This window comes from Microtus oregoni, unplaced genomic scaffold (genome assembly GCF_018167655.1).
Source record: "Microtus oregoni isolate MIOR12 unplaced genomic scaffold, Mior012 000003F_ref0000135, whole genome shotgun sequence".
NCBI classification, from domain to species: domain Eukaryota; kingdom Metazoa; phylum Chordata; class Mammalia; order Rodentia; family Cricetidae; genus Microtus; species Microtus oregoni.
The window spans coordinates 34,783,005-34,843,952 of record NW_024543062.1 but is presented as its reverse complement, the minus strand read 5'-3'; the positions used below and the strand labels follow the sequence as shown (position 1 = coordinate 34,843,952).

At 52.2% G+C, this 60,948-nt stretch overlaps 1 protein-coding gene across 1 annotated transcript; it reads left to right on the top strand.

Annotated features, from left to right (window-relative positions):
• The first annotated feature begins 7,771 nt into the window (after positions 1-7,771).
• Mn1 (MN1 proto-oncogene, transcriptional regulator) lies at positions 7,772-44,061 on the top strand. Its single transcript, XM_041648219.1, has 3 exons — positions 7,772-8,116; positions 8,292-12,343; positions 41,617-44,061. The coding sequence occupies exons 2-3, from the start codon at positions 8,599-8,601 to the stop codon at positions 41,790-41,792; spliced, it is 3,921 nt and encodes a 1,306-aa protein (XP_041504153.1). The 5' UTR covers positions 7,772-8,116; positions 8,292-8,598; the 3' UTR covers positions 41,793-44,061.
• The last annotated feature ends 16,887 nt before the right edge of the window (positions 44,062-60,948 follow it).

Below are 60,948 nucleotides of genomic sequence, written 5' to 3'. Positions count from 1 at the left end.
ACCTCTTCCCTGTTAGAAGGAGGCAAATATTACTGCAGAACACCTGCCCAGCCCCCAGTACTGCCACCACACACTGCTGCCTGTCTGTCAAAGACTATAGGACAGGTGGCCTGGGGAACCACTAAGATGAGACAGGTGACCACTCAGTGGCTGTGGGGGACCTCAGCACAGCCTTGATGCCTGCATTTGAGGAGGTGTACTAAGAGACGAAGGAAGGTCAGTGACAAGGATGGTGTGGTTTGAAAGGCTGTGTGAGGGCTGTTTGGAAGCCCGCTTGCTTCTGGGTCCCAGTGGTAGGGAGCCCTATTGCTACCTGGTAAGAATAGAAAGAGAGGAGCCATGACCGCGGGTCACGTGACACTCTGTGCACAAGGTCTGCTTTATTTTCTATTGCTGATCGGGAGTTCTAAGGGAGGCTAGACCCAGCCTGGAGCTGTTGGGCTTCATTTCCAGCCTGTGGGGCTGGTGTGAGTTATTTTGGGATGGGAGCCAGGTTCATCATGCTCGGCTTACAGAATGGAAAATGGAAGCTCCTGGCTGGTAACTGTCTGAGGACCAGGCATTGGTACAGGCAAGGCTTCAGGATCCCAGGGCCTGGATCATCTGTGAGCCTGGAGCAGCTACCCCTCCCAGAGCTAGGGTGCTGAAGATGAGGGGTGCTTTCAGGATACAGAGGAGTCCAGAAGAGTCTGTATGCTCAGAAAGGGGACCTGTCCAGGTGGTGGAGAAGTCTTGGGATTCTGATACAGCGGGAGGCAGAGGCAAGAGGTACATCAGAGCTCATTGCCAGGCTTTTCTATCCAGTGAGTTCCAAGTCAGGGCTATGTTGCAAGATTCTTTTCAGAAAAGCAAACAGCAACAACAACACAAAATAAAAATAAAACAAACAAAGCCAAAACCCCAAAGAAAGGACTGTTTCTGGTTGCTATTGGGACCCCTTCTCTGAAGAGTGGTCCTCCTCAGCTTTCTTCTGTGAACCTGCGCCCAGGACCTCTGCATGCCCACAGCAGCTCTACCTCGGTGCCAACAGCATAAGCTTCAGTGTCAATCGTCAGTCAGCTGGGCAGATGTGATGTGGGCAGTGCTGAACTGTCCTGTGCTACACCAGGAGCTCTGGCGCCGCCTGAAGCAGCTAGCAGCTGGGTACAATGCAGTTGAATGGCATATGGTGACAAGAGGGCTTCTGCGGCACAGAGTCCTCCTGGGTGCCATCCGAGGGGACAGTGCTGAAACACTGAGGTCAGGCTGCCCAGAAGGAAAAGGTAGAGGGTCCCTCTCTAGGCTGAGGGTCTCCAGGATGCCAGGCTGTTGTTCCCTGCAGACTACAGCTGGGGTTTTAGAGGAGCGGAGCAGAATTGAGCAGAGTCTTGCCCCTGTACCAGCTGCTTAGCTTCTAGTTCTGGCTGGTTTGTTTTGTGAGCCTGGGCCTATCTGTGCTTCAGCTTCTTCCTCTATAACATGGAGGAAAGTAGTGAAGCCTATTGAATACTAACAGTCTACCTGCCAGCTACCCACTCCTGTCAGTCATCTGTCTACATATTTTAACTACTTATGGATCACCCAATTGTCATAAATGTGTCTATATCTATCTATCTGTCTGTCTATCTGTCTGTCTATCTATCCATCTATCTCTATCTTCCACCCATCCATTGTCAATCTATACATTTTTATCCATCATATCCAACAGATCTATTATCCATTGATTCATCTACAATTTCTCTATTATCTATCTATCTGTCTGTCTGTCTATCTATCATCCACCCACCCATCATCCATCCATCTATCCATCCACTCATCCATCACCCATCTACCCATCCATCCATCATCCCTCTACCCATCCATCCATCACCCATCCACCCACCCTTCCATCCATCCATCCATCCACCCACCCACCCATCCATCCATCCATTATCACCCATCCACCCATCCATCCACCCATCCATTCATCCATCCATTTACCCATCCATCCATCCATCCATCCATCCATTCATCCATGCATCCATCATCAGCCATCCACCCATCCATTTACCCATCCATCCATCCATCCATCCATCACCCATCTGATACCCATCCATCCATTCATCATCCAATCCATCCATCATCTATCCACCTACTATCTGTTTACCATCCATTCACCCATCTACAATCTAACATCATCCACCCATTATCCACTATCTCTTCACCATCTTTCTTTCTTCCTTTCTTCATCCATTCACGTATCACCCATCCAATCCATCTTTTTTTTCTTTCTCAACTGTCTGTCTATTCATCTATCTACCCTGTGAACCAGATTCTTTCTTGTACTGTCCTCCTCCCCGATACGTTTGTGGGTAGATGCTGTGCCTAGTCAGGAGCAGTGGCTCTGAACCTGCAACTTAAAACTCTTATACCCAAGCTGCTCTTAAGAGGGATAGGTGGGCAGATCCTGTGCCACAAGAGGGAATTCTAGTCTATGCACACAGTATGGCATGCTCTCGGCTACCTGCTTCGGGACAAACACAGGACTTCTCCCCCAGGCCTGGTTCCCAAGAAAGCCAAGGATGACTTCTGGGACCACCTTGAAAGGCAAAGAAAGGAATGGTACTTGAGTCTCCAGGGATTTGCTTCTGGTCTTTTGTGGTGTTCACAAGGCCCACACATGTCCACCTCCTGATCCAGGTTCTGACCCTTTTCACTCTCCTCATTGCTGCCTGAAACTTCCCACATACTTCTAGCCTGGTGTCTATATCTTGAATGGTCCTTTGGCCTAGTCTGGTTTTCATACTCCTATTCTACCTTCAAAACCTACCTTTGTGAACCCTTTTCTATTTCTTTCCCCTCCATTCACAGCTATTTTAAGCCCTTATTGATGGAATCCTTCTCATGCCAAATAATAGGACTCTTTTGATCTGATTTGACAGTAGAGGCTGTTTTCAACTTCTTTTTTCTGAGTTATCAGATGGCATACAGTAGCCATTCAGTGGACAGCTAGAAGAAGAGACATACTCAAAAGATATCAAGCATGTGTTGAGAGGTGGGAATTGCTGTCGCTTAGCAACCAGCAGCCTGTGGCTGCAGGAAGGTCTCATCCCTTCGGCCCCACTAGTCAACTCCTCTGTCTTCTCTCCTGGCTGCACTATGTCTTCCTGGAGGTTTCTGTCTAGGGTACCATCTAGACTGCTCCATGGGCATTAGCATGGAGGAGGGTAAGGCATCCATCATGATGACTGGGCTACTGAGCAAGCTTGAGTGTCTTCCTGCCTTCTTTTTTTTTTTTTTTGGTAAAGATTTATTTTACCTTTTTTTTCTTATTGTTTATTTACTTTATTTTATGTACACTGGTGTGAAGGTGTCAGATCCCCTGGAACTGGACGATCCCCTGGAACTGGATCTTCAGACAGTTGTGAGCTACCATGTGGGTGCTGGGAACTGAACCCGGGTCCTCTGGAAGAGTAGTCAGTGCTCTCAACCACTGAGCCATCTCTCCAGCCCCTCTTCCTGCCTTCTTGCATTCCTATGCAAGGACTGGTGACGGAGAGGAGCAAACACTGAATCGCAGGCTCCATGTGAAATCTGTTGGTTCTGCAAACATGCTCAACCATCCTTACGTTCTACACAAACTGGCTTTGATGTCCCTTTCCAACAATGAGAACAGAAGCTCAGAGAAGGTAGTATTTTGCCCAAGGTAACATGAAGGTGTTGGAGAAGTGGGCTCCTCTAGGCTTTTCAGAGGACTCTGCTAAGTGTCCAGGCTCCAGAGTGTATGGGAGATTTGGGGGAATGTTGCCCAGTTTCTAGTTTGTCTTAGTAATAAAAACCTAGAGTCAGATATTAGGGGGTGAACGTTGAAAGATCAGAGAAGCAGAGCAGCCAGTCATTAGTTCTTGCCTCTACGAAATCCTCAGACAGAATGGGGTTTCCTGTCTCTACAAGTCCTCAGACGGAATACCTTGAACTCATCTCCTCCCAGCTTATACTCCTCTCTCTGCCCAGCCATATCCCTTCCTGTCTCCACCTCCCTAGTGTTAGAATTAAAGGCATGTGACTCCCAAGTACTGGGATTAAAGATGTGTGCCACCACTGCCTGGCCTCTATGGCTATCTCGTGGCTAACTCCACACTCTGATCTTCAGGCAAGCATCATTTGTTAGAGCACAAACAAAATATCACCACAGGGAAAGGCAAAGAGCATTTGTTGGGGAAGAGCCCTGCTACTGTGGCTCCCTCCCAGGGCAGCCATAGGCAGCTATGCCCGTGGTAGCGCAGATCTGGCACAGCCCAGGCTGTCTGAGGAATTTAGGACCTGCTCTTGTTTGTTCTCTGCAAATTCCTTGACCAAGGGAGGCATCTGTCAAATGGGTCAGGTCTGGACCTTGAAGGGTTGCCACGAAAACAAACAGGACCCTTGTACTCAGGCAGCAGAGAGGATACCGTCCTGACATGTCACCAGGGTCTGACATGTCTGTCCACTATGTGTCTGTGTGCTCATGGGTCCCCTTTGTATGTTTGTGTGGGGCTGATGGGCAAATGTGAGCGCTGTGTCTCCTGCTCACAAGGTCATGGGTTTTGAGTGTGTTCATTTTGTTGTATGTGGATGTCACTCTTCAGCCCCAGCTGGAGGCTGTTCTGAGCAGCTGCGGGGCATTCCAGGCAGCTCCTCACACGTCCCCAGCTCAGAGCGCCCTCAGCAGCCCCAGGGCCCCAGCCTATCTGTGTCCCTTCCTTCCTTTGCTGGTGCCAACATGTTTAGTAGTGGTGGTGGTGGTGGTGGTGTGCAGGAAGGAGGAGAGGAAAGAGGAGGCCTGGATGGATGCCCAAGGCTCTGCAGCTTCTGGCTTGGTGCCAGGAGGGACTCTGAGTTTGTTTGAGCACTAGGGGGCAATGTGCCTGTTTGAAAGAAACTTAGGAGCCAACTCCAGAGGTGTGAGCACACACAGGCCCATACAGGGGTGCCCACACCATGGAGGTGCAAACACTGGTGCACAGAGGGCCCAGGCAGACATGCATGTCCTCACAGAGCAGTACAAAAGATACATAGGGCAGGGGTGAGGGCGTTCAAGGGGTAAATGCAACTGCACAGAGATAAATAGCTGCGCACCCAGAGAGATAGGCAGTGGTGGTTGAAAGCAGACAATACCCGTGAGAGTGTGTGTGTGTTCGTGCACACGCATGCGTGCATACACACACACACACACACACACACACACTGCACAGTGACGTCCAAAGGTACATGCACCTGCCATATACAGAAGCACACAGATGGCAGCTAGCTAGCCTCCCAGGGCAAGCACAAATGCAAGTATAGTCCATTTACAGTGTTAAGAAAGGAGTCCTCCTCCTCCAAACTCAATTCTCTCTTCAGACACCCAAACACCCCAAAATGTTGACTCTGGGAAAGAGCTTGGAAAAAATGCCTAGACTTCCTCCCTTCAGTGCAAACAGGAAATTCAGTCAGATGCGGGGACCCCCACCCAACACCTCAGACCAGTGCCCCTCACCTGCGTGAACTCCTTCCCAGCTCCTGCCATCCCTCCCTAGTACTCCACAAAGTTCCCAAAACATCCTGTCCCCTCCTGACATGATGGACAAGGTATTCCATTCCTGCCTCCTGAGAAGGCTACCATCCTCAAGATGGGCACAAGGTCATGTGTCACAGCTACCTGGGGCATCCTCCTGAGATCTACCCTGGGCTCTCCCCCTTCCTGCCCAAGAGGACCAGTGGCCCCTGGCTGTGGGCTGAAGGCTCCCTCGGAGGTGTCTAACCGGTCCTTTTTCCTTTGTGCCTGCATAGCCAAGGCCTGTCTCCCCGCTCTCCTTCCCTGTCACTTTGCTAAGTAATAATTTCCATGTCCAGTTCCATTTCTTTTCTAGTTCTGAAACCTCTAAGCTATCAGCAAGAGGATAGTTCGCATGAAAACTAATTACACAAAATCAATATTTAATCACAGACCAACAACCTGATCCTGCAGAAAAATCCTTTTAAAACTCCACCACCCTGCACAAATACTTCTTCCCAATGCTTATTTATGGGCCCCGTTTTTGGTGGGGGTAATTTTCATTTTTAATTTCAGAAGGAAAAAAAATCTGTAGACTGCAGGAAAGGCCTGAGCTTGTTGCAGCTTCCCGAGCATTATTTCGAGTGTGTGTGGGGGTGGGGGAGTGTATATGGGGTGAAGCAGCGGGGGCGGGGTGAGAGTGTGTTTGGCGGGGTGAAGCAGCGGGGGCGGGGTGAGTGTGTGTGTGTGTGTGTGTGTGTGTGTGTGTAGGGGGTGATTGCTTCAGAAGTCCTTGGGGATTCCTGCCGCCCCCTCCCCCCCAATCGAGCCATTTTCCAACTAGAAGCTCCGGGGAGTGATGAATTCGCCGCGAATGACACGGTAACTTTTAACTCATGCCCGCGACAGTGGAGTGCTTAATCTGAGGTTTTTAAATAAAAAGGGTTGGTTTTATTATAACGTTTATTTCATTTCAGATTTCATGCGTAATTTAGCAAACGCTAGACAGACTTGGGCGATAAACACTTTCTTTTGTGGGGGGAAAAGGCATTTTTATACACCATGCTTAATTTTATTTAGATTTAATAGCGATATCAGGGCACTTCAACGAAAGTTTTGCCCCCCTTCTCTTTTAAGAATCCTGGCCTGCCAGCAAAATTGTCTCGCTTTATTTCATGGCATGGGAAATTAAAAGCCTTTCTGTCCCTCCTCCCCTACTTACACTTGGAGAGGAAAACACGCACACGAGCGCTGGCGCGCGGGTGTGTGTGTGGTTTGCGCGCGTCCACATAATCAACACCTCTAGCTCCCCTCACCTCCAACTTTTAATTGCAAGGCAGATTTCAGCCTCCGTGAGGATCGGGAAGATTTAAACATTTTAACTAAGATTATTGGGATAAATATTTCATAGGAAACAGGGCAGATATTAAATTACTCCAATTGATTTTAGTATCACAATCCAATTCCGTTCCTTGACCTCTTCAGTTTAATTGATCTTTTAAGGAGTCCAACTTCGCGCCTTCCAGGGTCTGGGCCTGCGCGCCTGTGGCCGCCGCAAGGTGTCGGAGCCCCACTGTGTGCGCTTTGCGCGTCGCTCCTCTCGGGGTTCCGCATTTTCTCGCCTCGCTGCTTCCGCGCCGGGCTCACCCAAAGTGTCCCCAGAAAGCGGCCGAGTGTGCGTGGCTTTTTCTCTGTGGAGCCAGAGGCAGAAAACCGGAAGCCGCGGACGGTGGGCGACTCGGGAAGCAGCAAGCCAGTCCTGGCTCCGGGAGACTACCTCACTTTGTGTTTGCCCTCGGCGATCACACCGTAAACTTCCCAGGGCCGGCTCCTTGGGGGCACCGCACCGGGCTGCAGCTCAGGCGACACTTAGCGACTTTCCCTGGCGAGTCCCGGGGCTGTGCCAGGCGACCCCATTGTCTGTGCGCCCCGCACAGTTCACCGCCCACCTCCCCGCCCCTGCCCACCCGGCAGGTCGCGCTGGCTCCAGTTGGGGGTGGGGAGTTGGAAACAGTGTGAATGGGAAGGGGCGGACAAAGCCCGGCTCCCGCCGTAGTCCTCTGCTCGCGCCCTCCCCAGCCGGGGGCACCCAGGGCGCACCCCCATCGCCGTAGCCTAGACTCGGAGTAGCGCGGATCGGTGGCCAGGCCTGCGCAGCCCGGACCGGGGACCACCTTAAGAGCGAGCCCCGCCCCGGGCCCGCTCGGGCGGCGCTGATTGGTGCAGCGGTAATGGCTGGAATGGATTGCTGAAACGCAAAACTTGTTGCTGCTTCTCCGGGCGCCTGCTAGAGGCAGACGCTGAGCGGGAGCCCGGACCTCGCAACGCCCCTCCCGTCCCGCGCGCCCAGCTCGCTCACGCGCGGCCCCTTCCTGGGTCCGAAGGGACCCGCGGAGCGCGGAGGCGGGAACCGCAGCCTCGGAACCACCGACCCCACGCCTTCCCGCCCGCGCGCGGTCACAGACGCCCGCGAACTCGCGCGGCGACTGGCGGACGAGCCCGAGCCGCGGAGCCGCGCGTTTCCCGCAGCCTACGATCCCGCTCCGGCGCCCGCATCTCCTGCCGCGGGGCCAGCACCGGCGATGAGGAGTGGAGCCGCCTGTCTTCCGAGCCGCTGAAACATTCGTCGCCGATCGCCTGGAGGTGCGGGAACCCGTGCGACCCGGGCTCGGGGGCTCGGGGCAGGGGAGGGACCAAGGGGCTCCCCAACGGCCCCAGCCGCCGCGCAGCGGACTCCAAAAGGTGATCATTTCGCTCTCCCGCCTATTTTCCTCCCCCCACCCCACTTAACTTTTTGTCTTCGCTGGTCGGCCGCCAGGTCTCCTCTCCGCATACCCACTCGTGCCATCCGCCCGGGGCATGGGCCCCCCGACAAGGCTCCAGGAGGCACCCCGGCCTCGCAAGATGTGAGAGGCCCGCTTGGGTAGATTTCGAGGTTCCGGAGAGCAGCGGAGAGCTCCCAGCCAGCGCCCGCGCGCCCGGCGGGGTGGCGGTGAGCGCTGCGCCTCGCCCGGGTGAGAACGTCCGGGAGCGCCGGAGCCGGCCTGAAGCGAGTAGCTGGCCCGAGGCGCGCCGCGGAGCAGGCTGTCATGCCCTATTGATCCCCCCCCCGCCCCCAGCCAAGTATGTTTGGGCTGGACCAGTTCGAGCCCCAGATCAACAGCCGGCACGCTGGCCAGGGCGAGGGGAACTTTAACGAAGCCGGACTGAGTATGAACGCCCACTTTAAGGCTCCTTCTTTCCACACCGGGCCCCCTCCTGGCCCTGTGGACCCTGCCATAAGCGCTCTGGGTGAACCCCCTATCTTGGGGTTGAACATGGAGCCCTACGGCTTTCACGCGCGCGGCCACTCAGAGCTGCACGCAGGGGGGCTGCAGGCGCAGCCTGTGCACGGCTTCTTCGGTGGTCAGCAGCCTCACCATAGCCACCCCGGAGGCCACCACCCCCACCAGCATCACCCCCACTTCGGGGGCAACTTCGGTGGTCCGGACCCAGGTGCCTCGTGTCTGCACGGGGGCCGGCTTCTTGGCTACGGAGGTGCAGCGAGCGGCCTGGGCAGCCAGCCGCCTTTCGCAGAGAGTTATGAGCACATGGCGGAGAGCCAGGGGCCGGAGGGCTTCGGCCCGCAGCGGCCAGGAAACCTCCCGGATTTCCACAGTTCGGGCACTTCGGGCCACGCCGTGCCTGCCCCGTGCCTGCCGCTGGACCAGAGCCCTAACCGGGCTGCTTCTTTCCACGGCCTGCCGGCCTCCAGCGGCTCGGATTCTCACAGTCTGGAGCCCCGGAGGGTGACGAACCAAGGAGCTGTAGATTCGCTGGAATACAATTACCCGGGCGAGCCGCCCTCAGGACATTTTGACATGTTTTCGCCCTCCGACTCCGAAGGACAGCTGCCACATTACGCGGCGGGTCGACAGGTTCCCGGGGGCGCTTTCCCGGGTGCTTCGGCCATGCCCAGAGCCGCAGGCTTGGTAGGTTTGTCCAAAATGCACGGCCAGCCACCGCAGCCACCACCACAACAGCAGCAACCTCAGCACGGAGTGTTCTTCGAGAGGTTTGGCGGGGCCCGAAAGATGCCTGTGAGTCTGGAGCCTGCAGTGGGCTCCCGGCACCCATTAATGCAGCCTCCCCAGCAGGCCCCACCATCCTCGCAGCAGCAGCCCCCCCAGCAGCAGCCGCCACCACCCGGGCTTCTGGTCCGACAGAATTCTTGCCCTCCTGCTCTCCCGCGGCCCCAGCAGGGCGAGGCTGGCACACCCAGCGGCGGCCTGCAGGACGGGGGCCCCATGCTGCCCAGCCAGCACGCTCAGTTTGAGTACCCCATCCACCGGCTAGAGAACCGGAGCATGCACCCATATTCTGAGCCTGTTTTCAGCATGCAGCATCCCCCTCCTCAGCAGGCGCCCAACCAGAGGCTGCAGCATTTCGATGCGCCCCCCTACATGAACGTGGCCAAGAGGCCTCGCTTTGACTTCCCGGGCAGCGCAGGCGTGGACCGTTGCACCTCGTGGAATGGTAGCATGCATAACGGCGCCCTGGACAACCAACTTTCTCCCTCTGCCTACCCAGGCCTCCCAGGCGAGTTCACACCGCCTGTGCCGGACAGCTTCACCTCGGGACCGCCCTTGCAACACCCGGGTCCGGAACACCAGTCTCTGCAGCAGCAGCAGCAGCAGCAACAACAGCAGCAGCATCAGCAGCAGCAACAGCAGCAGCAGCAACAGCAGCAGCAGCAACAACAACAACAACAACGCCAGAATGCGGCCCTCATAATTAAACAGATGGCGTCTCGGAACCAGCAGCAACGGTTGCGACAGCCCAACCTGGCCCAGCTAGGTCATCCTGGGGACGTAGGCCCAGGTAGCCTGGTCCACGGAGGTTCGATGAGCGGCTTGGCTCAGACGAACTTTGAACGAGAAGGCAGCAGCACGAGTGCGGGGCGTCTGGGCGGCTTCGAGCAGCAGGCGTCCCACCTGGCACAAGAGAGTGCATGGTTTCCCGGTCCACACCCGCCGGGAGACCTGCTGCCCCGGAGGATGGGCGGTGCGGGGTTGCCGGCAGACTGCGGCCCGCACGACCCTGGCCTAGCGCCTCCCCCTGCCCCGGGTGGTTCAGGGGTGCTATTTCGAGGCTCTCTGCAGGAGCCTCTGAGGATGCCGGGGGAAGGCCACGTGCCCGCTCTGGCTTCGCCGGGGCTGCAGTTTGGGGGCAGCTTGGCTAGTTTAGGCCAGTTGCAGTCGCCTGGGGCTGGTGTGGGACTGCCCAATGCTCCGTCTGAGCGGCGGCCCCCGCCTCCAGATTTTCCTGCGCCAGCTCTCGGGGGCCAGCCCGGCTTTCCATTTGGCTCAGGGAGCCGGCAGGCCACCCCGCACAGCGCTCCAGGCGTGAACTCGCCCCCGAGTGCGGGCGCCGGTAGCAATAGCTCGGGCTCTGGCGGGGGACCTTATCCGCCGCAGCCGGATTTCCAGCCCAGCCAGCGCAACTCGGCCAGTAAACTGGGCGCGCTGTCGTTGGGGTCCTTCAACAAACCCAGCTCCAAGGACAACCTGTTCGGCCAGAGCTGCCTAGCTGCGCTCTCCACTGCTTGCCAGAACATGATCGCCAGCCTGGGTGCTCCCAATCTCAACGTTACTTTCAACAAGAAGAACCCACCCGAAGGGAAAAGGAAACTGAGCCAGAACGAGCCCGACAGCGCGGCTGCGGCCGGCAACCCGGGCTCGGATTACTTCCCTGGAGGGACTACTGGGGCCCCTGGACCCGGAGGCCCTTCCGGGACCGGTAGTGGCGGTTCCAAATCCTCAGGACCGCCAAACCCACCCATCCAGGGTGATGGCACCAATCTCTCCCCCAACTATACCCTGGAATCAACATCGGGGAACGATGGCAAGCCTGGACCTGGGGGCGGTGGCCGGGGAAGGGGACGCAGAAAAAGGGACAGTGGTCACGTGAGCCCCGGGACCTTCTTTGACAAGTACTCTGCAGCTCCTGACAGTGGAGGAGCACCAGGGGTGAGCCCCGGGCAACAGCAGGCTCCTAGCTCAGCGGCTGCGGCAAGCTCTTTGAACGAGGCCCGCGGGCCCACGCCCCACGAGAAGGCCCTCACGTCACCGTCGTGGGGAAAGGGAGCCGAGTTGCTCCTTGCGGACCAGCCGGACCTCATGGTGTCCCTGGACAGCACAGCCAAATCGGATGGTAATTCCCCGCACGTGGGTGAGTTCGCCTCTGATGAGGTGAGCACAAGTTATGCGAACGAGGACGAAGTGTCCTCCAGTTCTGACAACACCACAGTCCTGGCCAAAGCCAGCCGAAGCCCCCTGGTGACCAGCTCACCCAAACTTCCTCTTCGAGGGGTGGGTACTGGGGAACATGCACCGAAGGCTCCCGCGCTGGGCCTGAGTATCCTGTCTACCTCTACCTCGACCCCTGACAGCTATGGTGGGGGCGTGGGCACCGGCCATCCTGGCACTCCAGGTCTGGAGCAGGTCAGGACCCCAACTAGCAGCAGCAGCAGCAGCAGTGCACCGCCGCCCGACGAGATCCATCCCCTGGAGATTCTCCAGGCCCAGATCCAGCTGCAGAGACAGCAGTTCAGCATCTCGGAGGACCAGCCCCTGGGGCTCAGGGGTGGCAAAAAAGCTGAGTGTGCTGTAGGGGCCTCAGGAGCACAGAACGGTGACAGCGAACTGGGCAGCTGCTGCTCTGAGGCCGTCAAGAGTGCCATGAGCACCATCGACCTAGACTCTCTGATGGCAGAGCACAGCACCACCTGGTACATGCCGCCTGACAAGGCCCTGGTGGATGGTGGAGATGAAGACAAGACGCTGGCACCCTGGGAGAAGGCCAAGCCCCAGAACCCCAACAACAAAGAAGGTATATGTACCCGCCTTGCTTGTTTTCTGATCCCAGCCCTAGTGTGGGCTGGCCTTCATCTCCACAGACCCAGGCAACCTGTGGCTGGACCTTGCTGGGCTCTCAGGTAGATTTTGGTTTTCCTGGTAGCAAGAATTTATATTCCCCTTTGGAGGATCATCCGTAGTTACGCCTTCCACCTCCCAGTTTTAGTTTTCAGGGTTCAGGTCTTGGACAAGCTGACCTCGTCATTTCACACTAAGACTCTTGCTGCCTTCAGCACTCAGCCCACTGCTTAGGTGTTCTACCCTCCCCCCAGGACAGCTGGAAAGCTACATGGCCCCCCACCCTTTCCTCCTTAGCATTCAGCAGGAGTTGGTTTAGGACTTTTGCAAAGTCCCCGCCCTGGTGTGGGCAGCGTCACTCAGAGGCCAGGCCTCATTGGTCATTTGTTTTTAGAGAATAGCTCTCAGCCAGGGTTCTAGGCAGCCGCCAATCCCAGGTGTTTATCTGCTTGACACTGGGCAGCCACGGACTGGGACTGGGTTCCACTGGCAGCAAGTGCACCGCTCCTTCAGGACATCATGTGTGTTTGGGGTATGACTATTCCTAACACACAAAGGACCTTCGCTTGTCTAGATCTCACTTGGCGTTGGTGACAGATGTCCAGTCCCAGGTCTCATTTGCACACTGAATGCCCCTTCCCCACCAGGCCCAGAGGCCTTTAAGGTGGGAGGGACAGGGCCAGTAAAAAGTCTCATCTAAAGATGAGTAGGCTGCAATAAGTTTGCATTTTATATGAATGGGGCTTTGTTTTTCTTTGCAGAAACATAGCTAGCAGCTTTTTAAATCTGGCAGCATCGTTTTGCCTGCTTCCCTACTCTGCTTCTGAATCTGAGTTTCCTCATTGGGCTTTGCTGGACAGAATATTACCATGGCGCATGGCTGACAATTTAAGCCCGTCTTTTAAAAAACCGTCCCCTTGATCGCTCCTCTTCAGCGTTCTGGTCTCTGCTGAACCCTCCCACTGGGTTTTAAGTATGAATCTGGGGAGGGTAAGTTTTAAGACACTATGACAGGCCCCTTTAGGGAGAAGGACGCAGGAGCTGAGGTGTTCGAACTCTGGGTAGTCTCCCTTAGCTTTCTGGTTCACGAGTGTGTCTGATGGCTTTTCTCTTTGTTCCTGTTACTGCCCAGCCTGGGATGCCCAGGCCCGCGCTCTCATTTGAAGCCGGGTGTTTAGCATGCACGGCAGACACCTAGCCCGGCAGCAGCATTCTATAGACTACTCCCAGGCAAGGCCAGAAATTGGTTAGTTTGGGACCCTCAGCTCTCCTGACTCAGACACAGTTTCCTGCCGCCCCTTATTTTCTTGGATGTAACATCTCGATCTAGCCCAGTCGATGGTCAGTTAGCTCAGTACTCAATGCTGTCACTTCTCCTGGTCCAGTCTGTGCCCCCCCACCCCGCGTCACAAGTAATTAAAAACATAATGGCCAAAATGGGGTAAGAAAAGTTTTTAAAAATTAGAGAATTAATAAAGAAAACCCGTTAGTATTTCTCCTTCTAGTTGTTAGAAGGACCCTTTAGGTGGGGAAGTATTGGGGCTCTAAGGAGGGTTTTTGTTTTTTGTTTTGTTTTGTTTTTTGTATCTTTCCTCCTCATTCTCAGTGGAGAGGTGCAGGCTTCAAGTGCTGCTGACATGACTTTACAGAATATTTTCCTTCCTTCCTTCCTTCCTTCCTTCCTTCCTTCCTTCCTTCCTTTTTTAGCTTGTTTCAGTGTCCCGGTACCATACACACATGGAAGCATGTACCAGTCGCTTCTGGGTTGATTGCCTCTGTAAACTGGAGGACATTCTCCTGTCTGTGAGGAGACACACTTCCAAAGGACTGTCTGTCTCCTAAGCCTGGTGGGGAGTACCCACTTGACCCCCTTTGTTCTCTACTCTGATATAGAAGGATAGTCTGCTGCATGGCTGCAAGCTCGGGTTTAATAGGGACTCCCCGACTTTGGCTTCCTTAATGGTAGTAAATAAGGGTGATTAAAGGTTTCATTATGATAACACCCCACAGTTCCATTTGTATAGGCTGTGCAAATAAATGCACATGACTCTCTGTCAGCTTCTGAGAGCCCCGGCTGAAAAGAGCCACTTTGAAATAAGTCAGAAAAAAGAAAAAAGTAAAAGAAAATGGTCTGTTTCTTAAAAGTTGCCCAGCCCCATTTGCTGGTGTGGGGATATCCAGGGAGGATGATGGGCCTTGAACCTTCAGCCCAGAAAATGTTTTCCCTCACCATTCTCTCAGGCCATTTTTGTGATGATATTTTGTCTCTCTGGAAAACATGCCAGTACTAATGTGATTAAATATTAACTCCATTTCTGAAATTCTCTGCTCAGATGACAGCATACTAGTCAGTGTTTTACAAAGGTATGCGCTGGAAGGAGATAGATATAAGTCAGAGCCACAGGGGAACCTCTCGCTTGTTCTTCAGGCTGTAGATGGTCCCTTGGAGAGGAAGAAACTTGACTGGCCCATTGCAGTTTCTAAAAGGTCTAGGCCAGAAGGTCATATGGCGATAAGAAGAGTGAGCTTCTCTAGATGACACGGCCCTAACTTCTCAACCAACTGGACAAATACTTTCTCATAAGAAAACTCCACTTCTACCCATGAGGCTTCCTGTCCAAAGTTGGAGTGAAGGGAAGGGCATTTGAGGTGGTTCAGACATTTCATGTCAGCAAAGATAAGATGGCTTTAAGATAGTTGGCTGGACCTCTACCTATGTGTAATAATATGCTTAGTGTAGATTTGGGGAATTTTAAGACAGAAAGGAAGGGAAAATGATGGTAGAAGATGCGCAGTGGGCACTGACTTGGGGAAATGTGTTTTCTGGCTTCCTTTGTGCTACATGGTTTTCAGGACAGGAATTTTCCATGATGTCAGCAAACTTCTGTCCTTCTGCTGGTAGCCCTGTGTATTAAACCCAGTGGCCAGAGGGCCTTTCATACACAGGGAGGCCGGAGCTGCCTCTGTCTGCACTGCACACCTAATCCTTGCCTCCCGCCCCACAACTTTCAAGTCCTGTGTTTTTGCAGAGACTTGGGAGACGTTTTGGAACTCCATGCTCCTCTGTGTTCTTGTAGGAACACAGGCAAGGCTGAGAAAGTATAGTTAGGGCAGGGATGGAACGCTAGATCTTGTTGGATACAGGGTGGGCTTGAGGAAGCCAGTTTGCCATGGCTGATGGAATCATGTGTCCATCATTCCTGCGCTAGAGAGGAAATTTTGAAGTCTCATCTGGACTCTTCCTGGGAATGTGAGCCGGCGCTGCCTTGCCTTTCTCTTGCAGCCTTCATGTGACTTCTGCGCCTTCAGCAGATGTAACCCCAGGCCCCTCAGGTGCTAATCAAGGGTACCGTAAATGGATAAGGGCCCCTTTTGTGCAGCCAGTGCTCAGGCTGCACACTCCCTGGCTAGTGGAGGGCATCTAACTACTGTTCTTCCACGCTTGTTTAATATTTCATGGCTGTAATAAACCTGTCTTCCTTGCCCGCCTCCCGACATAAACCCCAAGCAGCACACATCTGCAATTACACATTTCTACTAAATATTAATAAAGGACAACAGATTTTTAAGGGGCTGAAGCTCAGTAGAGTTGAACTTGCTGTCGACTCTGCTCCTGCATTTTTTTCTGTTGTGTTTTTTAAATTTATTTTATATTTTTAAGTACCAGTGCATTCCAATATGCACCATTTACTTATAGTTACATACAGCTTGTGCTGACGGAAAAGCCTTCTCTCATATAAATTCATTTGGAGTTCTTGCGAGGCCCCTGCAGACCGGAAGTGAGAGGCTGTTGAGATGCGCTTCTGTTTTATCGAGGGCTCTAGGAAAGGAGCGTGGGTGGTTTAATCTCATTTCTCTTTCTAGCAATGAAATTCTATGATTCCTGATGTGATTTTGTTTGGCTGACAGAGGTATTTAAATTTCTACAAAGAGTCTTAATCGGTCCTGAGGATACAGCTCCCCTCACCAACAAGCTACTCGATCCACTCTCCTGATATAAAATATGCATCTTTAATATGCCATGCTAGAAGCCAGGTGAAATGAGAGGAGTGAAAGTCTCCTCTGGGTGAAGGGGACCAGGGCTCCTCAACACTGTGGAACCCAGGGAGGCACTAGTGGCCCTTTCCTCTCCACTTGAATGACAATAACATTGGATTGTGTTCCTTGCCCAGAGAGCAATCCGCTTTGCCAAAACCATTTAGGAGATAAATACTGTCAGTTAGGAATACTGTATTTACCTCTGTCGGCTAATTTTAGAGATGAAAAGCCTGCAGCTTTGTATAATGGGATCAAATGTCTGGGGAGTGCATGGGGACCGCAGGAGAACAGGCCAACTCCTCCCTTGCCCAAGGGTCCCCAGCTAACGTGTTTTCCTGTAACCAGCATGTCCGCCTGCTTTCCAACCTATTTGGCTAATTCTCTGTTTGTCCTTTGGCCAGGAGGAGCCAGAATAGCCCAGCTTCCTCACCTTCACGTAAGCAGCATCTGTCTGGTGAGGGGAGGTTTGTAAGGACGCATCTATTTTTAGGTGTGCCTTGGGTAGATAGATTTGAGTGTGGGATTTGATGGCAACCTCGTTGATAGAGCCCTTAGCGGGTGATGGAGAGGAGCTTCCTGGCCTTCTCATACACACTGAGACCAGATGAAGTCGGCTTGCTGGAGAGTGTGTAGCCCAAGTGAGGTTCGGTGTTCTGTCTAGTCTTGGGGTGACAGGAAAACAGGCCTCTGTGCAGCTTCTACCCATACCCTGACAGGCACACGTCTATGTGCGCTTCTCTTACTTAGATCTGTAGCTTCTTGTTTGCTGTCCCCAATCTATTTTCTCCGTGAGTGAGCTAATCTGCATCTCAGTGGCCACAGTTGACAGGTTCTGATTCTGTAAGGGTACCGGAATGAGCGCAAATCTTAAAAGCATTGATTTTGAAGATCCTGATTACAAAACCTCTGCCACTGGTCTGTGGGTGGGTTTAGACTGGCGTATCTCAGCAACAAACACATGCACCCTTTGCCGAGTTCTGTGTGTGAGCATGTGATGTGGAAGTGTCTTCCTGGCTGAATTCAGCCACGTCTGGGTTCTTGTGAGGGAAGGAATCTTTGAATTCATGATTCTCCCACCCCTCCTTCCCCAGTTGTGGGCATCACAAACTGCTGGTTGTTTATGGAAATCTTTTGGTACCAATGATGTGGCAGAGACGATGCTGGGCTCTCAAATTAGTCATGGTTCAACCTGCAGGGACCCTCTGTGTCCAAAGGCACAACAGTCCTTTCAGACCCCCAACACTGAGCAGCTCCAGGGGACTGTGGAGCCTACATGGGGCTCTGAGCACAAGCAGCTGCGGGGATCCTGGCACATCTGTCTGGATGGGTTGTCAGCCCAAGGTGGCCGGCATTTCCTGCCATCTTCCAAGAGCCTGCATGCAACACCCAGTCTCTTCTGGGGACAATGCCTGCAAGTCTCATTTGGGGACAATCAGTTGTTCTGTTGGGTCTGAGTCGTTCTTTTGAGGCCTTGTGGGTATGGCCTTCCCAGGGCCCAAACTCTACAGGGATGTGCTCAGAAGTGGAAAGTGGAGTTGAGTTCAGTTTTCTTGGGTGGGAACAGGTTTAAGAGCTATCATTTTCTTATTTTTTAAAAGACATATATTTTTAAAAATTATTTTTATTTTATGTTTTGCCTGCATGTATGTCTGTGTGGAGATGTAGGATCTTAGAGCTACAGACAATTGTGAACTGCCATGTGGGTACTGGGGGTTGAACCTGGGTCCTCTGGAACAGCAGTCTGTGCTTTTAACCTTTGATTCATCTCTCTGGTCCCCCAAACCATCATTTTCATGAGGTATAGTGACCAGAGGGAGCTGAGGCCTGCTGTATTTTCTCATCTGCATTAAAATCATCAGGCTTGAGGTTTGGAGCACCAGCTGAGTGTTTGCTGTAGACAGTGGTGCTCTGCGGAGGCACAAGGTCCAGGAGGTACCACAGGTTCTCTGAGTGTTGTAACTGTTTCAAATACCCAGTAATTTCAGTTTGGACCTAGCAGCCACATTGTAGACACCCTTGAACCTACTGAATGGGGCCCCATCCCAGCCACAGCATCCAGGGATGAGAGAAAGCTGCGTGGTCTTTAGCGCTGTCTGTATTACCGCTGTTCCTTGCACCGCTAGATGAGAGTGAAAGAGAGAGAGAGAGAGAGAGAGAGAGAGAGAGAGAGAAAACAAATCCTTCCACAATTTATACGTCATCGGAGGACCCAAATGCCCTTTAAACTGAAGGCGATTGAATTGAGCAGTTTGGAGGTCTTAACACATCCCTACTTGCTTTCTGGTTCTTTCTGAATGTCCCGGAAGAGACATCTTATGTGAAATGAACTGCTCTGAAAAAGGAGGGGAAAATACCCAGTCAGTTTAGGCTGGTGTAGCCCACATTCTTGACGGTAGAGGCAGACTCTTACAGTCTTGCCTCTAAAGCATGGAGGGTCGCATGCTTGCCATGCCACGTTCCCTCTCGCTTGCGGAGCAGTTGTGTGACTAGAAGTCTTCATCTTTCTTCCCGTTTTTGGGCTCTCACAGAAACACGATCCTAGGACTCAGATGGCTCCGAGAGCCACTGGTTTAGGGTTTATAGTCTCTTCTACCTGGGCTGACGTTTGCTCTAGGTAAGCTAGCTGGTGAGTTGAAAAAATGTGTTGGGGACATGTTGCTGTTGAGGGTCTTTGGAAAGCTTGAGGCTTTAAAGACACTCAGAGGAGCACTGTGTCTCCCAGCCTCTCCCAAGACTCCCAGATAGCAAAGGCTTTGGAGGAATTGTGAACTGACTTTGAGGCACTCGGGAGTCTCTCTCGCTCTGGACCCCGCTTCCCACAGCTGGCCTGCAACAACCCAGATGCCTATCCCGGTGCTTGAGCTGAGATTTACAGTTCCTATCCTGTTGCTTGAGCTGAGATTTACAATTCCTTTTTCCTCTGCGGTGCTGATGCAGAAGTAAAGAGTCTTTGGGCAGACAGGGCTCCTTTGACCCCAAGGCATGGATGGGGAAGGCATTTTTTCTGCAGCTGACAAGATGCTCTGACTTTTCTGATGCCTTGGGCTTTACGTGGAGTGACTGGGGCCACGAGTCTGTCCTGAAATTGGGGATCCCAGCATGCTTTATCTAGCTTTTCTGGTTGTATTTGGGAGTTCTTGGAACGTGAGGTGACAGTTAATGAATTCTTCCATGCATGTGCTCATGTGACCCTACCTAACACACACACCACACACACACACACACACACACACACACACACACACACACAGAGTCATTCGGGGCACAGGGCATAAGACTCTTCCCAGTTACCATGACATCCTTGGATCTTGGAATATAGCATTGTTAAATGATTGACAGTGACCACCAGGAATAAGATACTTCTGACGATCTCTTAAATAAGAGGAGGTGGGTGAGGCTGCAGAGACCTCCGAGCAGCCGAGCAGCCTAGGCTGAGAATCTGCTGAGAAGCTGATGGGTCCTTTCCTGTCTGAAAACTTAACTTTAAGACACACCTCATGTGGTTTCTCCCCTTTCTCGGGAGCCAGAAGGCAGAGAGAGAAAGAAAGAGAGAGAGAGAGCCATTTCCAGTTTGGAGAACTGGGGTACAGCCTATTTTCTGCGGGGAGAGGAGTGGCTGCGACAGAGGTGACAGACAGGACAGGCTGAAGTACACCCTAAAGAGTCCAGTGTTATTTACTGCAGCTCAAGATTTGGGTGTGAAAAATAATTTCTAACGGTGGGAATCATTTCTACCTCCCGGACAAGGCAAGAGTGTGGGACTTGCTTGGAGACTGACATATGTATCACAAATGACAGTGCCCAACTTTCCCCACATAGATATGGAGGGTCTTGCTCGGAAGGTCTATTAGCAGCGAGCTACCGAACCAGCACAGGGTGATAATAACTGCAGACAGGCCGTGGGAGGGTTGAGCCACAGAAATGCCCATCTAGCCAAATGCTATAGATGTGTTGGGGTCATTCCATAAGCCAGGGTGGGGGCGTCCTTTCCCCTGGAGACTGAGCCCTGATCCCCATGGCAGGTCCTTCACAGTTTGAGGAGCCAGCATGCCCTCACTGGCCTTCGACTCAGGAGATAGTCCCATTCTTTCTCTGAGTGAGGCAAAAGGGAGCTCAAGTTAGTGACAGATCCAGCAGAAGGGACATTTCCTAACTTGGGGTAAGCCAGGTATAGGAAGGAGCATGGCAAAGAGACTTATGCCTGGCCTTTAGGGGACCAGGAACCCTCATGCCCTGGTCAAAGTCCTAGCTGGTTGAAACAAGTGTCTTTTTGTCTCTGCAGCTGGCTGGTGCAGAGCTGGCTGGTGCTGAGGCCAGAGAGGCTGGCATTTGGCTTTTTGGAAGGGGAGCAATTGCGTAGTCCTTATGCTGCAGCTGTTTCTAGATGATCCAGGCTCTGTGCATCTCCTGTGGGTTGTGTTTGGAGCATGTGTATGTGGTGTGTGTGTCCTTCTGAGCTGAACTCTTACTAGGAAATGAAAAGATAATTTTTGTCTCGCGAAGCTCAGACAAAGTTTTGGCTCTATTCGGTGTGAGGTAGAGGCCCATAGATCTTGTTATGACCAGGTTTTGCTGAATTGGCTTTCCTGCTGGGCCTCAGGGAAAGGGCTGGTGGATTTCCTTGTATATTTCATTATTTTGGTTCAGTTTGGTTAAGAAGCATTTATCTTGTGTTTGATTTGTGAGAAGCATTTGTTTGAGGTTAGAAGTATTTGCATGTGTGTACATACATTTGTGTGTGTGTACATGTATGCATTAATGGAGGATCCCAGTCACTGATTGCAGAATAGCCCCCATTCCTTCACAAGCTGGGGAGAGGGGAACAAGTGGCCTTCAGCCTTATGCAGTTGGAGAGAAGGCAGTTTTCAGCTGTCTCCACTACCCAGGGCCTTGGAGGCAGCCATAGAACTTGGCCTCTTCTGATGCCTCCATCCTGGGACCCTGGGAAGTTTCTGAGCATTAATTCCTAAAAGACTGGGAAATGGATGGCATGACCCCAAGCTGAGGCATCTCAACGTGCTTTGGGGCTCCCTGTATCATCCCTGTGCTGTGGCGATCGGTGGGAATGGTGGTGTGTGGGCCTCTCTGCTTGTGTGTAACTTGAGAAATGTGTGGGTCACGTTCCAAAGAAGGAAGGGGAGCCATGCCGAGGCCTCATAATCCGGGAAAAGAAAGAAGATGGCAGACTGACCCAGAACCTTTCTGAACACTGTGACTCACAGGACGTGGGCATTTAAACTGCTGCCCCCTCTCTTTGTCAGTGAACACCACACTCCTTGCCTGTCTCTAAGATGGTGTTAGGAAACGCCACACTTTAAAGCCAGTTAGGGGGTGGCAAGCATCTTCCTGAGGGCCCCTAGCTCCCCGTTAGCTTTGATTCTTATATGTTGTTTCCCTCCCAAAGACCCCATCTTTGTACAGCCAGGCCCAGCCTGGGTGTTTTGGCGCTGTGTCAACTGTCAGTGACCTCAAGCTCTGAGGAAGCAGGCATTTGGAATGATGAGGACACAATTTCTTTTTTATGTGGGTCTGTTAAAGTCTAATGGATACTGGTGTCTGGCTTTAAATTCAGAGAGGGTCTTTATCTAACCCTTAAACCCTGTAATTGCAGTGCCCATCTCCTTGTCTGAGTGCTGCAGCAGGGTGGGGCACACCTGTTACCTGTCTCAAGTGTGATTATGACATTTTGAGCTCTTGGTTGGTAGTAAGAATTTATGGGCCAGGTCTTGCCAGAAGACAGCAGCCAGAGGCACAGCCATGAAGGAGCCCCACGCCCAGCTCCTGCCACAGCCTCGCGTCTCTTTAATGAATTAATCTAGCTCCCCACACTTGGTATTCAGTAGTTATTTTGGGAATCCAAAAGAGAAAGAGCTGGAAGATTAAATAAAAAGAAGAAGACGAAAAGACACTTTGGGGGGGGGGGCAAAAAAAGTGTGTGTTGGGGGAGAATTGCTGCTTTTGAAGTTTGAGGCATCTTGACAAGAGATGCTGTGGAGATTGTGTGGACAGACCTGTGGCCCCACCAATCCCGCTTCTCTCAGTGGAGTGTTTTCTGTTGTTCGGAGTAGCAGAGTTCAGAATAGCCCAGCACCTCCTTGCGGCATTAGGTAGTGCTGTTTGCACACCCGCGCCTTCCAAATCTAGAGAAATGTGGGTTAGTGGAAAATAGCAGTCTTACAATCTTGCTGTTTGCTTGGTGTTTAAAAATAGTTTGTTTTGATGTTCTGAATTTCATCCTATCCTTATTTGCTTGTTTGATGGAGACGTGTATACTGTGGTGCATCGCACATGAACAGGGAGTGGTTGTGTGGCTAGAACCACACAACCAAAAAGCCATGGTTATTTGGCATGTCCCCTGGTGAGAGGGAGCCAGGACATTTGCTTTTGGCTGAAACTATCTGCTCTCTTCCTCAGCACCCTTCCCCCTGCTCGGCAATATCTTCTTTCTTCCTTTAGAAGGATTTGGGACCCATTTGCCGAGTGTCCCTCCGAATAGCATTTCAGGGGTTATAGTAAATGTGTTTGAGGGTGATCTCAGCTCTCAGCCTGGGTGTCCCAGCACTAATGGTTAGCAGGGCCTATTACAGAGAAGCGAAGTACATTGTAAATGGCTTATGCAGAAAAACCATTTAGATAAAAATGCAATTTTCCCTTCTGCATGGAGTACTAAGAATTAATAGCACATTCCTTCTAAATGGGCATTTTCATATTATATTTTCCCCCTAATGAAATTCTTTTCCCAAACAGGAGCAAGTTTCATTTTGAACTTGGGGGTAGAATGGACGTGTTCCGTAGCAGGCAGATACAGTACCCCAACCCTTCCCTGCTGGGGATCCTGGGGACTGACCCCTGTATGTGTAGCCTAAGACAGGCAGTGGAGGGCTGCATCTGCCTCTCTGAGCTTCCTTCCTTTTTCCTGCTGTAGGCTTGGGGTGTTTGGCAGTTTTGATGCATAAAGCAATTAGCTCTAAACCCTGAGTTCTGGAGGCTGAGCCCTGGTCTGGCCCTTGAGACTGCCCCCACCCCCATAGCCCCCCAGCTTGGGGAGTTCCCATGATTCTCTTTGATTGTGTTTGCCTGCTGGCAGGGCAGGCCAGCTCCTTCCTAGTGACAGCTGGGAAGGGGACTGTTTTGTCCTGAGTGCCCAGCAAGGGGCTGCTCTGGGGGCCAGGTCTAGCAGGCATGCCTGAATGCCGATCTGGGCAGGGGATCAGGTACAGGCTAGGCAGCTTACAAAGTGCTGCCAGCTTGCCACTGGATTCCCTGGGACTGGTTGGTGGGCTTGCTTTGTTCAGGTATTCATGTTGGGAGGTGTTGCTGCGGCTGAAGAATACACCTCTGTCTCCATGTGTGAAACCACGCTAAAGCAAAAGTTCTCAGGTGGGAGAAATTTATTCTTGTCTAATTCCCTGTCCTGAGACATTTTCCAGCTGAGAGAACTGCCCAGAGAGGCTAGGCAACTCAGCCAAGGTCACACAACATAGCTCCCAGTGAGAGATGGACTTTCAACCGAGCCTTGCTTGTGGCTTTTTCTTTTTCACTGCGGGGGGTACAAAACAGCTAAATTTTGTACTGACCAAAGTCAGGTTTCAAACTAGAAATTTCCAAACCTTTCTAGACTGCCCTAGAACATGCATCCCCCAGGGACATTCAGCATTTTCTGCCCTTGCAGATGGGTCTGGTTCTTGGGGACACTGTGGGGTACCTTATCTCTCCACATGAGAGACTCCCCAGGCCTGGCTCTCTGGCGTTTCTGATCATGTTGTCTCAGATATTCAGTTCCTCACTGCCTGTCTGGCATCCTTGACACAGAGAAAAAGGAGAAAAGATCTCCCCCAGAGAAGCCCAAGAAGACCATACAGTGTGGTGGTGGCAGTGGGGGGAATAGCGTCGCAAAGGCTCCAAACCCAGCAGCTATCCTTCCTATCGTTGGGCAGGTTACGCAGCCTCTTTGTGCTTCTGTTTTCTCGTTGGTGAAGAGACTAATAATAGTTCTTCCTCAAAGAGCCGCAGTCGGGGCCCCTCCTCACAACGCCGGCCTTTAGCCTGCTTGGCTGGTTGTCTGGCGGTTAAGACTTCCAGAGATGGAAGACACAGAGCTTCGCTTTTGCTGTTTGTCCCATCTGAGGATTGGGGAAACTGAGGCAATAATAATTCAGCCTCACCGTCAGGCTGGAGGGTGGGAGATAAGCCACGTACAGATTCTCTTGTCTGAGAGAATTGCCCAGTGAGGCCAGGCAACTCAGCCAAGGTCACACAGCGTAGCTCCCAGCGAGGGATGCACTTCAACCGAGTCTTGCCTGTACCTTTTTCTTTTTTCACTGGGAGCTGGGTTGTCTGAGGCTGTTGGACAGACCTCATGCTGGCATCGGTGGGGTGGGCTGGGCTGGCGGCGCTGTCAGGCACTGTTGGTCGCCAGGCAGCTGGGAGCATGAAGGTGTTTTTCTTCCTTCTGACAGCAATACCCGGCTGGGAAGTTGTCCCTGGTCTGCATAACGGTCACCCTTCCTGTTGGAGGAATTCATGAGCTACCCCGACCCTAGCCTCCCAATTCTGGGCAAGGAGCCAGAGCCAGCCATAAACAGTCTGGGAGCTGAAGGATACCCACAAACCCTGGTGTCTAGCACCTCAGGTGGGGCCTCAGCAACCTGCAGAACTGGGACTGAACAGAGAGTGACCTGGGGGCAGAGTGTTGACAGATAGTGGGGCCTCTCTCTGCTCCTGTTGGGCTCAGGGAGTAGATCTTCCTGTGCTGTGTGGCTTTGGGTGGGAATGCCGCTTCTCTGAGCATTGGATCCTTGTAATCCTGTGATCCTCTCAAAGGTGGGTGTGGGCTAAGCAGCAAAGAGGCAGCAGAGAGCTTTGGGATGGTTTAGAGGGAAGGGATGGTTCTCTGATCCTCAACCCAGCTCTGCTTTTTTTCTGAGCCTCAGTGTTCACAGCTGCAAACTGGGCTGTCAAGGTGGCCTGTCCCAGGGTGATATCCCCAGGGAAATGTTGGCAGCATCTAGATACAGCTCTGGTTGTCACACTGAGTCAGTCTCCTCCTAGAGTCTAATGGATCGAAGGCTGGCAGGCTGTTAAACATGGGTGTGGCCCCTTCCAACCCAACAGTAAAACCATCTAGCTCCACCCATCAGTAGTGCTCAGGAAGCTGAGATATGCCTGGATAGCAATGAGTGGCCTGGGTCATTCAGCAGGCACACACCAAACCCTCACCATGTGGTGGGACTGAAGGGAGCCATGGGACCAAAGCCCCACTGTGATGCAGTCTGCCTTCTAGGATAGGAGATAGACCACAGACAGCAATACAGACAGCATCACTGGATGGGCTAGCCTGAAAACGAGGAAGGACATGCACAAGTCTCTAGCCTAGGCCAAGGGAGGTCTGTGTGGGCTGTAGACACAATGCTGAGTTTTGGTGAGAAAGAATGAGCAGTGGCATTCTGGGGGAAAAGCAAAGCTGCCGATGTCCATGTAAATGCTCTTTTGCTGGATCGTCCTGAAGCTAGCCATGTCCAACCCTGAAGCTTCAAGGGTACAATGACAGAGTTCGGAGGGTTTGTGCACACAGTTGGGACAGTGTTGCTTCACTGTGGCTGTGATGAGAGCTGAGGATATTTAGGGATCTGGAAGTTGATTTTCAGTTAACTGGGGTTTATATGAATTTAAGGTGACCCAGAATGTTTTTCTCATTCCAAGCCAGGCCACCAGTTAGGGCAGGGGATATCCCTGTCACTCCCAGGAGAAGGAACTGAGGCACCAAGATAGGGCCCAGCTTACCTCACCTGAGGAGTCTGTGGTCATTTGCTCTGGGCAAGCTGGGATTGATCTGCTGGTCCAGGGGGTCCCTCAGCCCTTGTTCTTGTTCTATAGTGCTCTCAGCAGGGAGGCACAGGCTCCACCCAGGCGACTGCCCTGGCCACCTTCTGGAAGTTTTTCTTTCACTTTCTCCCAGTTTTCGGTGTGACAAAGGAATGTGAGTACCCTCGGCTGACAGGCTCAGTGATCGGGTGTGACCTGCCTAAGTCCATACCTTTTGGAGGAATGGTGTGCAGACTCACACTGGCTTTTCTGAGCCATGCTTAGACAAGGGCACAGGAGGAGGCTGTACTTCCTTAGCATGTACTGGAGGTAACACTCCCTGCCCTGGGCTAGTCCAGTTTTCTTGAGTATTTTCTACAGGCTACAGAGCTCTGGCGTCAGTGTCATTATGGGGTGTGACTGGGGCAAAGACAGCCTTATCTGGGCCTCTGGATCTAAGACATGGATCCTGGCCTCTCCTAAGGAGCAGGGCACAGGGCCACCGTGGCAGGGCTGCTTCCTGTTGACTTCAGGTGGGTCCAGATGATGCTGAGCACAGCAGCCCCAGCACTTGGCCATCTTTGCACCCCGAAGCTTAGAAAGCTGTGTCCCAGACCTGGGGGAGGAAGACAGTGAAAGGATCAAAGGCTGTGGTGTCCTGCTGGATAGACCCTTCAGCTCAAGCCTCAGTTTCCTCAGCTTTGGGTTACGTGGGGTGTGGCGTGGTTGAAGAGCTCTCATCCCGATGCCTGGCGTGGCTCAGCTGTTCCAGGCCTTCGTAGAAACATGATTTTCGTCACTTATGTGTAGAATCTGGAACCTGTGGGCAGTGAGGGATGCTGCGGAGAGAAGGGAGTCAGCGTTCCTGCCCAGGGATCTTGGGCAGGAGCAGGGAGAGCCCAGGACGTTGTTTCAGGTGGGGGTGATCCCAGCACTGGGCAGGCATAGAGGTGCTGGGCTGTGGGACTTTCCAGTTTGCTGTGTGTTTTCAAGTGCAAGCCAGTAAGAAAACGCATCTGTGGAGGAATGGAAATGGGTGTTTTATTTTTGTTGTTGTTCATTTATTATTTGTGTGAATGTGTGTGTACATGGAAGCCAGAGGACAACTCTTGGGAGTCAGTTCTGTCATTCTACTGTTTGTCCTGGGCATTAAGTCAGGTCGCCAGGCTTGGCAGCAAGGGGCTTTGCCTCCTGAGCCGTCTCGCTGGCCCCATCCGTTAGTTTTAAATTCCTTGCTCTGTGTAGCCACTTCTTCAGTCTGCGCTTGTGTATGGCTTTGGAAAATCTGCCCCTTGCTAATTCGAGGAAACTGCTGTATAAAGTCCCTGGGAGACCGCTAAGAGCATCTCACAGAATGAGAATGTCACCCGCGTGTGGGCATGGGCAGTGAGGAGGCAGGCCATCCCTGCTGCTTTGTTACTGCCTTGTCACCAAGGCAGCTTGGGAGAAGCACCCTGCAGGTCTTTCCTCTCGAGACATAGCCCAGGCTAGCCTCGAGTTCACACTCTCAGGGCAGGAGCTGAGCTGACTAGGTATCTTTGATGCCGTCCCCCCAGACCTCTACCCTTTCTCCTTCTCTCCTTCCTTCAAAAACCAGTATGTACCCAAGATGACCAGGCAGAGACCAGGGATGTTGGGGAACCTGGAGCCATGCAATGTCAAGAAAGAAGAGCCTGAGCCCAGAGATTAGGGCAGCCCCCATGCCTTTTTCTAGGCCAGTGGTTCTCAAGCTGGGGGTCGTGACCCCCTGGGAGCTGAACGACCCTTTCACAGGGCTCACCTAAGACCATTGGAAAACACGGATATTTACATTATAATTCATAACAGTAGCAAAATTACAATTATGAAGTAGCAACGACATAATTTTATGGTTGGGGTCACCACAACATGAGGAGCTGTATTGTAAGGGTCAGGAAGGTTGAGAACCACTGCTCTTGGCACTGTTCCCTGCCTGCCCTGAAGCTGGCCAGCCTCCCACTGCGTGTTAGTCTTCCCTGTGCGTTTTATTGGTTATTATTATCTTCTAACAGGGTCAGGTTGAAATCCATGTGACCAGGCCTCCCTGCCTGCATCTAAAGGCAATTAAACCAGGACCCACAGCTTAATCAGAAATCACATTTGATGAATTTGTCGTTGTCTTTGGCTCTAACTAGAGATAACCTCAGTGGGACAGCTAGGTTTCTCCCTCAGAGAGGCCATCTTGGCTTTTAAATGGGTGGTCCCTGCCCAGGGAGACCCAAAGAAAAAGACCCTGCCAGAGGAGGCTTGATACTAGATTTTTCTTAAGTTTGCTTGGAGCAGGTAATTGAGTTCTGCTGAAGGAAATCTATAGCCTCTTCCTTTACCCCCTGCTCCCGCTTCCCTTCTTCCCAATATTCTTGTGTCAGTGTTGCTGAGCGAGGGCTCAACCCTGCCTGTGACTCGGAAACACAGGCTCCAATTTTCTAGTATATGTCCTTGGACAGTGAACTGAGTCTAAGCTGGCCAACAGATTCGCGGTGGGAGCAGGCATAGCGGCTCACCTTAGCAGAAGGTTCCCACATGTGTCGGCCACTATTCAGACTTGGTTGTGGTCGTGCTGGGCAGGTGTGGCCACATCCACTGCTTCAAGCCACCAGGCCGTATACAAGGCTCAGGTAAAGTCCGCCCCTCATTGGAAGCTATGCTGTGTCCCGACTTACAGATAGGGAAACTGAGGTCCTGGCAGGGTGGTGCTGGGCTCAGTCTCCCAGCTTGTAACAGGTGACAGTAGATGAAGCTTCTCCAGGTCTCAGTCCTCAGACCCTCTCTTGCCCCCTCCCCGGAATTCTGTAAGAGGGGGCTTGACTCGCAGATGGACTTCACAGCTACTCTGGGATCACTCAGTGGGCAGTCAGCCAGTGTGGCTCCTCAGACCCCAGTGAGGGGACCTTAGCCAGCCTAGAGCAGCACTAAGCTCTGGCCTGGAGATGCCACCGAAGGGAAGTTGGAGGTGGGTGATCTGAGAAGTGTGGCTCAGGGAGAGAGTTCCTGGGGCTGACTAGTGGCTGGTGGAGCCACTCTCTACACCAGCCTATATATAATAATGAATGCTGTCTCCAGATCTCAGTTTCCTTATCCGAGCAGTGGGAACACGGCAGTCTCAGGTCTCAAAGTAAGGAGGCTGTGCTGGGATTAGCCCCTCGATGGATAGCCAGAAGCATGAGGGGCCCCGTGGAAGCCAGTGAGAGTGGAGGTAGGGAGCTCTGACCTAGTCCAGTCTTTCGGCTGTGCAGCTGTGGGTAAGTCACTTTGTTGCTCTGTTTTTCAGTATAGGGAGGAAATGCTGGCTTCCGTGCTGAGCTAGTAGTGCATTTGTGGTAGAGAAGGGAGGGATGGACAGTAGCTACCTTATAGGCTGTGCCTCAGTTTCCCCATCCACAACAGAGAAGCTGTACCTAGACATGTTTGCTATCCTCAGGTAGGCTGGATGGATGGAAGGACTTAAACTTCAGACAACAGGGTGCAGGAGTGGCTGAGTAAGCAGGAGGCACCATATTTATCAGTTCAAGGCCTACAGAGAGGTATCAATAGAAGGATCAAGATGATATCTGTGAGCCTGCATTTGAATCCTCTCACTCTCCTAGGAAGCCCCTAGGAAATCATTTGTTCCCTTCTGACTCGGTTTCCTCTCCTATGGAAACGGCCCATGGATTTCCTACCCAGGAAGCTAGGAGCCCTGACTGAAGTACTGACTTGTTGAGAGGCCAGCCTATGCCCTCCCATGACAGTCTCTGGCCTGGTTTAGCCTGGGAGGATCTGGAACGGCAGAGACAGAATCAAGTTCTCCTCTGACTGGTCCATGCTTTCTCTTCCTCTCTCCCTCCCTCCTCACTTGCCCTGAAATCAAGCTCAGCACGTTTCCCTGGGAACTGCTTAATATTCTACTGAGGTAAAATGAATTCATTGGAGCCACCCGCACGCAGCTGAATGAGCCCCAGCAGCCTTTCAGAGTGTCTCGAGACCCCCCTTGGGCCTCGGGGTAGGCTGGCAACAGCAGTAGCTTTGGGACAAGGGTCCCCTTTTTCTTCCTGGTTCCCCAGGGGGCCTATTTCCCCAATAGAGCTCCTGGAGGGCCAGAAGGGGTCTGCAGCTTGGGATGGGCGGCCTGTTTGGGGCCTTGTTTGGGCTACATGGCTCTATGTGTGAGGCCTCCTGGGGCCAGCTGAGAAAGCTAGGCCTTCCTCGTGATTTTCTATAATTCAGCCTTAAATTGGGCCCAGGTTAGGCAGGAAACCCCAGCCTACAAACTATACTGCTTGGTGATGGCGATGATGGTGGTGGTGGTTGTGGTGGTTGTGGTGGCAGCAATTTAGGTGGTAATAGTAGTGATTCTTCTGGTTTGTTTTTGTCTATGTGACACAAATCTCGACATATCTTGGGAGAGGGAATCTTAATTGAGAAAATGGGCTTCATAAGATTGGCCTATAGGCAAATATGAGAACATTTTCTTACCTAATGTTTGATGTAGGAAGGCCCAGCCCACTAAAAATGGTTCCACCCCTTGGCAAACTGGTCCTGGGTGCTAGAAGAAAGCTGGTTGAGCAAACCAGGAAGCCGTGTTCCTCCATGGTCTATGTTTCAGCTCCTGCCTTCCAGTTCCTGCCTTGAGTTCCTGCCCTGACTTTCTTTGATGATGAGCTGTGATGTGGAAGTGTAAAATGAAATAAACCTTTCCCCCTATGATTCTGGTCACAGCGTTTGTCATAGCAATAGAAACCCTAACTACGACAGCGATGATGATATTGATGATGGGGATGACGTCAGTGACCGTGATACTGGTGTCATAGTGATTATCATTATGATGGCAACCGACTGCTATAGCATTGGTGACTCCTGCAGAGTCACTGGGGACATCTGCTCTCCTGGTTCTTATTTGGCACAGGAGAAAACAGAGGCCCCTAAAAGTCAGCTTAGGGAGTGATAGAGAAGAGTAGCAGTTGGAGCCCAGCTCTGGCCAGCAGGGCTCCATGCTTGTACCACCACAGAGTTGTGCTAAGGTCAAGTGGGAGGACAGCTCATAGGCATATAGTGGCACTGCATAAGTGCTGGTCATTGCCATTAGCTGATGACTTCACAGCTGCGGATTCTCCCTTCCTACACCCAGTAGCTCCTGCATGCCATGATTCCCTCTTATCTCCCCCAGAAGGCATGCATTAGAGGCCGTCCTGAGAGTAGAGGAGGCTCCATGAAACTGAATTGCACCTGGCATGTGATAGCATGACATCTGCTATTATTGTTTCTGACACTGTCATTGCAAACTGTCGTCATCATCACCACCACCCTTCAGCCTCTGCATCTCTGAGGCTCTTTGCTGAGTGGATTTAAGTCACCCAAGGCTTTTACAGGTCAGACCTGATGGGGTAGTAGAAGGCAAATGTGAGGTTGTGTGCTTTGAGAGAGGGTCCTGTCGAGCCTAGACTGGTTTAATCTCAGCATGGGGCCCAGGGTGGTCGCTCTTGGGCTTTCTGTCTCAGCTTCCTGAGTGCTAGGATTACAGGCGTGCTCTGCCAGTGACCCCTGCCTCATGAAGTGCATCTCTACCAGCTGACTGTGGCTTGGTCATTTTACTGCTCTGGAACTCGAGTTCTCCTTTGTTGTGATGGGCAAAAACCGGAGCTAGGTCTGGGGTCCATTAGAGCCAGTGCTGTGACTTATAAGGATATCTGATAACCCTAGGAAACTCCCGTGGGGCCTCAGTGGAAGAATCTTCCTGCTAGGAAATGGTAGCGCTTCTTTGTAGGAAAAACAGTTGTCATGCCCTTAACACAGATTGGTATGGACTTGGCAGGTTATTCTGGATTAGTAGAAATGTCTTCACTGCCACAATCCATGTAGTCTCCATGGGCCTCCTGCAGTCGTGGACAGGCTGGCGTGGCCCACGATCCATGTAGTCTCCACGGGCCTCCTGCAGTCGTGGATAGGCTGGCGTGGCCCACGATCCATGTAGTCTCCATGGGCCTCCTGCAGTCGTGGACAGGCTGGCGTGGCTAGGTCCATTGTCATTTCTAAATTTCATTTCACTTAGAAATGTCAGAACAGTTAGTGTGTGCACATGTAGGGTAACTTTGGGATACCCCAGTTCTGGCCTCTAGGGGTTTTTGATTCCAAGGTCATTTTCTAGTGTTAATCCAAGAACTCAGGTGAGTCCTAAGGTGAGAGTCTGTTGCTTGGCAACAGAGATAGATAGTCCTGGCTTTGGCTCTGCCCTCCACAGCCAACTGCTCTGCATGTGTTCCTGGGTGGATGGCTGCCTGCTTGGGGCCTGCTGTTCTCTCTGGGGCAGAGAGCTGCTTTCTAGAGTGCTGAGCTGCACTGGGCAGCAGCCTGGGTCTGACGCTCAGTGTCAGAGACTGTATGTAGGCTCTCATTGTCTGAGGCCCAGGGAACAGCCTGGTAGTTCCAGGTGTACAATGGGTAGTTGTGAGGGAAGGCAGGCTGCTTGGAGTTAGGACAGCGGGACCTCTTCCAGCTCCCCTTTCCCTCACCTGCCTCTGGTGGGGGGTGGTGCTGGCCAGGACTTGGCCAGGTCTCATGTCAGTGTGTGATGGAGATGTGTGGTGTTGAACAAGTTGTCCTGTCTTTCTGAATGGGAGTGCGTGTACATGATGCTTCTCAGAAACATCAGCTGAATGGAAGCTCCCTACTCAGCCGAGCTCTGTCTCTGTCTCTCTCCAGCTCTTGTTTTCATTCTCTCCTCTCTCTGTCATTCAGAATCAACGCCTCAACAGCCCCCCTTGTCCAGAGATGGCTGCAGAGTTGTTGGGAACTAACTCTCTTGCCTGAAGTCAACTTAAATATCACTCAGAGAACATCATCTCAGAGACCCATTGCCATAGCCAGGCAAGGTGGACATAGGGTGTTTCCAGGGCACCTGTCAGCCCATGCTAAGGTCTAGCCTACTTTCTTCTTCTCTCTGTATGGAAAGCTCACAGGGAGCATTCTAGGGCCCAGGCTCTGAAACACGGTGTCCCCTGTCTGTAAACCTGGGGAAGCACAGTGGTGGCCCTTCAGGAAGTCCTGTGTCTTCAGCCACCAGCAGTAACTTCTTCTGCAAGTTTCTATTCATGTTGACCTGGAGGCCCTGAGTGATGGCAAGGCTTCCTCAGGAATTGGCATATTACAAGACCTACTGTGTGCAACACTAATGCCAGCCCTGGGAGCAGAAGACAAGGCCCTCAGTGTATAGAAGTTACACTGTTGGGTTGTACAGGTGAGAATGAGAATTTGGGGTTCGCCAGGGGCAACATGGGGCATGGACAGCCTTGCTAAGGCAAGGGCATGCAGGAGAATAAGTTAGGTGGAGAGAAGGGACAGCAGTACCCCAGGAAGGTGAATGAAGGCTTGTGTAGTGCCACTCCTCGGTGACAATGGGCTGTGAAGGCCATGATTGCACCTGCAGCATGTCTTTGATGGATCTAGTTGCTCTTCTGCCATGACTTAAATGGCCTGGCCTTTGCTTACTTGATACAGCACCTATCAACACTGCCTTCTGGGGTCTCTTTCTGTCTTCTTTGGAAGGTCACAGGCACAAGGAACTTTTGACCTCTGCCCTTGCTCTGGGCTTTAATCCAGCGTGTGTGACCTAGAGACATAAGCCAAACAGAGAAAATCCCTCCTGAGGTGGAGAGTGGGTGTTACAAAATGTGTCTTGTCCAGGGGGAAATCTGACAGAAGGTGAGGACAGGCTGACTCAGTTGCTGGTCCCCACCCCTGCACCTGCTGCTTCCCTTGGAGGCCTCTGCTCCTCTAGGAGTCCACACCCCACCTTCCCGGGTGATGTCAGAAACTGCACTTGGGTGTTACAGGCCCAGTGGGAACTCAGAGCTAAGCCAGGGCTCAATCCTTCAAGCCTTCTCTCCACCCCCAAGGGAGAGATTAAGGAACATTTCCCAGCAGTCCACAGAATGGTTGGGGGTGGGAAACACCCACTGGGGGCTTCTGCAGGTCACGGAGTCACAGTTCTGTCAGCTGACTCTCACCTTCCTCTTAGAAAAGGGATAGCAGCTAAGAGACAGCAAGCAGTGTTCCTGAGGTCACACTGCCAGCCTCTGGCAGAGCTGGCATCTGGTTTTCTATCGTGGGAGGGGAGACCCTGATGAGAGGAAATCAAACCAGACACTCAGTTCCAGAGAGTCAGTAGAGGCTGGCTATCACAGCCTTGGGAGGGGGAGCTGGGGGTGAGTGCTCTCAGCACAAACATCCAAAGGGCTCTGGACCTACACAGACCTGGGTTCACATCTAGCCATGTGATTTTGTTTCTCACAGGCTGTCAGGAGGGTCGGCTGGGGCTGTGGATGTGGTTCAGCTGGCACAAAACCATGGACTGCATAAACAGGCCTGGTCATACAGTTATAATCCCAGCCCTGGGGAGGGGGGCGTTAGGAGGTCAATTTAAAAAAGTTCCAGGCTAGCCTGGGCTGTGTGAGACTCTGTCTGCTCTGCTCCTAGGTGGTCATTACTGGCTGTGTCAGTTTGGGGCTGGGCCACCAGGATGCTTCTCTGGCTGGATGTGGTAGCCTTGCTCCGTCTCAGAGAACCCATTTCTCTTCTTTTAGGGAAACTCCTGAAATAATGATTTTCCGTCCTTCCTTCCTTCCTCTCATTCCCTCCCTTCCTCCCTCCCTCTCTGTCCTCCTCCTCCTTTTTTTTTTTTTAAAAAAAAAAGATATTCAAAACATTTTTAGAGCAACTCTGGTTTTTTGAGGTTAGAAAGTATTCACAGTCAAAAGAAAGGTGGGGCCACAGCAACCAATAAGGGTATATCAGATCCCCTAATTGTCACAGTGTAACATCCTCACATGTCTAGAGTGTGTACTAAACACCCAGTAGACATGGTAACTTCCTCCTTGTATAGACTTGAGCCTCAAGTTTGAAGGTTGGCATTTGTGGGTTGTATAATGCAGTGGTTCATTTTGCCTAGGTCACAGGGTGCCCAGGTTTTTTGTTAACTATTGTTTCTCTGGAAATCCCAGACTCATGGCACAATGACAGAAAAATAGCCACAAACAAGGCCACGTGGTAGTAAAACTTTGCTTGCAGGTATGAGCCAAGATCAGTTAGCCTGGATTAAGCAAGCATCTCTGTGACTGGGTCAGGGGATGAGGAGACAAGACAGGGCCCCCAGTGGGTGCAGAGGAATAGACTGGGGTGCTGTTAGCCACAGTTGTTGCCTGTCATTGTTAATATCTGCATGAGTGAGTCTCCTAACTGCCCTGTCTGTATCTCTGATCTTCCTCACACACAGGGAAACTGACCGGACACTGAGATTCCCCCTGTTCATACACCATTATCTCAGTGCTTCTTTTCCTGGCCTCGGTTTCCCTCCCTGTAACTTCAGTGAGGACATGCTGGTGTAAGGTGGAAGCCATGATGATTGCATCTGTTATGCAGAGAGGAGGCAGAGGCTCAGGGAGGTCTGGTGTGGCTGCGGGGGAGCAGGCCTAAGTCTGGGGATCAGAGCTGCAGGTGTGAACTGCCTAGGGTTCCTGGTTGGCCTAATCAGGCAAGAGTTTTTCCAGAGTGCTATTCAGGTGGTGACAGTGACTCCAGTCTCCAGCTTGCTCAGGGTTGAAGGACACCAGGGATTGTGGGTTCTTCCAAGTCAAGAGTCCTATGTCAAGACTGGGGTAAGGAAGATGTGAACTTTTACCTACTTTGGCATATCCCCAACACTCTGCCCTTATTCTGAATCCTCTCTGGCTCCCTGTTGCTTCCAGGAGGACCAGACTCTTTCCTAGATACCTCATGACTGATCCCATTGAGCTTTCGCCCTCCTCATCCCCACCCCTCAGTATAATTCACTCCCGGTTCTGAATGCCCAAGACTGTGTGAAGATTTTTTTTTCAGAAAGAGTCCCCAACGGCCCTTCTAATGTCCCTTTTCTTCCTCTCCTGAGAAATTCTGTACTTGTCCTTAAATCTGCCCCCATACCTCCCACAACCCTGAGTCCTGCGTGAGCCCTGACTCTTGTACATAGCATAGCCCATGGAGCAGCCAAAACCTAATGTCCCCTCATTGCCAGTCAAGAATAACCAATCCTGGTTTTCAGGGTAGGATGCAGAGATTCAGGGAGCTGATTTGTGTCGGCCTTAGCCCCACAGTCTGGCACTTATGCGTAGGTTACCCAGAGCCTGGTCTGCATAGCATGTGAATGACTATCCGTGTAGATCTCCTTTGGGGAAACGTTTGAGCTGTGGGTGGCAGACAGTTTCCATTCCCACTGTCCCCCTGAAGCAGTACCCCTCACAGAGGAGCAGGCATCCCCAAGGATCTTAACCTGGAACATCCGCCCTTTCTGAAATCCATACTTGCAATTGAAGCCATAAGGCTGGATTGCTAAAGAGATGGGCATGTTTGTTTGTCCTGATAGATGGAATATTGTTGGGCCAGGGAGACACTCAGGCAGCACAGCAACTGGATGTGCAAACGTGAGGGCCTGAGTTCAGGTCTCTACACCAGGAGGGCCTGAGTTCAGGTCTCTACACCAGGAGGGCCTGAGTTCAGGTCTCTACACCAGGAGGGCCTGAGTTCAGGTCTCTACACCAGGAGGGCCTGAGTTCCGGTCTCTACGCCAGGAGGGCCTGAGTTCAGGTCTCTACGCCAGGAGGGCCTGAGTTCAGGTCTCTACCAGGAGGGCCTGAGTTCAGGTCTCTACGCCAGGTGCAGAGCTAGGCATGTGTATACAAAGACTGCAACTCGAGCACCATGCACAGCGGAGACAGGAGGATGGATGAACCTTGCTGCCAGCTAGCTTAGCTCCAGCTCCTGCAAGAGACCCTGTCTCAGGGAATAAGGCAGAGTGATGGAGCAGGGCCCGGACATCCTCCTCTGGCCTCCATAAGTGTGCTCTCAGGAGTGCATACCTGCACGTCCTCACCCAACACCCTGCCACTCCCCTATCCTCACCACACACACTTCTATCTGGTGGTGTTGCTACAGAGCTGGGTGGCATCATCCATCTCAGGCAAGCAGCTAGCTCTGCGGCTGGGAACTTGTCCACCTGAGCCCAGGTGTTTGATCCTTTTTAGCCTGTGGGGAGGGGCAGTTCACACAATCGCCTCCCTTTGTGCCGACCAGCAGGGCTGGAGGTCATGGACCTTGGGTTGGGGACCCCCCATGGGTTTGACAGCTGGGCAGGAAGGTGAGAGCCAGCAGGGGTGCGGAGGGAGGGTGCTATAGACAGAGAGTGGGTGTGGTGGGGAAGGACTTTGTGTAGAGACTGCACATAGTAGGAGAGAGACAGATGGTGCCAGAGGCCAAGTGGCGAGTGTGACCGACTGGGAGATTGTGTAAAGTCACAGCTCAGTGCTGGGTCTGGGAAGCTATGGAGGGGTAAGCAGGAGGGAGGTCTGTCCAGGCCTGTGGATGTGGAGAGCAGATTGGCTGCAGGCTGCTCAAGAACAGGAAGTGATCCGGCCCAGCGAAGGGCAGAAGTCACAGAAGTCAGCACCTCTCCCTTTACCCTTCCAGGGTCCAAATAAAGGAAATTCAAAATATACTTCCCTTCTGGGACTCGGCGAGGTGAATGTGGGGGGCGGCATTAGCTGTTGTCAGGCCCACACTCCCTCTTACATAAGCCAGGAGTTAAAAATACCCGCTCTGCCTCATGCTGGCCGTAGGGAGCCCCCACAGAGATGAAAGCATCGTTGTTCTAGGTCTGGTGCCCTCAGAGCCTGGGCTGTTGAGTAGCAAGGGCAAGTCCTGGGCCTTTTGGGGGCTTGGGTATCATGTGGGCCTGCCCAGAGGTGGGTTCATCCACCTCCCCTCTGTACCTACTCTCAATCTGGGCACCAGCTGGACCCCACTCATGTCCCGTACCTTGGTCATCCCTCTGGTAGGCAGAAAACAGAAGGCCAGGCCAGACTCCCCATCCCAGGACTCAAGGTAGAATGGGTCTTGAGAGACACTGAGGCAGGAACATGGCTGCCCAACAAGGCTGCTGATGTCTGAGCATGGTCCCCATGTTGAATCCTGGTTGGGGCTTCAGTACAGAGCAGGGTGCAGCCAGGATTGCTGTGTTGACCTAGAAGAATGGAAGGATAGAGGAGGAAGCCCAGGAAGCAAAGGAAGGGGGGAGGAAGAAGGGAGGAGGAGGGAGGAAATGGAGAGGGAAGAAAACAGGCAGCCAGCCGCCAGCTTGCTCCAGTAGCTGCTCAAGGCAAGTCAGGCCCCTCACATTCCTGACCTCCCTGGTCCCTTTGCACGACTGCTCTCTATTTCTTAGACTCCAGGGTCTGGAAGTCCATGGGTGAGACACAGAGATACCCTACTGCACAGGAGCTGCCTGCCATTGCTGTTGGACCCACAGAAGAAGTAAGGCGACATCGGCATCTCCTGGCCTCACTGCAGGACTTCCTCCTTTGCTTCTGTGGCTGATGCCTTGCTGTCTCACTGTGGTCTGATGCCTGAGACAGAAGCCTGTTTGAGTCTTTGTGGCTACAGTGAGCGAGTCGAACAGGCTCTGACCTCAGTGCCATGAGGCAAAGCCATCAGCACTGATGACCTAGGGCAGGATGTGTTGCTGTCGGGGATTGGTCTTGTGAGGAAGGGCCTCGAGAGGTCTTGCAGGGGCCACCTAGAGCCAGCCTTGATCCTGGCTATGTGCGTGAGGAATCTATCTTGTCTCAGAAGTGCAGTCCAAACTCTCCTGTTCTCTCTTGACCAGTCAGCTATGGGCACTCACTCCTGGAATGCCGCTGTCAATGAGGTTCATGCAGGGTGTATAGAGACAATGGTACCCCTCCATCCTCACCTGTTTGCATGAGGCCTGCACTTACCCAGAATAGCACTTCCAGTAACAAATGGGGGAACGGCTACTACAGATAGGCCAGCAGCCGAGGTGTGGGGGTTCCCTCATCTATCAGGAACTCCAGGCTTGAAAGAAAGCCAATCTATGACATCTGCCAGCACTGGGTACCCAGGAGTCCCAGGTGTCCCTCAGCCCCAGGTGAGGGGGAACAGTGTTATCTCTGGATTGCTGACATGGAGGCCTGGGTGTGTTCATCACCTGAGGCTTGGGAACTTAGCGTCTTCTTGGCTGGGACAGGCTGGGACTTGAACAACTTCTGTGGGATAGATTTGTCATCCATGAGTCGACAGTCTGAGGGCCACCATCCTAGGGTACGGTGGCTCCCCCACTGTAATGGCACTGATGGTGGATGAGTACAATTGAGCCTGCATCGTCAGAGAACAGTATTCTCTCCTCAAAGGACTGTGTGGACACTGGGCTGGGGTTGATGGCCTCACAAGGTCCTGCTGACACTGGGGAATTCTGTACCTATGATGTGTGGCATCAGGCTACCCCCTCACCCTCTCTGAGGCACAGGTGCTTCTGCCAAAATGGAAGAAGGGCAGCACATTCTTGGTTTGTTGGGGATAGAATCAGATAATCCTGGACTCCACCCCAGGTACAACAACTGCCTGGCTCTGAGATCCAGATAGTTTAAGAAGCGTCAGCCTAGGTATGGGAGCAGAGAGTGGCCAGAAGCAGAGGGTGGCCTGGGAATGGATTTACCCAAGCCTGACAGTCATATGTGCTTAAGCAATACCTCTGTCATATCACCTTCCAGGGCCTGGCTCTCTCCTGCCCTGAGCCCCTTCTGACTCATCTCTGCTCCTCAGAGCCTCTGGTTTTCTGTGTAAGGGATGCAGGCATGGCTGCATGAATCTCTTAAGAGGATGACCTGCCCCTCATGGGACATTGCACTCTGGAATAATATAACACGGGACAGGAAGCAGGGCTGCTGCTGGAGGTGAAGCGCGAGTGGCTCAGACAGCCAGGACTGCACTGCTACAGTAAGCTGGGGCCTGCATGTGCTCAGGGACCTGGGGCCTGTCTGCCATCCTGAGGCGCGCTGAGGATGGGCCCACTGGCAAAATCCAAACTGTCCTGAGCTTGAATCCTGTTTCTTTTACAAGATGAGTGAAGAGTCCATGTCGTGGGTAGGAGGCAGACCACCTGACCAAGATTTAGGAAGTGAGAGGCTTCACAGGTTTCTGAGTGGCTCCCTTGTGACCTTCTCAGGGACCATTCCAAGGCCCCGAGAGAAAAAGCAGTAGAGCTATGGCACTCAGCAGTGGGACCACCCCTCCCGCGCCGCCCTTATTGATCAGAGTGCTGTTTGCTGCCTGGTGTCACTCGGGAGGCTCCATGGGCCACCATGCCAAGATATAACAGGTCCCAGAGAAGTGCTTGTCCATTGAACTGAATGCGTGAGGGCAGAAGCCAAGACAGGTTTCTCTCCACCTTACAGGTTCTGAAGCCCTGGAGTGGAGCCCTAAGTCATAGAGGCTTGTCTGATCCAGGGGGTGGGGCTTAGCACCCTGTTAGGGCCAGGCTGTGGTGGAAGACAACTCTTAATCCTAGGTACTGGGCGGGGTGGGTGGGCAGCTTCTGCTGTAATGATGGGGATGAGCGGGTCCTGGAGGTCAGTATCTGGGTGTGCCTCCTTTGTCTTAGTTGGGCCCCCACCCCAATTCCTTCTTCTGCTTGTCTACTGATATGGTCTGTGAGTAGTACTTCACGGCACTTTACAGTTTACACAATTGCTTGGATGCGGTTCTAGGCTTGATCACTGTGGCATTGAGACCAGCGTCCCTGGATCATCCCATTTTCAGAGGACGGGACTGGATTTCCTGTGAAGGGCTAGAACTGTATTCTCCAGGCAGGTTTCTGTGCCCATGTGGGCAACAGATGCCTGTCTTTAAAGTGCAGGGCTGAGAGGGTGAGGGATGTAGTAGGGTGGCCATAGGCTCCCCCCTTGCCAGCCTACCCCCAAGCCACTTCCTCTGAGCCCATTCTCTGTTCCTTAAGAGAGCACACACTTCTAGGTGGGTGACCACACAGCGTTCTCACTCCACTGGCACTGATTCCTCCTCCATGCCGCCAGCAGAATTTCCTCCGTGTCCCCTGAGATAGGCCATCCCACCCTCTGGACCTGGCTGTCCTTAGCTCGAGGGTGTGCTATGCAGTCTGTCTATTTCAGGAAGTTCTGAGTGTACAGGAAGCCCACAGCACGTGTCTGTCCAGAGGACGAGGTAGTATCCTCCACTCCTTTAGGATATTTGTGAAGTCCTGTGATGTGTTTTCAGGTGGGCTCTTAGCTCTCCTGGTGTCTGGTAATCTTTGTCCACCAGAGATGGGCAAATTCCAATGTCATTTTATCCTATTTCTGCTTCCTGGGAGCAGCAGACATAGCGGTGGTATGGGTGTGGTGTGGTGGGCTTTTCTTATGCCATTTTCACAGCCAAGCCTCTGCAACCATCTCCAGCCATGAAGGAGGGCTAGAGGCTACTTCTCATCACCCCTCTGCCGTCACCCCTACCGGGTCCCCAGTGGTCACTAACTTGTGTCTTTTTTCTCCACAGCCCATGATCTCCCCACCAACAAGGCCCCAGCCACCCAGCCTGGCAGCCACCTGCAGTGCCTGACTGTCCACTGCACAGATGGTGACCCCAAGGCCCGCACCTCTGTACCCACGTGGCGGTCTCTGCACTCTGACATCTCCAACCGATTCGGGACATTTGTGGCCGCCCTGACTTGAGCCCCTGGGAGCCCCTGCCCTACCCACTCATGAGGGCCTCTGTGGCTGAGCAGACTCATGTTTTTGTCTAGGTTGGTACCTGCTTAGTGGCACTCGGAATGGAAAGGGTTCACTGAAAGGGGCTGGGGAAGGTGATAAAGAGAACCTCAAAAGTTTATTTTAAAGAAACTGTGTGCCATGTCATGACACCAGTACCAGTCCTCTGCCAACAGCAAACACTGGCTCAAGCCGTTTTCCTGCTAGAGAACCCCGTTTTCTGTACTTGGAGTGTGTTCTAGAAGGCCCTTGCCTTGTTTAAGCCCAGGCAGGGTGCACCTTTTACCCTCTTTTCTTTTTTATTCTCTTTTATTCTCCCCCTTCGCCTTTTCTTTCCCCTTTGCTTTGTTTATCACTAAGATGGAGATCTTGGAGAGTAGTGTTCTGGAATATTCCCGGGGGGAGGCTGCAGGGCTGCCACAGCATTCGCTACTCCGTCACCAGTTAGGAGACAAGACACACGAGCAGCTAGAGGAACTTCCAGGGACTGGGCTTTTTCCACTGCCTCTCTGGCCCTTAGCCTTCAGCTAGCTTCTGTTTCTCCCACTGGGGACTGTTCTTTCAGTCCCTCCTAGGTTGGGTCCCGGATGCTGGGATGCTGTGTCCAGCCACTTGGAGGAAGGAGTCTGCCAGGGTCACGAACTCCCTTCTCCTTTACTGACTTCACCGTTGCACACTGCCTTTTCTGGGCTGAGCAGGGTGGCCTTGTGACCCTCAGAGGGGACAGGGAAGAGGCAGTCAGTTGTCCTAGTGACTTTCTGACCCTGCTCTCCCAGGTGGCAGCCAGGGTACCTCAGCTCTCCCACCTCCTCCTGGGAGTCCATCCCTGGGAGGAGGGATTAAGGCAGCCACACTCAGGCTGAGACACTCTCTTTGGTCCTGCAGTTCCCACAGGGATGAGGGGAAGGAGAATAGAAGGAGTGGCTTCATGATGTCCATTCCTGGGCCTCATGTTCCCTTCCTGCCCTTCTGATTCCATTTCATTCTGATTTAAAAGCAGAGCCCTGCCCAGTGTGTCCCTTCAAGAGGCAGTTCTTGCTCCCAAGCAGAGATCTCAGTGCTGATGTGGACACCTCAGGGTGTGATCTCCACCTGACCGACCTCTGTGCCCACTGCTGTGGGGCTGTCCGTCCCTGGGAGGGTCCGACCAGAGCCAGCTCTAGTTCAGCTCAGCCATTCTTATCAGTGTGTCTTCCCAGTTGCTCCTTTCTGAGCCCCCACCCCAACTTGACAGATCCCCTTCCTTTTCTTAGCAAGAGGCCTGAAGGCTCGGGGCTCTCCAGACACCCACATTGTTTGTGTCAAGGGACTTTCAACTGTGGGAGCCACTTGCCAAGAGCTGGCGCGCGCTCTCTTCTCTCTCTCTCTCTCTCTCTCTCTCTCTCTCTCTCTCTCGTCCTCCTCCTCCTCTTGGCTGAGATCGGAGCCCCAGGGTCTGCACTTGTTGCCTGGGCAGTGTGGGGGGCTCAGAGGGCAGACAGAAACAGGAGACATGGGCTGCTGAGTAGGAAGGGTCCTCTGTTCTGTGCCCAAAGCATTGAGGGGATGGCTTCCCCTTCCACGGGCCACAGGAGCACCCTCCAGGTTTGGGTCCAGACTCTACATTAACTCTCAGAGTTTGCAACGTCTAGAGGTCTGAGAGCCAGTTTTTCACTCCCAAACAAGAATGACTTCTCCTTCACTGCTCAAGGCTGGGGAACAAATGTCCTAACGTCCATCAACAAACTTCCCAGCATCAGTCCACGTGCAGCTGCCAGTGTGTGGCTCAGGCCATCTCCAACCCCGGGAGTGTCCAGTGTTTTCATTGTCTCATTCCCCACCACCCCAGGGTGAAGCAGCCTTAAGCAAAAGGATGTCACATCATGAAATTTGGTTTAGTAGAACGAATAAAAGTGGAAGAAAACCACGCCCGAAGCGCGAAAGCCTGGGAACCCTGTAATCAGTACACAGCCAACTCCAGCAGAGAAGGAAATCGCTATTGCACATGTAAAATATGAACCCTTAACCCTGCGGTGCCGTGCGCGAGCCTGTAAGCTTTTTTGAGTCTTAAAGAAACCATTTCTGAAATGCTTGGTTGGAAGACAGTGACAATAGCTCATGAAACTGAGTGGTATTTTTCTTTCTTTTTTAAAAAAATATGTAAAGTTGAGTCTTCCGTATTCACGCATACTGTATATACGTGTATATGTTTTGCTGAGCGGCTTAAATAACAATAAATACAATGTTAATGGTGTCTGGGTCATGTTTGTGGGTGGGATTTGCTTCCTTTCATAAGCTCCTTATTTTCTGCACATGTATTGTGTTTGGTGTGCCTGTGTGTTCACATGAGTGTGCACATGCGCTTGGGGAAGCCTGGTGTTGACGTCAGGTGTCCTTCTTCAATCACTCAATTTCGTACAGAGCCCGGCTCTCACCAGTTTGGCTAGTTGGGCTAGCCAGGTTGCTCTGAGAATCCCCATCTCTGGCGGCTCTCACACCTGCCTGCCTTACACATTAGTCATCCAACCTCTACTCACCCCCATGCAGCAAGTACTTCATTCTCTGATCCATCTCTCTAGCCCCCTGGCTTTCAATGCTCTTTGGAACACTGGAATGGAGGTTCAGGTGCTATCCTGAGTGAGTATGTACATGTGTGCACTGTGCACATGCATGTATACATGTGTGTGTGTGTGTGTTTTGAGTCAGGTTACCCCAGGGCCTCACAGCCGTGGTGCTTATCCCCTCTGGGCCTGACTACTTTTACTTTTACAGGGCAGGCTGGGTGCTCACACCTCACAGACCCCAAGCTCCAACCCACCGGGTCTCATCAGGACTCCTTTTCCCCATAGTGACAACCAGAACACCTCCAGTTTTGCCTGATGTGGAAGGAATGCCCCAGTCAAGAACCCCTGTGGTGGGGTAGGGGTATGGGAAACCCTGGAGGGTTGTGGGATGGTGACCCTTCTGGAGTCTTGTGTTCAGCTGTGCAACTGCTGCAAGAATGTGGCTGAGCCTTGGGCATCTCCTTGCTCTCACTGGTGAAATGGTGCAATGTGAAGAGGCCATGAGGAAGCATCCGGATGCACTGCAGTGGCGGGCATTGATTGTCCCTGAGGTAAGCCGATCCCTGTTTTAGGACCTAGTGCAGCCTCCATCCATACGGAGTGAGGGAGTGCTGTGCGCATGCTCTCTTCTCGTAGGCAGTGATGATGGAGAGCTTTCCTAACATGTAGAATGAAGGTGGGGGTGCATGCAGGGTGGTGGGAAGCAGGAAAGGGGCCTGGGCACCTGAGCATGTGGTCGCCCCAGTGGGCCCCAGGGCAGAACCTCTTTCCTCAGAGGGATGGGTACATACTCAGAACATATGTCACTTTTATTTTTAAAAAGATTAGAAAAGGGACCTATCAGGTTGTCAACCTTGCACCTTTTCCCAAGCCAGCTTCTCAGCCTGTTTGTTTGTTGTTTTGTTAAACACAGTGGTGCCCCATGTCATATTTTAAATCTGGGCTATGGCTGGGGATGTAGGTCAGTGGTAGAGCACACATTTGTGTTCAATTCCAGCACTGAAAAGGAAAGCCAGAGTAAAAAGTTGGGGTATAATTTATATAAAGCAAAACACCCAGATCCTAAGTGTGTAATATGCTGTCTTCACAAGCACACCTGTGTAGCCCAGACTTCCTTCAGAATGAATGCCTTAGTTAGGGTTTCTATTGCTGTGAAGAGACATCATGACCACCGCAACTCTTATAAAGGATTCAACTGAGGTGTCAGCTTACAGTTCCCAGGGCTTAGTCCATCGCCATCATTGTGGGGAGCATGGGGACATGCAGGCAGATGTGGCACTGGAGAGGGAGCTGCTATGTGTTGACATGCAGGCAACAGGGACTCACTAGGTGTGGCTTGAGCATATACGAGACCTCAAAGCCTGCCTCCACAGTGACACACTTCCTCCAGCAAGGCCACACCTCCCATTGGTGTCACTTCCTTTGGGGGCCATTTTCTTTCAAACCACCACAGTGAGTTCTAAAAAGTTCTTTCCTGACTACCTCCAGCACCAACACTGTGGCTTCTGTCACCATGGAGCAGCTGAGTCTGTTCTGGTTCTTTTAATGGCATGGAAATGGACAGGGACAGCCTGGGCTCATCCAAGTCTGCCTTCTACTCTGTACAATGCTTTGAGGTCATTGCACCCACAATAAGTTTTTTTTTTTATATTTATTGCTGAGTAGTATTTCACAGTGTTTTTAACAATAATGTCCCATTTTAGTCACTGTTCTGTGAAGAGACCTCATGACCTAGGCAGCTTATAAAAGAATGAATTTAACTGGGGACTTGTTTAGAGTTTCAAAGGGTCAATCCATAACCATTCTGGTGGGAGCAGGGTACTGGAGCAGTAGCTGAGAGCTTACATTTAGATCCACAGGCAGAGAGAGCGAGGGAGCCTGACATGGACTTTGGAAAGCTCAGAGCCCACCACCTCCAGCAAAGCCACACCTCCTAATCCTTCTCAAATAGTTTTACTTACTGGGGCTCGAATATATGAATGTGAGGAGCCATTCTCCTTCAAACCACCACATTTCTCTGCCTAGCCCTATAGGTTTGCAGCCACAGAGTAATGCAAAAGGCATTTAGCCCAACTTCAAAAGTCTCCATAGTCTTTCACAGTCTCCAGACTGTTTAGAAGTTTAAAGCCTCTTCTGAGATTCAAGGCAACCTCTAAACTGTAGCTCCCCACATGCAGACACACCAGGGCTGGACTCCCACTAAGGAAGGAATGGAAAGAGTCTGTACAAGGAAGCATCTGCAGTCCTCAGGACTGCCTGCACATGACCTGCTTAGAAAGCCTGCTTCTGTCTTTCCAAGAGCCTTGTGCAGGGCCCGTGTGCTCTTGATCCAAGGTCTATAGTGTCCCTGTGCAGGGCTGCTCCTGTCCCCAGTTCTGGGCTGAGGGAGGCACAGATCTCCTGGCTGTGCACGCTACCGTCTCCTGGCTAACAGTCTGTGCGTACAAGCAGCCATTGTCTAGTCCAGGAAATCGGTCCTCCCAACCGACAGGAAGGGGTGGGGGTGGATCTGCATGGGAATGTCTGCTTGAGAAGGAGAAATGATGTCACTTCAACCATAAAAAGACAAATGCCTTGGAAGTACAGGCTTCTCTGCTCAGAAGGGATAGAAGAGTCTCTTCCAAGGGGCTTGTTTGTCACATGGCCTTGGGCAGTGGGTCCTGAAGGGTAAGGTCCATCCTCTGGGATGGACAAGAGGAATTTTGTGTTTAGCCTTGTATGTTTTTTGGTGCTAGGGATGGAACCCAGGGCCTGTGTATGTGAGACAATTGCCCTTCCATAGGGCCACACCCCAGCCACTGTGATAATTTTTAATTCCCAAGGGAGCCCCTGACTGGTATCCTGTGCCTGTGCTAAGGTCTTTAACCACATCTCTTTACTTGCTTGTCTCTCTTGTGTTAACACATCCAAGCCTCTATGGGCAACTACACTAGCGTGCAGCTGTGGGAGAAGAAGTCAGCTTGGGCTCCCTTCTGCAGGAGGCCAGCACCTATGGGAGCTGGAAGAGCATGCTGGCACAACGTCCTGGAGATCATCCAGAGGGTGGGTGTGTCTGAAAAAGGAAGTCCTTGTGTAGGGTAAGAAGGCAGAGGGAAGTCTCAACACCACGTGAAGATATTTATGGTCCACTGTATGGGTGCCAGGAAGGGTGAGCAGGAGCAATGGTCTGGAAGAGAGGGAATACAGGCAGATGCAAGATGGAGTTCACCAGTGTCCTTGGTAAGCAATGGAGGTGAAGCTACCAGTGCCAGCTTGCCACAGTTGGCTTTGTGTATGGCAATGATGATCCTGGTGATGGTAATGATAGTGGTGATGATGGTGATGTTGATGAGGATGATGATTGCGATGGTGGTGGTAATGGTGGTGGTGTGGTGATGTTGATCATGGTGATGATGGTGATTGTGACAGTGGTGGTAATGGTGATGGTGATGATGGTGGTGATGGTGGTGATGTTGATCATGGTGATGGTTGTGCTGGTTCATCTCAGTCATCAACCTGATTGGTCTAAAAAGCTTTGAAGATTACCAAAACATACCTCTCCTCTACACATGTCTGTGAGAATTTACTGAGGAGAAAGATCTTCCCTGAATGTGGGTGACAACTTCCCACAGGTTGAGATGGATGGACGCAAAGGGAAATGGGAAGGAAACCCAGCACATGTTGCCTGCATTCCTGACTTTGCTCTCCTTTTTGGTTGCTATGACGTAAGTGTCTCCTCCACCATGCCCTCTGTCACCACAGACTGTACCCTCTGAAACCATGAGCTAAACGACCCCTTCCTCTCTGCAGTTCTTTTGCTCTCAGGTATTTTGTCGTAGTATTGGGAAAATATCCGGCACAGAGTCGGTGGTGGTGACATTGTAAACTCCAGCATCAGGAACCTCACGTGGACACTCCACACCCTCCCCTGTGCCCGTTACTAGGCCCCTTTCCTACAGACCAGTGCCGTTAGCAACCCACGTTTTCAGATGTGAAAACTAAAGCAGAGTGGAGCTTAGGCTGGGGTTGATATGACAAAGGGTGTCCTCATGCCCAGGGCACAAAGATGTCAGTGTGCAGCTTTGCTCAGCCTTTGTCCTGCCCTGACCACCTGGGCCAGGCTTTGGAGGTGATGGATACACTGTATTTAGGTCTTGCCATCTACTGGTGCCTGTGACTACACCCTGGTCCAAGGAGGAATGGGATTTCCACAACCCACAGCGCTCAGTCCTGAGTCCTGGCAGCCAAGTATGGGATAATTAGGTACATTTAATTTAATCCGATTTCTCCCAGAACACACAGCCAATGGAGCTGGATGAAGGCTGGAGGCCTTGCAGGACTGAAAACTCAGGACTAGCGCCTCCTGGATGGTCAGTGCTTCCTGGAACCAGCCGAAAGAGTGGTGGTGCTGGCATGTAGCTGCAGGCTAGCGGCAGGAAACAGGCGCCATGGCCTTTCCTTGAGTTTGCCCAGAGTATATGAGCTAAGGGGAGACGCTGGGGGACTTGACTTGGCTGGGTGTAAAGACCTTCAGGAGATCAGGTTTATATCGCATGAAAAGCAAAGCCGTTTTCAGTCTGTGCCGTGGACTTAGCTCAGCTGGCGGGTACTTGCCTAGCGAGTACCGAGCCTGGGGTAGATGCCCCAGCTCTGAGTAAACCGTGGTAGGACCTATAACTCCAGCTCAAGGGAGATGGAGGCAGGAGGAAGTTAGAGGCCAGCCTGGGACACGTGAGATTCTGCCAGAAAACAAAATAAACAGACCAAACAAACAACAACAAGGCCACCTCCCTGCCAAGCCTAAAGACTAACTAAAGGAGGCCAGCAATGTGGAAGGTGCTGAGCAGGCCCAACCTCGGGCGCTATCTACCCAGAATGCCCCAGACCACCTTCCTCTCCTCCCAGGCTTCCATTCTCCTCTTCTTATGGAGCCGAGAAGCATCCTTATCCACTTTCCAGACAGCACCATGATTGGTTCTAAGGCAGGTCCATAATTCACAATGAGCTAATCAGAGCCCTTCTCCGGGAGTCTTGTATAACCAGCTTTCTTCCACAGAGGTGAGCCTTGAGTGACAGGGAGATGAAGAGGGAAGGGCGAGGCAAAGCCACAGCAGAGGACAAAGGCCAAGTCTGGGACAGATGATGTCCTCAGAAGTGGCCCCACTTCTCCTCCTCATACGGAGATTTTGGTGATAATAGCTCAAATATAACATCTTTTTTTTTTTTCTCCTTTGAAATCCTTGTGCGAACTAGTTAGGGCTCACCACCCTCTGACTCAGCCTCCAAGATCTGGGGTTACAGTTGGCCCACTCCCAGCCATTTCTCCTCAGCGGGCTGACCCCATGTCTGTCTCCTGGGACTCCACCCTGCTCCTGCAGAAGGTATTTCTTGCTCCCACAGCACCTAGGTGGCACTTGGCTCTCCTTGACTCTCAAAGCCTGGGACAGCATTCCTATCAGCTCTTGCTGATTCTGATTCCTATCAGAACTCAGAACTAGCTGTCTCCCCCAGCTCCATGCAATGTAGCCAAGCCTCTGGGGCAGTGGCTCTCAGTTCCTCATGTTGTGGTGACCCGCACCCATAAAATTATTTTTTGTTGCTACTTCATAACTGTAATTTTGATACTGTTATGAATTGTAATGTAAATATCTGATAGGAGATCCCTGTGAAAATGTCATTCAGTCTGCAGGAGGGTTGAGACCCACAGGTTGAGAACTGCTCCGAGGGCTGTTGCCTCTATAGTAGCTCTGGAGAGAGCATTAGCACCCTCTGGCTTACAAACATACATACAGAGGTATAATGCTGCCGGCGTTCACGCTAGGTCACCTGGCTGCCTTTTAAACCGAAGCCATCCCCTGCCATGGCTTCTCCTCCAGGGGTCCCTGATGGTGCACAGGTATTTACCACTCCCCTCATGGAAGAGCAGCCACCTCAATTGCTCATGGCTCACAGAGTGCAGAGCTGGTGGCTTCATGCGTCATGCACTCCCTTTAATCCCCATTTGGTTCGAGAGGTGACTTACCAAAGGCCAAATGGCTTGAAGACCACAGAGCCTCCAAGCCGGTGTGTGTTCGGCATCGTGGGTGGTGGCTCCTCTACTTTCTGCTCCTCAAATCTAGGCACACCCAGGCTGCAGTAATGGCAGACAGGGCAGTGTAAACAACACAAACACATTTCCTTTGGTTTGGGGGCACTGCACCCCCAAGAGCAAGGTGAAGCTCTGCTCTTGCTGAGGTTAATGTTAACTGGGGAGAGATATCTTCTTCAGTGGTACAGTCACCAGTGAGCTGTCCATGCTCCTGTTAGCAACCCCAGTGCAACTCATTGGTGCATAGAGAACAAAACAAACAAACCCCAGACCACAGGAAACCCAGACAGCACTAGAAACGCCACACATCGCCGTGGAAACACCACACTGTGCCTGTGGAAATGCCACACGGTGCCCACGAAAATGCCACATGGTCCCCGTGGAAACACCATACAGGGCCCGTCGAAATACCACATGGTGCTCGTGGAAACGCCACACGGGGGCTTGTGGCTAAAATTCCTTCCTTGAGGGAAAGATATAACATCTGTCCCTCCTCCCAAGGCCACAGCCATATTTAATCAAGGCTCAACCCTTATGACCTCATCAACCTTTACCTTCTAACCCTGTATCCTCAGATCACCCCCTGAAGCTTAACCCTTTAACACACAACTTTTGTAGAAGGGGTAGGGAAAGGGCATAGTGCTGGATTGGTTGTGTGTTAGCCAGTCATATGTGGCAGAAGTGCGCTTGTTCCAGTTCCAAGCAGGACCTTGAAGGTTTTGTAGTCTCACCTGATTCTCACTGCGGGAGGCCAACCTCCACCAGCCCAACTGCAGCCCAGGAGAATTGTGAGCTAAATAAACACATTTTGCTTCCAGCCAGGAGGTTTGGGGATGGCCTGTTGTCCAGCAAAATTGCGTAGATTTGCACATGTTCTTGGGAGAGGTCCAACTGGGGTCAGGCCAAGGAGAGGTGGTAGGCAGGGACTTGAGGTGCAAAGCTGAGTATGTACAGCCACAGTGACATGCAGTTCTGGCCTACAGATCAGATAAATGATAGTGACTGGTGGTGTAGGATGGTAATCCCAGCACTCAGGAAGCAGAGGCATGAGGACAGCCAGCTGGAGGTGAGCCTGAACTATGTAGTGGTTGTGATGTTACTATAGATGCTCAACTTCACGAGCCTTGGGTGTGTCTGTGAGGGTGTCTCTAGATTGTTAATTGAGATGGTAAGATCCACCCAGAATTAGGCAGCAGCATCCAATGGGCTGGGGTCCAGGACTGAATACAAAGGAGAAAGCAAGCTGAGAACCATCGTCCACCCATCTCCTTCCAGACTGCCCTGCCTTGGTGAACCACATCTTCACACTGTGAGCCAAACACACGTGTTCTTCTCAGCTGCGAGGGAAGTAACTGATTGTGACCCAGAGCGCAGGCCATGCTACTACATGACTGCATCTCTGCACCTGATTGAGCTCTCCAGGTAAAACAGTGAAGACAGTGGGGAGGAGAGGTGTCCACTCAGCTCTGAGCACCGAGCCAGGCTGTTTGATTGAGTGTGTGGATGTGAGACCCTGCAGGGGACAGAGCAAGATACCTGTGTTTCCATTCATCTGCTTATATCAGGGAAGCCGCAGACACTCTGGGGAGATCCCAGCATCCACTACTTGGGCTTAGATCCAGCTGCCATCGTGGCCTCAGTTTTATCAAGGCAAAGAGGAGCCTGAATCCACTCTGTTGTGGACTCAGAGAGCTCCTCTTTGTCTTGGAGCCCTTGCAGAGGTAGCTGGAGTCCCAGTTTGCATGACTTCCCTGGAACCACACGGGTCACTCACATTCTAGCAGAGGTGCGGTCTCCTCCACGGATGGTGCATAGCAGCACACCTAGGCACTCCAGAAAGGGGGCCCAGAGAACAAGGTCCTAGTGGGCTGTTGGCTTCCTCAGTGCTGTCTACAGCCATACCACCCTGAACGCGCCCAATCTCGTCTGATCTCGGAAGTTAAGCAGGGTCGGGTCTGGTTAGTACTTGGATGGGAGAAATCTCAGTGTTACTGGGTGGGTGGGTGGATAAGAAACTTTTTTTTTCTCCCTTTTTCTTGTCCTGGGCCTTGGGCTGTCAATAACTTCTTTCTGGGAGGCTTGGGACACTCATTCTTCCTCCCCAGGGTCATATGTGGGGCCAGCAGTTGTTGTTGGGGGGGTCAGGACGTGACTATAATAATGGCCCTTCTTCTAGCTCAGGCTTGGAGAAAATGGCACTTGATGTACCAGGGCTTGGTTGCAAATGTTCCACCTAGTGCTCTGAGACACCATGACTGGGACAGTCGGGTTGTGTCTTGACTTTGGCCTTGGCCTAGGAGGTGGCTGCAACTCTGTCAACCTGTGACCCTTCGGGGACATGCCAGCCATCATAGAGCTGCTCAACTGGGGTGTTCTGTGGTTTAGGTGCCATCCACAAATTTCCATTTCTGTTGCTTTTTGCTCCTAAAAAATTGTCTCTTTAGTTGAATTTAACTTATGTTTGGGCACATGTAGGCTAGAGGTCAACTCAGCTGTGCACGTTGTTCCTCAGGCACTGTCTATCTTCTGCTTGAGACAGGGTCTCTTGCTGGCCTGGAGCCTGATGATTTGACCAGGCTGGCTGGGCCATTGAGCCCCGGGATCTGTCCATCTCTGCCTCAGCTTTGAGATTGCAAGTGCACGCGGCCATGCCCGGCTTTTTCACCTGGATTCTGGGGACGAACTTAGGACCTCATGTTGCAAGGCAAGTCTTTACAAGCTGCGTCATCTTCCCAGCCCTTGCATTATATTTATTTTTACCTGATACATAAACACATGGAACCTGAATGTGTGTGGAGATTAGCAAGGTATGGAGTGACCCCCCCCAAGGTATGGAGTGACCCCCCCAAGGTATGGAGTGACCCCCCCGAAGGTATGGAGTGACCCCCCCCAAGGTATGGAGTGACCCCCCCCAAGGTATGGAGTGACCCCCCCCAAGGTATGGAGTGACCCTCCCAAGGTATGGAGTGACCCCCCCAAGGTATGGAGTGACAACCCCCCAAGGTATGGAGTGACAACCCCCCAAGGTATGGAGTGACCCCCCCCAGGTATGGAGTGACCCCCCCAGGGTATGGAGTGACCCCCCCCAGGTATGGAGTGACCCCCCAAGCTATGGAGTGATTCCCCCCAAGGTATGGAGTGACCCCTCCCAAGGTATGGAGTGACCCTCCCAAGGTATGGAGTGACCCCCCCAAGGTATGGAGTGACAACCCCCCAAGGTATGGAGTGACAACCCCCCAAGGTATGGAGTGACACCCCCCAAGGTATGGAGTGATCCCCCCAGGTATGGAGTGACCCCCCAAGGTATGGAGTGACCTCCCCAAGGTATGGAGTGACCCCCCCCAAGGTATGGAGTGACCCCCCAAGGTATGGAGTGACCCCCCAAGGTATGGAGTGACCCCCCCCAAGGTATGGAGTGACCCCTCCCAAGCAAGCAGCAGCGTTTCTCCACCCTCCCTCCCCACTCTCCCTTTCTACTCTCAACTTCTGGGAGATCAACTTTGACACATCACATGAATGAGGTCACATGACATGTCTCTTCTGGTGTCTGGCTTACTCAATTTCACCTGAGGACCGCCACTTCTATCCACACTTTCACAATGGCAGGATTTCATTCTTTTCTATGGCTGAGCAGTTCTCCACATTGCACTGGCATGGCACTGGCTTCTTGCAGTTGTCTGCTGGTGGACATTGAGGTGTCTCAGCTCATGAAGAGCATGTGAAGAACTTAGCATGCAGTTCTAGTCTCTGGGGACACCTGGAAGTGAGATGGTTCAGGTTTTCCACAATGGCTGTGCTCATTCCAAACGTTTCAACTTGAGATGATTTTATTGGGGAGAACCCCAATTTTAAGTAGACTCACATTTATTCTCCTGGGCATAATATCCTGGGTACTCATGGCTCGGTCGTGATGTCCTGGGTACTCATAAGCTACGGTAAGATGAGTCTCTGAGAGCCCATCTCTGACTTTACCCTCTCTGAAGAAGAACTTGCTGGGAGTGGAGGCAGATGGGAGAGGACCCAGTGCTGCCATGGTTTGTTCAGATCACCGGGTATCAACATAGCCCTGGGCATGGGATGGAACCCAGCTCAGTGCTTCCTGGCCAATGCTCAGCTAAGCTGCCAGCTGTATCTGGTACCGGGCACCCTGAGGATGTTGCATTGCTTTTCATTCAGATGACAAGGACAAAGGGCAGTGAGAGCATGTGTGGTCTCAGTCATCTGACATGCGGTGGTGTTTGCAGGAGTCACCGTGGAGGACCAGAGAGGCCATCTTAGTCCCTACACCCAGTTCTGGCAGGCGAGTGTGTAACCCCGATGTTGTACCACTGAGGGAGGCTGTCATAGTGTCCACCCTACAGCCCCTCACCATTCCATGTACAGGAGCTGAGTCATGCTGTTTTATTACACTAAGTGGATCACCATCCTGAAGGCACCTGGCTGTTCCCTACTGGCTCCATTTTCTGCTAAGTATCTCAGTGGGAGGTAGAAGGTACTCACTGACCTGTGTGGCAGCCACAGGGATTCCAAAACCATTCTGCCAGGTGATGTTCCCTACCAGGGTCTTCAACATTTCTGTGTTCTGAACCCCACTTTTAATGAATATGGAAATGGAGGCCCAGAGAAGTTAACTAACTTATTCAAAATCACACAGCAAGAGAGAAAGAGACAGAATTTGAGCATACATATGCAAGTGTCCAGAAATGTCCCCTGGACCCTCATGGGTTACCACCCTGACCCTCAGGCCAGCATCATGCTTTCCTTAGCCTGGAGGAACCTCGTGGGGAGGGAGACGGCAGCTGGGAGACACCTCTGCTATACTGCCTCACGGCGATGACTGACGAAGAGGTAGAAGGGCTTCTGAGTGGGTGTCAGCAAATCCACGAAGCTGAGGTCCTTGTGGCTGGGAGGAGGAGGCAGCAATGACAGTGACGGGCACAGTTCTAGAAGCCTGGGTGACTCCACGTCACTCCTGTGCGTGGAGCGGGGGAGTCTCTCTTCCCTGAGCCTCACGTCAAGCTAGCTATTTTTAACCCTGCTTTTTATAGTTGAAACATGCTCATGTCATAGTCACCAAAGCAGACTCTGAGGAATGACGCTCAGGCGAGTGATGTGGGGCTCCCGAGTCACACCCACCTTCACTGCGCTCCTCAGAGTTCCTTGGGGGGAGGGAGGGTTCGGGACAGGGCCCCTGGCTCCAGCAAAAACTGACTGTCCCTTTGCTCTCCCAGTCAGAGTCCTGGGGACATTGTCCTCTATTGGACACCCAGAGTCCGTGTACAGACTGCCCCTTGCTTTAGTGACTGAACCTCATAATCTCACCTGCCCCCAGACCCACTGTCACCAAGGCTGGGGGCACTCCTGTTCAAAAGGTTAAATCTGCTGGGGAGACAACCTTGAAGCCAGAGGACCTGAGTTTGATCCCTGAAACCCACATTTAAGAAGCTGGTGTGGCGTGAGCTATAGCCTCAGCGCTGAAGAGGACAGCCCTTGGGCTCGCTGGCCTGGCCTGTGATAGAACCTTCAGTATTTGAGGAATTATGCCAAGGCTGTTTTCTGGTCTCCATACTTGTTCCCATGTGCACACAAATGGATACACACACATGCACACACATGCACACAATACATACATACATACACACATGCACATGCACACACACATAGACACCTGCATGCACATATGCACATACACACTCATGTATACACACATACATACATACATACATACATACATGCTTACACACATACATGTACACATGCATGTACACAGGCACACAGATCATATCTGGTTACGGTGTTCTCAAAGTTGATACCCTCCTTCCTCCTCAGAATGAGCCCGCTTCCCTCACCCCAACTTTGTTCTTGCTGGCTCCTGTCACCCCGTTCAGGCCTCCACTGTTCCTGCTCATGGTCCTGTGTGAGAGTCACTTGGTTAGATCCACCACACTCCACATCAGCCTTTCTTGTCTTAAACATCTCCAGGCAGAACTAGGGCTGGGATGGGTCAAGGCCACAGCAACATGTACTGGTCAGAGGACCATGAGACAAGGCACCAGGGCACATGGGCTAGAGAGGAAAACACCAACCCATTCACTGGGTGAGGGGCTCCGGGAAGTTTTCCTCTGGGCTTTTGATCACTCCATGGAAATTTGAATTCTGGAGAGAACCTAGGAGCAGGGCAGGGCCCTATTGCTTTGCCTGCTCTTGCTGCCTTCAGTCTGCAGTGGAGACTGTGTTGGGAGATGTCTGGAGACAGCTACACAGTGCAGCCACTGTGTGACTTTGGGCAAATGGCTTAGCTTCTCTGAGCATCCCTGATCAAATGGGAGTGATAATCAACTCCCCTCACTCCTGATTTGAATGAAGAACATGGTAGATTGTGTCTTTGAATATGCCCACAGCAATATATTCCATCTTCACTGCCTTATAGAACACTGAAGCTCCCTCACTTGGAGCCCAAGTTCCTTCACCTTGACCCTGGAGTGCAGGGTCCTGCATGAATGCAGACTACCATCAGTGTGCCTTAGGCTGCACCAAAGCAGGGAACAGACAGTGTCCCCACTCTCAGGGAGACATTGAAGCACAGAGACAGCAGTGTGTAGTTCCAAGCTCACACAGCATTGAACACGTAACACACGTCCTGCTGCTTCTGCGTGGGTGAGATAGATCCCTGGGTTCCAAGCCCGCCGCAGGCTGGCTCTGTCGTCCTCCTCAGTCCTTGCCCCGCACCCATTGCTCAGAGCACTGCTGATGGGCCAGACCTGGTGCCTCCAGCCAGCTCTGCTGCTGCCAGTCAAGCCTTCCTGGCCTCAGTGGCACTCAAGGGGGTGGAGCCAAGAAGAACAGCTGAGCATTGGCAGAGGGCTGGCCCCAGAGATGGGAGGGGCATCATCTGGCACCAACCTTGCTTCCTGGAGGCCTGTGGCTGGACTCATCCTCAGAGCTGGGACTGCCCCATGGAGGATCAATGACTTCCCTCTTGGCATTAATAATACTGTTAATTAAGCAACCAAGGGGGGAGCTTGGCTGGCGCCAGTAAGGGGACAATGGCCTGAAAAGGAAACGGGGAGCCGCATCTATGGCTTCCCATACAAGGCTTTCAAAAGAGCAGCTGTGGGGAGCGGGTAGGCAGAGCTCAGTCAGCAAGGGCAGGGGACCCAGCTGTGCCCCGTGGATCCTTCTCCCACCCGTTGCAGCAAGGCTCTTCTGGAGCTGTCAGACGTGTCAGGCCTCATGGGCTCCCCCAGACAGAGCATCCTTAGCTTCTTCTTCTATGGAACAGACCAAAGTAACTTCTGTTTCTTCTATGGGTAGATAGTGCCAGGGGAGAGTGATTGACTGGAATGTTGGTCTGAGAATTTGGGCCTGAAATCAGTGCTCTTTGGAAAAGCATGCAGGGGTTGATTAGCAATGTCTGAGACAAGTGCAGGATTAGGCGTGCAGGCAAGAGTACTATCTGTGGATTGCTGTGTCATGTTGTCTAGGATTGGATTAGGACCCCTGTAGACAACCAAATCTGCAGGTCTTCAATTTCCTTATGGAATACCCTGTATGTGGGCTTGTGGGCCCTACACACCCTCCCCATTTAGGTGACTTTCCATACCTAGCACTGAGCAAATGCTGTATTTACTCAGGGAGTAGAAAACCCATCTATACCTCAAGGTACAGTCCATTCGAGATTAACCCTTTCAGTACAAGTCAGAATCGTGAAGAACTAGCTGCTTTCCTTCTCTCGGTCCTATTATTATTTGAGACAAAATAAAAAAAATCTGCAGTCAAGTGAGGACATACCAGGGGTGGTAATAAGACCTTGACACTTGTCAGTTGCCCCGAGTCACAATCCAGGGGCTGATAAACACAGCTCCATGAATGCAGTTATTAAATACTGGTCATGCGACACATGTCAGTTATCTTAGACCCCAGTGCTCAGGAGGCTGAGTTGGAGACCAGCCTGGGCCACACAGTGAGATCATGTCTCAAAACTGACCAAACAAACACAGAACCAAGCCAAGTATTACTTTCGGCAAGTCTGTCCAGGGTGCCCACCCTGGCAGAGCTTAGAGCCCTGAGCAAGAGAGAACATAGGGTCTCCAGGTCCAGTGCATGGACATCTTCCCTTCAAAAGGGTTTTGTTGATCCTGCTTTATCCTTTTCCACGTATTTTCCTATCCTCACCTACTTGGTTTCCATGGTGACCTCTGGGTGCAGCAGCGTGACACTGACAAGCCCCTTTCAGAGGGAGAGGGCAGCTGACAGCTGGTGGTGGGACCTTGAACATCATTTTTCCCTTGATCTCTTCTAGTCAGCAAATATTGGCCTCACAATCTGCTGGCTCTGTCTCTCACACAAGCCCCAGCCCCCAGCATTGCTGGCCTGAGCAATTCTGTCATCTCCCAGGGTTTTTCCTGCAGGGCCCTATGGAGGTTTGGGAAGAGCCTTCGGGTGACTGGAGAGAAGTCTGGTCACGTGTAATGTGTATAGTTTGAGGTGCCACAGCTGACCATCCGGGTGGAGATTATGTGGTTTAGGAGGGAGGTGGTGTGGGCAGGGAGGAGCAGTCAAGAAATGTGAGGAGGAGCACACCTGTGGTGTCCAGTGTGTGTACGTGTGTGTGTGCATGTGTGTGTGTGTTTGTCAAGCACAACCACTGTCCAGGGCCCTAGAATCATCAGGATTGGGGCAAGGGTCCTCCTGGAGCTCCCAATCCTTCCCTCAGACCTCCCTTACCTCCACTAACATCCTCATTCACACTCTTATGCACACTTACCTTTGGCCTTCCCTCATCCACAGGAACTCACAGTCCCACACCAGTCAGCACAGGACGGGTCACGCTACAGTAACAAAAGTACCCACACAGCCCTGCACAGCAGGAAGAGTTTCATTCAGGCTCTGTCTACTCTGTCTTATTCGCTCTTCCCCCCACTCCCTCTTCTCCTCACTTGATCTCTCAGTCAGTGCAGGATGTGCCGTGCCTCAGTAACAAGCAGCCCCAGACCTCAGCACAGCTCAGCCACTAGGGCTTGTTCCTGCCCACACTCTGGACCCACTCCCTCCCTCTCATCTTCCTCTTGTCTCTTACTTCCTGTGTGACCCACACATGGGATCTGTAAGCTCTGCATAGGGACCTCATGGTTACACAGTTCTATGCAGAGCCAAACCCCTACCCTTACAGGCACTCTGGCATCTGCCACACCTCTGCACATCTGCAGCCACCCTCACACTCCACTTGGGTCACACCCTCTTCTGCATGCTGTAGACGATTACGGCTGAATATGGACCCAGAAGCCAAGAGTGAGGTCCAGGAGGCGGGGTCTTTGGAGGTGACAGGGTCGGGAGGGTGAGCCTCCAGGTGGAACCAGGGCCCCAGAGTACCTCTGACCCTTCTGACTTGCAAGGACACAGCAGGCCAGCAACTGCGAGGCAGCGGCCGTACCTGGGACTTGGCAGCCTGAGGAACTGTGGTGGCACTTGTCTGTGGTTCTTCAGCCTCCATTCACGGTGGCTCATTCTGAGACATGGCCACAGTCAGGCTGTCCAGCTTTCAGCTGGGCCATCTGTCCTAGCTAGTTTGATGTCACATTGACGCAAGGTAGAGTCGAGTCATTTGGCGGGAGGGAACCTCAATTGAGGGAAAACTGTGCTGTTTTTCTTACTTAATGATGGATGTAGTTGGGTCCAGTCCACTGTGGGTGGTGCCAGCCCAGGGCTGGAGGTCCTGGGTTCTCTTAGAAAGCAGGTTGGTCAAGCCATGAGAGAAAATCCCAGAAGTAGCACCCCTCCACAGCCCTGCATCAGTTTCTGCCTCCAAACCCTGGTGCCTGCAAATCTCCTGGCACCAGCCTTGCTTTGGTTGGTACACATTCCCTGAATGAACTTGCAAAGGGAAACTTTCTCAAGTGACAAAAACTCACCAACAGTGAGACAGGAAACATCAGGACAGGGACCGTGTGTGTGTGTGTGTGTGTGTGTGTGTGTGTGTGTGAGCATGTGTATACATGACTGCATACAAGTGTGTGCACACATGTGAGTGTGTACATGTGTGCACCAGAGTGTGTGTGGGCCTGAGTGTGTGTGTGTGCAGGAATATGTGTATATGTGCATGGGAATGTGTGCACATGTGTGAGTGTGTGCATGTGTGTGCATGTGTGACTGTATATATGCATATACATGCATGTGTGTGCATGCATGACACCATGTGGGTGCCACCTGGAGTCAGCAAATGGTGAGGGCAGAGTGGGTGAGGGGGGACAGGGGCTGGGTTTTGTCAGGCTGTGGGCAGGTGCTTGGAGGAAGGGCTCTTCTGCCTTCCACCATGCAGGCCCAGTGGGTACACTTCTGTGAACAAGGAGAGGGGTTCTCAGCTGGTATCTGTGTCACCTTAAACTTGGACTCTGGGCCACCAGCGTGTGTCACAATCTTCCCTTGTTTTTCAAATCCCAGGTTGAGTCTTCCTCATATCAATCTGAGCATCCCTAATCTGACTATGGTTATACGCTTCTGGGTGGGAGGT

Bases quoted from the DNA above. Each gene is read 5' to 3' on its own strand.
- Mn1 (XM_041648219.1), top strand. From the start codon at position 8,599: ATGTTTGGGCTGGACCAGTTCGAGCCCCAGATCAACAGCCGGCACGCT. The intron at 12,344-41,616 runs GTATATGTACCC...TTTTCTCCACAG, and splicing joins GAACCCCAACAACAAAGAAG to CCCATGATCTCCCCACCAAC.